The following is a 72,089-nucleotide window of genomic DNA, read 5'->3' as shown; positions in this document are numbered from 1 at the left end:
GTTAGATTGGCGATACAGCGGCTAACTGCGCTAAACACTTAGTTCGTATAGCGTTATGCCTAAGCACTCACCATATTCTTCTCATTTTTTTAGCGACCTTTTGTTAAATAACAGCGTTTTAACGCTGGTAGCTAACGTACCATACTTTAGCTTAGCCGTTAACGGCTTTAGCCTAGGCAGTTAGTTAGGCGGCCCCCCCCTCTCGACTTCTCCTGCTCGATGTGTGAGATGTTTAGTTACTCTCTCTGCATCTTTAGCGGTGTGATGCGCGTGGAACAAAGGTAGTTTAGTTTTGAAGTACGGAGGCGAAGGCTTAGTGAGTTAGGAAGTCGGATCAGAACCATGACAGCTCAGTCGTCAGTTACTGTAGCAACCCCCACCCGGTTAGTCGGCACGGGGCGGCCTCGGCCTGAGATGACCTCTGGTACGCCGTCTCCGCGAACTCCGGAGCAGTCAGGACATAGTGCGTGGTGTGGTTCTGGCCTGAGGAAGAGGAAGAGACAGTCGTAGCTTTCCAAGAGTCGGACTGCCACCGCCTCAACGTTAGCGGGGTTGTATAAAGAGTGTCCCCACTCAGCAAACCCCGCTGAGAAACCAACTTGGTTATCGGCAGCTCCTTGGAGAAAGTGAAGTTGCGAAGCCGCAGCCGTAGTAAGTGAATCCCGGGGGCTAGAGCGGGCGACGTTGAGTCTTATCTGAAACTCCTGGCTAGGATAAACGTAAATACAGCAAGCATTGTTATTCACGGTTGTGGCGTGAATGACATCGGCGACGGCAATCGGAGGTACTAAGATTAATGTGAAGCGGTGTGTACACTACGCGGAAAGTCAATGTCGGAAGCCGTAGTTTTCTCTGGAACCCCTGCCAAATCTAACCGCGATGACATGTATAGCGCAGGTAGTCATTTCGCCGCTGGCTATCGAGGTGGTGCCCAGATAATGATGGAGGCTTTGTGGATCACTGGCAAGTCTTTAGGGAGGGACCTGGCTGATCGGAGAGCGGCAGTAATCCCCACGTGGGCTGAGCAGCTCACATTTCTAGAAATTGGACAAGGTCATTGGTGACCTAATCTGCAACCCTAGTTGGGACCAGCGAGGCAGACAGCCAGCTAACACACTTCTCTGCTCCTTATTCCAGGTGTACCTCAGTAAAAATCCCATAGGGCGTGTCTTACCCACCGACCTTAAAATTATTTAAATCAAAGGTAAACAGAGAGGAGCAGGCATGAAAACCTCAAAAAATTAAAACACAAGTGCACTAGTTAAAAAGACTAAGTGAGGAATTAAAATGTGGACCTTAAACATAAGACTCTCTCTTAAAGGTGTACTAGTAAATGAATGCTATCAGATTCTAATATGATTTATTGTCGTACTGAAACTGGCTGGGAAAAGGAGAAATCTCTTAGTTCTAAATGGAGGTCATACCCCCCCAGTCATATTAATATCACATTCCTCGAGGCGCCGGCGAGGAGGGTGGAGTTGCAGCATCTTTGATCTAGTATATAATTAGCTCTAACCTTAAAAACTAATATAACTAATTTGAAAGTCTTGTCTTGTCTTTCACACCCAAGTGGAATCCAATGCAACCAGTCTCTTGTTATAGGTACCGCGCACATGGTCCTACTCGGAAATTTTTATCCGAAGTGGCAGGTTTCTTGAACTTAGTGTACAAACGGACAAGGTATTATGTAGGGGATTTAACTAGAATGTGGACGATGAGAGAATGATACGCCCTTAGCCACTGCGTTATCTCTCTATTAGTTCTATTGGTTCTCTCAAAGGTACATAAACCGAATCACCGTTTTAACCACACCCTAGATATGTTCTGGTGTATGGGTTGAAATGACATTAAAGGTTCCACAGAATCCCTTCCTATCTGACCAACTGGTTGATAACTTTGGAGTATACTGGGAAAACACACGCCGTTAGGCAAAACATCCTATACAAGATGTCTATATGATAGTGCTGTAGCTAACATTTAAGGGATGCGATTCCATTAGCATATTAATCATATTACCAGTCCCAAAGATAAACGGAGGGACCCTATTGCTATTAGGCCCTCCCAACTTTTTTTGGGTTCTTTTGCTTTGTGTGATAGTGCAGCAGGATCGACGAATGAACTCTAGACTTCGTGTTGCCCCTCTAAAAAAGAAGATAATAAACAAAGAAGGTAGATCCATGGTAGTATAACAGAAACTCGCAAATAAAGCAAATATCGCGGAAAACTTGAGAAGATCTGTCGCTCCCCAAACTGGAAATTCTCGTTTTTAACTGGCAAGAAATAGTTCTTAAAACGTATAGGAAGGGCCCTCCGTAATGCCAGAGTCAGAGTATATCGTCATTGATAGAGGAAAATGAACAACCCCAGGTTTCTTTTTCAGCACTGTAGCCAGGCTAACAGAGGTCACCATGCATCTGACTGAGCCAAGTATTCCCTAGCTTCTTAGTCGTAACGGACTTTATGAGGTTCTTCCAAGGATTAAAATTAAACTACTTAGAAGCAAAATTCACCAAGACCTGCCTTTAACTGGCCTGATCTCTAAAACAAGGAACGTTAGCAAACAGCTGGTAATAAACCAGATACATGTTTTGACTGTTGCTCACGTGATCTTCTATAAATTAATTCAATTATTTCTTCATCTAAGCCATCACCTGCCTCTTAGATCCCATCCCCGACTAGGTAATTCAAAGAAGTTTTACCATTAGTCAAACTTTTCACTACGAATATAACCAATTTGTTTATTAACGGATGGACCAACAGTACTTTAAAGTAGCTGTACTTTAACCCTATTCTGAAAAGCCAAACCCTTGACAGATGTTTTAGCCAAATATAGACCTATATCCAACCTTCCAGTTCTCTATAAGATTCTTGAGAAAACAGTCGCCAAACAGCTGTGTGACTTTCTGCATAGCAACAGCTTAGTGAGGATTTGCAGTCAAGATTTAGAGTTCATCTAGCACGAGAGAGAAAGCATTGTTAAAAGGACTATGACCTCTATGATCGCCAAGGACTTATCTCTGCTTGGGTTATTATTCTTAGCGCCTGCATTTGATACTCATTGACCATTATATCTTGACAGAGATTGGAACTTAATTGGATTAGGGACGGCTTGAAGCGGTTTAAAGTCTATTCTAAGATCGATCGCAAGTTGTTAATCGTTAGAGAAGCCTTGTGGCACGCCAAGGTAGTCATGGAGTCCCACAAGGATTGTGCTCGGTCAAGCCTGCGTCACTTTATATATGCTTTCATTTAGCAGGATTATTAGGAACACCCATAAACTTTCATGTTATGCAGATGATACTCAATTAATCTATCAAATCAAGCCGGATGAAACTAGCAGTTAGACTAAAGTAAAACGTGCCTTCAGGATATTAAAACCGGATGACCGTAATTTTCTAGGTGTAAACTCAGATAAAAATGAAGTATTGCTCTAGGACCCAAGACTCCGTGACGCACATCCAAGATATAGTTACTAGGGCATGGCATCCCCCTGGCCTCCAGCACCACATTGTGAGAATCTTGGAGTCATCTTGATCGGACATGTCTTTATTCCACTTAAAGCAAATTTCAAGGATCGCCTGTTCACCTACGTAAATTGCAAAAATCGGAATATCCTGTCTAAAAATGAGGCAGAAAAATAGTCCAGCATTGTTACTTCTAGGTTGGATTAAGCAATCGTACCATCAGCTGCTCGACACAAATCATAAAGACTCTTCAAGCTGATCAGAATGCTGCGGGCACGTATGTTCTGACGGGAATCAGGAAAAAAGAGACACATTCTACTGTGTTAGCTTCTCTGATTGGCTTCTGTAAAATTAGAATAGAATTTAAAATCTTTTAACCTACAAAAGCTCTTCATGTCAGGCTCATCTTATCTTAAGAGCGCATCGTAACTTACAACCCGGGACGAGAAAAGCTCCCAGAAGCGGGTATGGTGGTTCCTAGAGTCTCTAAAAGTAGAACGGGCCAGCCAGAGCGTGCAGCTATCAGGATCCTTCCTGTGGACCCGGGTCCAGTTTGGGTCCGGGAGGCAGGACACCGTCTCCACATTTAAGAGTGGCTTAAGACTTTCTTTTTGAAAAGCTTATAGTTAGCGCATAGAATCGAATATTGTTGGAGTAGTATTTAGGCACATGTTTCATATAATAAACTAAAGGGACTTGGCATACAGCCCGATGCGGGTCTGGAGGGAGAGTTCTGGCCCGACCGGGCTGGAGCTCCTTTACCTTGTCTCTCTGGTTTTGTTGTAATAGTGTTTTAGGGACAGCCTTGGGGATTATTTTGTCATAGTTAGTGCATAGAACGAATAGGTTAGGGCAGTAGTAGTTAGTCAATAGTTTTCAGATTTATCTCTCATATAATCAAGAATATAATGAGAAATAAAGGGAGATTGGCATACACGCCCGATCCGGTTGGGAAGAGTTAGCCCGGCCGGGCTGGCGCTTCTTTACCTCGTCTCTCTGGTTTGTTGTAATAGTTTTAGACAGCTGGGGATATTTTGAACACTGAGCTTCCTCTCTGCTCTATCTTTCTCTCTGCATTATGTGCATCCATGTCCCAGAACGTCGTGTTACTACCTATTTCTGGGGAGTCGTCCCGGAGCCTTATGTTCTGTTTTCACCAGCATGTTCCATTGGATCAGTAGAGGCTACGAAATCAGGTAGCAGCGGTCGGCCAGGGTCCCGATACACGTTCTGTGATGCCATGTTAAACTGCTAAAACTGCGGTGCCCTGCTACGTCCCCACTCCTGCTAGCCCTTTCAAACCCCCTGCTACGCCCTTTCTGTCCCTTGAAATTTCCCGCCGCGTCCTGTTTCCAAAACTCTAAAAAAGAACTGTTTTAAAAAACTACAAATTTTTTTTCTATTTTTTTGTTATTGCCCTCTTCTTCAAACCCCCAACCCGGCCCTCAGACACCGCCTCCCAAGAGCCTGGTCTGACCGGGGTTTTCCCTCCCAAAAGGGGCATTTTTTTTTCCTCGCCATTTGTCGCACTGTTTTTTTGCTCGGGGAAAACTATTAGAACTGGGGGGCCCTTTAAAAATTTCGGAAAGGTGGCCCTATCTGTAAAGTGCCCTTGAATAACCGGGGTTATAATTGATACTAAAAATAAATTAAATTAAATTGATTGGGTAGTCCTTACATGTAACCGTAGATTTCTGGCCCTTTTGGGGGTTTTGTAGTCCTTACATAGTACCTTAATTTTTCCTGGGCCGGGGGGTTTAAACTGCTGCGGGTTTAAATGAAAACTCCCCGGGCGTCCTGCCATCGGAGTTTTTTTTTTTTTTTTAAAACGGGCAGCCCCCCCCGGCCCCTCTCCCCTTTGTGTTCTCTTACAAAACAAAACCACACACCACACACCACAAAACACCCACATATACCTTTGGGGAAATAAAATAAAAAAAAAACCCAAAAAAAAAAAAATCACACTGAAAAATAAAAAATAAAAATTAAAAAAAAAAGTTTATTTGAGTATGAAAACTCTTTTTCTTTCCCTTTTTTTACTTCAAATTGCCCCCGAAAGTGTTTTTTCATTTTTTCAAACTTTCTGTAGTTTGTTTGTTACCATGACAAAAACCATTTTGGATCTAAGCCAATGCGATGCTGCCCCTTTTTTTCAATCCCAATAAATAAACCCAATTTTTGTTTCAACTCATCATTGCATGCTTCAAAACCCTCCCTTTTAAAGCCCCGCCCCTTTCAAGAACCCGACCCCCCCGGGGTTTTGAATATGACCATTTCCCGGGTTTTTTGGCCCCCCCCGTCCGAGTGGGACCCGGAAAATTTTCATGTGGTAACAGATACAGAAATTTGTACTCGCTCACCCCCAGCCAAACTTTTTCCCACGAAATCGCTCTCTAAATCTTTGGGGGGCGGACCCGGAACCATTGGTCCAGTCGTGGGCGGGCCCTTTTGGCGAGCCCCCCAACGGTTTGGTGAAACATGATCATTCGGCTCCCCAAACAGATTTCCCTCAGTCTAGCCATAGCACACAACAAAGGGATGGTTCGGGGAACTCACCTGAGCCAGCCCAAACCATAATTTTTTATCAAAGGGAAAGTCTTAAAACAAAACTTTTAAAATGGGGAGATGGTGGTCGGCCACCTGAACCCAAACTGGAACCTGGTTCCCCAGGTGAGGACTTGAATAGCTGAACTCTCTTGCTTCCAGTCTACTTTTTGGAGACGCTATGAACCACAAGTACCCTGCATTCTGGGAGCGCAGTGCGCTGGTGGTGTACTAAGGTCTATGAGCTCTTTAGAAAAAATGGTGCCTGACATGAAGAGTTTTTTAGTTGAAAGAAGGATTTTATATCTATCTATATTTTACAGGAAGCCATGCAGAGACCTAAACAGGAGATATGTGGTCGCGTTTCCTGTTCCCGTCAAGACACATGCGCGCATTCTGGATCAGCTGAAGAGTCTTTATGAACTTTTTCAGCCCGACAATAAAGAATTGCAGGAATCCATCTTAAATGGTACCACTGCATGGACTAGTTTTTCTGCATCAGTGTCAGACAAAGCATTTTCCTGATTCCTGACAATTTGATGTCCACTGCACTATGTAAACGTTAATTCAATTCAATGTTAAGTTAGATAGCGCCAAACCACAACAGTTATTCACGCGCTTTTCCTACAAGAGCGCTCTGAACGACTTTGGGGATGTTATTTACAAAACCCAACAATTCCCACCAAGAGCAGCACAGGCACAGAGGCAAGGAAAACTTCCTTTTAAGATGCGAATGCCTATGGAAACGCGGTAGGCCTGGCCACGGTTCACTGAAGGAATATTTTTCCATGTGGGTTATTGAGAGTTTTCACTCAGCAGAGTTTCAATGCGCAAAATAACATGACAAAGCATGTGGGTTCTGACAGGGTACCTTTCGTGTGTGGTCAAACGTGATACCCCACACTGACAGATCACCAAATTTCGCATTTTGGGGAAATGCAGCAACTTCATATTTTATACTGTATGTTACAATGCGTATTAGCATGTGAACTTTTTTGATTTAAAACTGGATTCATTCTCGATGCGTTGTCATGGATTTTGAGTGACACAGCGAATCTGTAGTAAACCGAAATATAGCTCATGTATTTATTTTTCGTAAATGATTGGATAGCGCCACCTTCGATTGCTTCCAGTAAAGCTAATTCACAGTCTATGGTTAGAGCACATTTATTAGGCAGATATGTAAAGAAAGTACTGTATCCGAGGTTTCCATAGTGTAGTAGTTAATCACGTCTGCTTACCACAGAAGTCCAGTTCAATCCCTTGGAACCAGACTAAAAAAAAAAAAAAAAAAAAAAAATAAATTTCAAGAACTATTTGTGTTACCACCTTGCAGGGCGTCTCTTTTAAAAGGGGAGTGATAATACTCAACATCAAAAAACCTCCAATAACAAAAAGAATAAAAGTAAAAGACTCCAAAGATATCGTCTACTAAAAGACTTCTTCTTGCGTTTGCAACCATTGGTTTCACTTGTTACACCTACCTCCATCCATTTTATTTACTGTATGGTTTCCGATTATGTTAAAGATTATAGGTATTACGATTTAAAAGTGTCGACAGGATTCCACTGTTAGTTTAGCTCTGCTTTACACGCAGAAGGTCCTGGTTCAATCCCCTTATAACCCTTAGCTTGAAGTAATAACTATGATTTGGTACCACATGGCAATTGCATTGGACCGTCTTTAGAAAGCATTGAATGCACATAAGACATACAATCCCTGAAAACACTTCTTTTTTTGAACCCACCTCCTAGCCTTTTTTTTGCTGTATGTTTCCGTTATTTTACCATGGCAGTCACTTCTACATGCCCCCACTGGCCCGGATTATTGAGAACCCAAAATAAGTTTACATAGTTATGGACGACACCAATTTACATAACCTGATCGCCAGGGACATGGCCCAGTACAAAAACTGACTGGTAATCGAACAAATTAACGGTTGATGTGCCATACTTTTCTTGGAATTAAATCAGGAAACGGAGGTGTTGTTTTTGGCCGCAAGAGAGAACGCTTAAAGCTCAGCTCAAACAACACTGTTAAAAACCCAGCAAGTCTGTCTCAAAGAATTGAATTTCAAAGTACTTCTTGGCTGTTTATAATCACTTTCGAATCACACTTTCTGATCTGCTACACACTATCGACCACCCAGACCTCTCCAGGTCTCTGGACAGGTCTAACTTTCTGTCCCCAGAGTCAGAACTAACAGGTGAAGCATCCTTTCAGTTTCTATGCTCCTCATAGCTGGAATAAACTCCCTAACTGTAGAATCCGCTGGCTACGCTCCGTTCTTTTTTAAATCAAGGCCTGAAGACCTTTCTTGTTGAATGCGGCCTTTCTTTAAGTGACTGCTCTTTCTTTAAAATTTCTTTTCGCACTGTACTTTTATTCTTGTGTTTTATGTTTTCTATTTGGTTTTAACTGCTATTCATGTGTTTAAATACCGTTTTTTAATGCTTTATTTGTTAACTGTTTAATTTGTATATATACTTGTGTTTTATCTGTTAAACTGATTTGGTAAATCAGACTTTGAATTGCCCTGTGGCTGAAGTGTGCTAAACACAATTCAGCTGCCTTGCCTTGCCTTGCATTGGCAAGAGGTCCTGGAAGTATGGTTTTACCAGAGCTAGCTTTGTACACTACTTTGTTGCCCTATATCTCATCTTTTATCCCTTTAAATACATCTTCAATCCAGTTGTTTGTGTCTTTTATGAACATTTTTAAATTCCACATGTCTATTCTGATAGCTTCTGATCGTTTTCTACTTCCTTCATCTAATAGCTCCACACCTTCATTAATTGTTCCTCTAGTCCCTCAGTATCTTTCGAAACATTAGCAGCTCTCATCTTATGAATTAGCATTGTGTTCGTTTTCCTCAATTTGGGTTAAGTCTTCGTCTGTTGGTATTTAGCCAACTTTCCCTTTGCGTTCACCTTTTAGGCTTTGAATTTTCTCCTCTACGCCTTTTCTGTGTCTTTGGCGCCCTATTTGGTCAACACACAACTGCGCTTTATGTGCCATGTCATGTCATTCGGAAATCCCCACCAAAACGGGCACAATTCCTCGAATTGTCCACATCTTCCCTCTTCTTAGCATTCACAATCACTTGTTGTTAATGGGGTTATTGTAGTGTAGGATTTCTTCTAGTAAAGCTCTATGACTTTCAGACCGAATATCCAGAGCACTTGCTGTAGCTTAGACGATGGTTAGCTTTACATCGTCATGAGGCTAATAGAGTCAGAAGAAAATATCAGACCCGATCCATGAAAGCTTCATTCAGCCGATGACTCAGACTAAAGGTAGGCTACCTCTGGCTGTCTTTCTGTGTTCTTGAGCTGCGGCATAGCTTTCGGCCGTAATGGTTTATTTTCCTCGCTAGCATCCGCTAGCATTGTTCCTCAGCTCAGCCCAGTCAATTAGCTCCCTGTCTTCACAAGTGACTAGCTTCTTCTGTTTTGCAGTCGTCTCACGCTGCTCGTTTTTTTCTGCTTTGTCGAGCAATCCTCCAAATTTGCCCGGTGTTTTTACTATGTCGAGCAGTCTTTTGACTTTGATGTGAGTCCTACAAGCGGACTCACTAGCTTAGGACTTCAAAGTTCTTTTGTACTCAACACAAAACGGTAGTGAATAAAAGTCTTGAATCCAAAGTTCTTTGTTTGATTGTTTACTTAAAGAATTTCAAAACATAAAATACAAAAACTTAGGAACTGTAATTCCGTGTAGGTCAAAAGACTGTGTTGCTCCAAAGTCCAGTGGCTTCTGGCTGTTTCGCAGAGTACTATTTCTTTTATACTACATCTAGCAGCAAATCAAATTACATTATTTCAGGTCACTGGTAAACTCCAATTTCTATGTTCTATTTTAAACACAGGTTTTTTTCAGATATTACAAAAAGAAACTCAAAAGATTATTTCCATAGAAATGGCTTCAACATATAGTATTTATTAGACATTCAAGGCTTTAATTTTAGAAATCCTAAATGAGAATGGTCCTAAATTACCTGAGTGACCCAAACGATATTTAGTGGCTAACCCATAGTTGGAATGAACCTGGCCTAACAGTAAGAATCTATTTTAGAGTGGCATGAACGAGAGTTAAATATGCCTTTAACAGCCTGAAAAAACGTCAATGTAGCTTACTTTTAAGCCCTTAGTTTAAAACCGTACATCAGAATGCTCTGAAATTACCTAAGAGACAACTGGATAATGATGTCTCCCCAGATATTGGAATGAAGATGGAATAAGGTCAGGGATACATTTTAGATAGCAGACCCAGAATTTTTCCCCCCCCCAACACAAATAAAAAAAAAAAAAAGAAGGACAACCCCCCCCCCCCCTCCCAAAAAGTTTTTAAGTTAAATGAATAAAGGAAAAGGACCCTGAAAAGAGATAAAATAGCCTTTATCAGCCTTAAAAAAGATTTAAATTATACTATGTAATACACATTGTAGGCTTTATTTTTTAATTTCCTAAATCAGAACACTCTGAAATTAACTGAGGGACAGATGGATGGGGTGGCTCACCCAGACTTGCGACATCCCAAAGCTGGAATAAACGTCAGGATTCCTTTTTAGAATAGTAGTACCCAGCGTGAAAAACAGACAAGCATATGCCGTTAACTAGCCTGAAAAAAAAACGTCAAGTATAGCTTCTTTTAAGCCTTAATTTAAAACCAGACATCCAGATGTTATGGAATTACCTGAAGCAGTACACACTGGAAGCGTGATGTCTCCCCAGACTTGGAATGAAGCTGACGAATAACCCCAGGATCCAGTTTAGCAGTAGCCTGCGAAAAAAGAGGGAAAAATATACGGCCTTTAACAGCCCTGCAAAAGACTTAAATTATACAATGTATTCCACATTGTAGTTTAATTTTTAATCCTAAATCAGAAAAGTCTGAATACAATGAGAGACACACTGGCATACGTTGCATGTCTCCCCAGACTTGAATGAAGCTGGAATAAGTCAGGATTTCCTTTTTAGCAGTAGCCTGAAAAACAAGAAAAAAAAGATGCCTTTAAACAGCCTGAAAAAATTCAATATAAGCCCTTACTTTTAAGCCCCTAATTTAAGACAGAGACATCAAAGCTCATGAAATACTGAGAGACACAAGGATAGCGTGATGTCTCCACACGACTTGGCGAGCAAGCTGGAATAACGACAGGATCTCCATTTTAGAGTAAGCCTGAAAAAAAACACAGAAATAATAGCGACCTTAACAACTGAAAAAAAGTCAAGTATAGCTTACTTTAAGCCCCTAATTTTACAAACCCATACCTCAGAACGCTTGAAATACCTGAGCGACACACTGGATAGGTGAGGTACTCCCCAAGAATGGGAATTGAAGCTGGATACCGTCTGAGATTCAATTTTCGATGTAGCCGGAAAAAGGGAGACAAATATTGCCGTTAACACTACCTGAAAAAAGTCCAAATAATTACTTTTAGCCCTTAATTTTAAAACCGTACAGCAGAATGCTCTGAATATTACCTGAGAGACACACTGGAAAAACACAGGCGATATGAGTGGTTAGTACCTCCCCCCAGACTGGCAAGAATGAAGCTGGCAATAAACCCGACAGGATTCCTTTTAGAGTAGCCCTGAAAAGAGAAAAATATGCCCTTAACAGCCTGAAAAAAAGTCAATAAGACTTTACTTTTAAGCCCTTAATTTTAAAAACCATACATCAGAATGCTACTGAAATAACTGAGCGACACACTGAGGCACCCACTGGATAGTGACGTACTCCCCAGACTTGGATGAAGCGAGGAAAACGTAGATTCCTTCTAGAGTAGCCATGGAAAAGAAGAAAAATATGCCATTAAGCGAGACCCTGAAAAAAAGTCACTAATAGTTTTACTTTTAAGCCCTTTAATTAAAACCATACTCGAATGCTCTGCAATTACCTGAGAGACACACGGCGATGGCGCGTAGTCTCCCCCAGACTTGCGATGAAGCAGGAATAACGTCCGGGATTTGATCATTTTTAGGTAGCCTGTGAAAAAGAGAAAATATGCCTTTAACAGACCGGAAAAAGATTTAAATTATCTATGTAATACACATCTGTAGGCTTCATTTTTTAAGTCACCTTAGCATCAAAATGCCTTCTAGACAGTACCTGAGAGACACACTGATAGTGATGTCCCCCCTAGACTATGGAAAGGAAGCGGAATAACGAAGGATTCCCTTGAGAGTAGCCTGAAAAAAGAAAAATATGCCTTACAGCCTTTCGAAAAAGATTGAAAGTTCTTACTATGCGAATACACATTGTAGGCTTTATTTTTTAAATCCTAATACAAATGCTCTGAAAGGTACCGGCGGAGACACACTGAGATCAGGATGACGTCTCCCCAGACTTGGAATGAAACGGGAATAACGCCAGGATATCCATTAGGGTAGTAGCCTGAAAAAGAAGAAAAATATAGCCTTTAACAGCAGTAAAAAGATTTAAATTATACTATAGTATTAGGACATGGTAGCTTGTTTTTAAAATCATACATCAAAATGTCTGACATACCTGATGGACACACTGGCATAGTAAATGCTCTCCCCAGACTTGGAATGCAGCTGAATAAACGTAAGGATTCCTTTCTAGAGAGCCTGAACAAAAAAAGAAAAGAAAGAAAAATATGCTCTTTTAACAGACTGACAAAAAACGTCAATATAGCTTTACTTTTTAAGCCCTTTAATTTAAACCGTCACGGAGAATGACCTCCGGAATTACCGCGAGACCACACTGGATAGGCTGGCTGACTCTCCCCCAGAATAGGGGAATTGAAGAAGAGTAACGTCTGGGATTCCTTTTTCATGAGTAGCATGAAAAGAGAAATAATATGCCTTGAACAGCCTGAAAAAGATTTGTAAAGTATACAAGCTATACCCATTGTAGGCTTCGATTTTTTCAATTCCTAAATCAGAACACTCTGAAATTCACCTGAGGGACAGATATGGCATGAGTGATGTACTCCCCCAGACTTGGACCAAAGCTGGAATACGTCCGGGATTTCCTTTTTAGAGTAGCCTGAACGACCACACAGAAAGAGATGCTTTAACAGCGCTGAAAAAAAACGCTTCAATAGAGCTTTATTTTAAGCCCTAATTTTTAAAAACCAGACATACAGAATGTTCTGGAATTCCTGAGGGACACACTGGATAGTGATGTCTTCCCCAGAACTTGAATGAATGAAGCCTGAATAAAATAACCACAGGATTCCATTTAGAGTAGTTTAACCTGAGAAAAATGAGAAAAATATGCCTTTAACAGCCTGAAAAAGAACCTTAAATTATACAATGTATTACACATTGTATGCTTTAATTTAAATCCTAAATCAGAAAGCTCTGAAATTAACCTGAGAGACACACTCGCGATAGTGATGATGTCTCCCCAGACATTTGGAAAATGAAGCTGCGTAATAAACGTCAGGATTCCTTTTTGAGTAGGCCTCGAACAAAAAAAGCAAAAATATGCCTTTACAGCCTGAAACTTTCTGTGCAATATAGTCTTTTACTTTTAGCCACCTAATATTAAGACGAGACATCAAAATTCATCTGAATTAACTGAGCGACACACTTTGGATAGTATGATGTTCTCCCAAGACTTGCGAGATGAGCTGCAAATAACAGCCGGATCCATTTAGCGATAGCCTGAAAAACAGAAAAAGATGCCCTTTAACATCCATGCAAAAGGTCAATATAGCTTTACTTTTAGACACCTTAATTTAAAACCATACATCAGAACGCTGCTGAAATCTACCTGAGAGACAACTGCATAAGTAGAATGTCTCCCCGGACTTGGATAGCAGCTGGAATATAACGTAAGGATGCCCTTTCCTTAAGTAGCTGAAAAAAGAAAAATATGCCTTTAACAGCCTGAAAAAAACGGTCATAAGCTTTACTTTATAAGCCTTTAATTTAAAACCGCATACATGAGAATGCCCCTCTGAAAATTACCTGAGAGACCACTGCCGAATAGGTGTTGACTTCCCCCAGAGCTAAGGATATGATAGCAAGCGAATAAACGATCGGATACCTTTTAGCAGTATGCATGAAACAAGAGAATAAATATGCCTTTAACCAGCTCCCTGTGGTGAAAAAAGATTTAAAATTATACAATAGTATTACACATGGTAGGCTTGCTATTTTTTAACTTCCTAAATCAGCAACACTCTGAAAGTTACACTGAGGGACCAGAATGGTAGCCGCGTGATGTCCTCCCCGAGACTTAGCGACAAAGCTGCGAATAACGTCAGGTTTCCTTTGTAGAGTAGCCTGAAAAACAGAAAGAATGCCTTTAAAAGCCTCTGAAAAAACCGTCAATCTCAAAGGCGCTTTATTTTTAAGCCCCTAATTTTAAAAACAGACATCAGAATGTTACTGCGAATATAGAACTGAGGGACACACAGGATAGGTGATGTCTCCCCAAGGAATAGATATGAAGCGGAATCGAATAACCCCAGACGATTCCATTTTTAGAGTAGCCTGAAAAGAGAAAAATATGCCTTAACAGACTGCAAAAAGATTTAAATTATACAATGTATTACACATGTATGCTTTAATTTAAACCGAAACACCGGCAAGCTCTGAAATGACCTGAGAGCACACCTGGCCGATAGTATGATGTCTCCCCCACAAGACTATGCGGGAATGCACGCTAGGATAACGCGGATCACTTTTTAGAGTAGCCGAAAAACAAAGAAAGCAAAATATAGCCTTTAACAGCCTGCAAAAACAGGGCAATATAGCTGGACTTTTAAGCCCCTAATTTTAGACAGAGACATCCACCAAATTCTCTGAAATCTAAACTCGAAGCGACACACTGGATAGATGATGTACTCCCAAGGACTTGAATATGAGCTGCATACCGGACAGCGATTCATTTTAGAGTCGCCTGCAGAAAACAGAAAAATATGCCTTTAACATCCTGAAAAAAAGTCAATATACCCTTTTACTTTTAAACCCCCTTTAATTTTTAAAAAACCAATACTCAGAACGCTCTGAAATTACCGGAGGGGGAAACACGGATAGGTGGGGTCTCCCCAGATTTGGGAATGAACCCCGGAATAACGTCTGTTTTCCCTTTTTCGGGGGAGCCCAAAAAAGAAAAAAAATTTTGCCTTTAACACCCTAAAAAAAGTCAAAAAAACCCTTTACTTTTGGCCTTTAACACCCTTGAAAAAAAAGTCAATATAGCTTTTTTTTAACCCCTTAAATTTTAAAAAACCCCATACACAAAATGCTCAAAAATTTACCGGAGAGACAAAATGGGGACAAAATTGGGATGGGTGACGTTCCCCAATTGGGAATGAAGGGCAAAACGTCGGGAAATTTCATTTTTGAGGGCCCCTAAAAAAGGAGTAAAATATGCCTTAACAGCCTAAAAAAAAGCAATCCCTTTATTTTTAAAAGCTCGATTTTAAAAACTACATAAGAATCCCTCTGAAATTCCACTTTTTGAGGACGCACTGGATAGGTGATGTTCCCCGAGATTTTGGAATAAAGCGGGGCAAAACCCGTCGGGATTCATTTTTGAGTGGCCTGAAAAAGATTTAAAAAATCCCCCTTTCCCACCCCTTAACAAGTTTTAAAATTATACCATTTATTCGACTTTTGGGCCCTTTACTTTTTAAAAACCCTACATCGGGAAAAGGTTTCCTAAATTACCGGTAAACCAAATGGACATATAGTATAAAAACCCATAGTTGGAATGAAACCGGCACAACGGGAAAAAAATCCATTTTAGTTTTTAGCATGAAATAGACATTTAAAAGGGGGTTTTAAACACCCCCGGAAAAAAAGTCCCCAAAATAGTTTTTAATTTTAACCCCTTTGTTTTTTAAAACGTACATAGACCCTTTTGAAATTACCTGGAGACGCATTTGGAAAAGGTGTTGTCCCCCCGAGTTGGAATGAAGCTGGCAAAACGTCAGGTTTCCTTTTTAGGGGGTGGCCTGAAAAAAGAAAAAAATAGGGCCTTTTTTAAACACCCCTTAAAAAGTTTTAAATTTACCATTTTTTCCCGACATTCAAGGCTTTATTTTAAAAAGGGCCACATCAGAAAGGTCCTAAATTACCTGAGTGCCCAAAAATGGACATATATATCAAAACCCATAGTTGGAATGAACCTGGCAAAAACGGGGAAAATCCATTTTAGAGTGGCATGAAATAATTTTTTAAATTTATGCCTTTAACAGCCGGGAAAAAAACGTCACTATAGCTTTTTTTTTAAGCTCATTTTAAAAACGTACATCAGAATGCTCGGGAAATTACTGAGAGACGCACGGATGGGTTGATGTCTCCCGAGATTGGGAAAGGAAGCGGGCATAACGTCAGGATTCTTTTTTAGGTACCTTTAAAAAGAGAAAAATATCCCTTTTAAAAACCCCCTTAAAAAAAATTTATTTTACCATTTATTCGCCCTTTCAAGGCTTTATTTTTAAAAAGCCTACCACCCCCGAAAGGTTAAATTTTTGAGGGGCCCAAAGGACATATAGAAATCTAACCCTTTAGTTTGGAATGCCCCCCGGGCCCAAAAAAAGTAGGAACCCATTTTAGGAGGGGCATAAAAAATAGATTTAAATTTATGCCTTTAACACCCTGAAAAAACGTACGTAGTTTTATTTTTAACCCTCTTGTTTTTAAAATGTAAATCAGATCCCTCGAAATACCTGAGAGACGACTGGATAGGTGATGTTTTTCCCCGAAAATTGGAATGAAGCGGGCAAAACGTCAGGTTTATTTTTAGGTGGCCTGAAAAAGGGGAAAAAATAGGCCTTTAAAAAAACCCCCTTTTAACCAAAAATTTAAATTTTTCCCAAATTTTCAAACAAAAGGGCCTTTATTTTTTAAAAAGCCTACATCAGAAAGGCCAAATTTCCCGAGTGCCCAAAAATTGGAACATATAGTATCAAACCCCATATTTGGAATAAACCCGGGCCCAAAAAACGGGTAGGAATCCTTTTTTAAGGGCTTTGAAAATAGGGGTTAAATATCCCTTTAAAAACAGCCTGAAAAAACTTAAATATAGCTTTACTTTAAGCTCTGATTTTAAAATCGTCCCTAAAAATCCCCTCTGAAATTACCTAAAGAGACGCACTGGAAAAGGGATGTCTCCCCGAGATTTGGAATGAACTGGCTTTAAGGGCGGATTTTTTTTAGGGGAGCCAAAAAGAGAAAAATTTATGTTTTTTAACACCCTTTAAACAAGTTTTAAAAATTAAAACCCTTTTTATCGACATTAAAGGCCCTTGTACTTTTAAAACCCTTTAATCAGAAAGGTCCTAAATTACCTGGGGGTGCCCCAACTGGACATTTTAGTACCCTTAACCCCATATTTGGGAATGAACCTGGAAAACAGTAGGAAATCCATTTTAAAGTGGCATAAAATGAGTTTAAAATTCCCTTTTAAACCCTAAAAAAAAAAGGTCACTGTAGTTTACTTTTAAGCCCCTTGATTTTAAAACGTACATCGAATGCTCTAAAATTTACCTGAGAAAACCCCTGGAAGGTAAAGGTCCCCCGGGGGACTTGGAATGAAGCTGGAATAACGTCAGGTTTCTTTTTAGAAGTGGGCCTAAAAAAAAGAGTAAAAAATCCCCCTTTAACACCCTTTAAAAAAAAAATCAGAAGGTCCAAAATTCCCTGAGGACCAATGGGATATGTGGGTGTCAAAACCCAAAATTTTTAATAAAACCGGGTTTAACATTGGGAATAAATTTTTTAGAGGGGCCCTGAAGGTGATTTTTAAATACCCTTTTAAAACGTGAAAAAATTTTGTAAACATACCCTTTATTTTTTAAAAGGCCCCGAAATTTTTAAAACCGAAACATAAGAATCCCTCTAAAATTTCCCGAAAGAAAAACACGGGAATTAAAGGGAAAAATGTCAGGATTCCTTTTTTAGGGGTGGCCTAAAAAGGGAGAAAAAAATCCCTTTTAAACCCGCCTTTAATTTAAGGGTTTTAAATTATACCATTTGTTCGAATTAAAGGTTTTTTATTTTTAAAAGTTTAACATCAAAAGGGTCCTGAATTCAGAGGGGACCCCAAGGATAAAAACTTCAAAACCCCAATTTTTAAATAAAACCGGGTTAAACATTAGGTTTAAAATTTTTAAGAGGGGCAGGGGAAGGGGTGACTTAAAATGCCTTCAAAGAAGGGACAAAATTCAACAAAAGTTTATTTTTAAAGGGGCCTTTAATTTAAACCGTTACATCAGAATGTCAAATTACCTGAAAGACAAACTGGAAGGTGTTGTCTTCCAAAGACTTGGAATGAAGCTGGCATAACGTCGGGAAATTCCGTTTAGAGTGGCCTGAAAAATTTTAAAAATATCCCTTTAACAGCCTAAAATTTTTAAAAATTTTTCCCCTTTTATTCGCCCATTCAAGGCATTACTTTTAAAAACCCTACATCAGAATGGTCCAAAAATTACCTGAGTGCCCGGGGGATATGTAGTTTTAAACCCCTTTAAATTTTTAATAAACCCTGGCAAAATTTGGGAAAACAATTTTGGGGAGGGGCATGAAGGGACTTAAATATCCCTTTTAAAAAGCCTGCCCAAAAATGCAAAAATACCCTTTATTTTAAAGGGCCCGAAATTTTTAAAACCGTCATCAAATGCTCGGGAAATTCCCTGAAAGACAAACTGGATGGGTTTTGTCTTCCCAAGACTGGGTAAAGTTTGGAATAACGTCAGGTTTCCTTTTTTAGAGTGGCCGGGAAAAAAGAGAAAAATATCCCCTTTAACACCCTTAATAAGATTTAAATTTTTTTCCCATTTATTCGACTTTCAAGGGAAAATTTTTTTTAAAACCCTACATCAAAAAGGGGTCCAAAATTTTACCGGGAGTCCCCCAAAGGATGGTAGTGTTAACCCAAATTTAAATAAAACCTGGTCTAACTTTAAAGGAATCAATTTTAGAGGGGCCCTTAAAGGGTGATTAAAATTTGGCCTTTAAAGCCTGACAAAGGTCAACAAAAGCTTTATTTTAAGGCCGAAATTTTAAAAAACCGTACATCAGAATGCTCTGAAATTACCTGAAAGACCCACGAATAAAGCTGGCATAATGTCAGGTTTTCCCCTTTTTTAGAGGGGCCAAAAAAAGAGAAAAAATTTTGCCTTTAACACCCCTTAATAATTTTTAAAAATTTACCAGGGGGCGACATTCAAGGCTTAAACTTTTAAAAGCCTACCCCCAGAATGGTCCAAATTTAATCAGAGTGACACAAGGATATGAACTGTCTAAACACTTTTTTAATGAACGGGTTTAAACATTAGGATTTTTTTTTGGGAGGGGAGGAAGGGGATTTAAATATGCCCCTTTAAACAGCCTGACAAATGTAACAAGCTTTATTTTTAAAGGGCCCCCGTTTTTTTAAAACCCGGGAACATGAATGCTTAAAAATTCCCTAAAAAGGAAAAAAGGGATGGGGTGTTTTTTTCCCCAAAGATTTGGAAATGAATGGATAAACTTTCAGGTTTCCCTTTTTTAGAGGGCCTGACAAAAAAAAGGTTTAAAAAAATTTTGTTTTTAAAACCACCCCCTTAAAAGTTTTAAATTTTATACCCATTTATTAAAAATTTCAGGGTTTTATTTTTTAAAAAAGCCCTTCATCAGGGGGGGTCCAAAATTCCAGAGAACAAGGGAATAAACGGTCTAACCCATTTTTTTAATAAAACCTGGTTTAACATAGGAACCCCCTTTTTGAGGGCATGAAGGTGAAAAAAATATGCCTTTAACCCTTGTTTTTTGGAATTTTCTGTCAAAAATCTGTATTAACTTGTTTGTGTAAATCATTGCGGGGGGTTTTTAAACCCTTGTTTTGGGAAAAAACCCACGACAGGGGGACCAAAGAACGGGTTTTGGTGTTTTTGAGAACTATGGACGGGACTCAGCAGGGGACATTTATACCCCAAAAAGGGCACACCTTTGGACTGTTTGGTCTAAAAGGGTCTGAACTTTTCCCAAGGGGTTTTGGGGAAGGACAGTTGCTCTCTCTGATCTTTCCCTGGTTTTTTTTAAACCGGCACTTTTCCCCGTGCCTAAAAAGTGTAAAAAACAAAGATAATCAAAAAAAAGGGGGTTATAACTAAAAAACACCAGGGGACACATTTATCAGCTTTTCTCCTCCACCCCGCCCTCCTTGGGCTTTTCAGTAAATTGAGTTTTGTAGATTTTTTCCCAACGAAAAAATTACAAATTTTTATTTTGATCCCCATTCCCGCAAAAGGTAAAAAGTTTTTTTCGGGTAAAAAAAGATCCCCAGGGGAAAAATGGCCCAAATGATGAAAACAGAAAAAAAGAGAGCGAAAGGAAAGGGGAAAACGAAGGTGGGGGAAAAAAAAAATTTCCTGGTCCATTATAAACCTAAAAAAGAAAAGACTTTGCATTTATAATTTGGAACTGAGGAATGCAAGGCGGTCCTTTTCTCTGATATTATCTCTAGAAACAATAATTCACGTGCTTTGTTTGCTACTGTCGATAGATTAACAAACCCTCCAGTGCCAGTAGCATCTGAACTTTTATCTACCAAAGCCTGCAATGACTTTGCCTCCTTCTTCAAAGACAAAATTCTGAAGATTAGACAAACAGTCAGTGCCTCCATATCAAGTACAAGATATGTGTTGTCACAGTGTTCAAGCAAAAATATGACAGAATTTCATATAATCAACCATGAAAACCTGGAGGACATTATACAACATCTGAAATCCTCCTCCTGTTGCCTTGATATTCTACCAACGGGTGTTTTCAAAAGTGTTTTGACTTGTTTGGCTTCTGATCTTCTACAGATTGTGAACACGTCTCTTCTTTCAGGTATCTTTCCACAGGCCCTGAAAACTGCAGTAATCAAGCCTCTATTAAAAAAGAACAATCTAGACACATCAATAATGAGCAACTATAGGCCGATATCTAACCTTCCGTTTTTAAGTAAAATCATTGAAAAAGCGGTTTTTCTACAACTTAGCCATTTCCTGTCACTAAACAACAGTTTTGATACCTTTCAGTCGGGTTTCCGACCACACCACAGCACTGACACGGCTCTCGTCAAAGTTTTTAATGACATCCACCTTAACACAGATAGTGGCAAAATTTCAATCTTAGTACTACTTGATCTCAGTGCTGCATTTGACACGGTCGACCACGACATATTACTAAACCGATTGGAAAACTGGGTGGGACTTTCTTGCTCAGTACTAAACTGGTTTGAAACCTACTTACAGAATAGGGATTACTTTGTGACAATAGGTAATTATACATCCGAGCATAAAAATATGACGTGTGGAGTTCCCCAAGGCTCTATTCTGGGGCCTCTTCTGTTTAACATCTACATGCTCCCACTGGCCCAGATTATGGAGAACAACAAAATAAGTTACCATAGTTATGCGGACGACACACAAATTTATATAACCTTATCGCCAGGGGACTATAGTCCAATACAAAAACTGACTAAGTGCATCGAACAAACTAACGGCTGGATGTGCCAGAACTTTCTGAAATTAAATGAAGGAAAAACTGAGGTGGTTGTTTTTGGAGCAAAAGAGGAACGATTAAAAGTCTGCGCTCAGCTTCAAACAACAATGTTAAAAACAACAGACAAAGCCAGAAATCTTGGTGTAGTCATGGACTCAGACCTGAACGTTAACAGCCACATTAAGACAATTACAAAGTCAGCTACTATCACCTTAAGAATAATCAAGGGTTTAAAGGACTTATGTGTCAACAGGATTTGGAAAAATTTGTCCATGCCTTTATCTTCAGTAGACTGACTACTGTAACGGGTCTTTACAGGTCTCCCAAAAAAAATCAATCAGACAGCTGCAGCTGATTCAGAACGCTGCTGCTCGGTCCTCACTAAGACCAAGAGACTGGATCACATCACTCCAGTTCTGAAGTCTTTACACTGGCTTCCTGTGTCTCAAAGAATTGATTTCAAAGTACTCTTGCTAGTTTATAAAATCACTTAACGGTTTAGGTCCAAAATACATTTCTGATCTGCTACTACACTATGAACCACCCAGACCTCTCAGGTCATCTGGGACAGGTCTACTTTCTGTCCCCAGAGTCAAAAACTAAACAGGGTGAAGCAGCTTTCAGTTCTATGCTCCTCATATCTGGAATAAACTCCCAGAAACCTGTAGATCCGCTGTACTCTCGGTTTTTTTAAATCAAGGTGAAGACCTTTCTTTTTGATGCTGCCTTTCTTTAAGTGACTGCTCATTTCTTTAAATTTCTTATGCTGCACTGTAACTTGTATTCTTGTGTTTTATGTGTCCATTTTTAACTGTCTTTCATGTGTTTTACAGGTTTTTAATGCTTATGATTTTTAAACTGTTTTTATTGTGTTTTATCTGTTTAACTGATTTTGTGTAAAGCACTTTGAATTGCCCTGTTGCTGAAATGTGCCATACAAATAAAGCTGCCTTGCCTTGCCTTGCCTTGCCTTTCAAATGTATTATATCAAAAAGTCTGGGTAAAAAGCTGATACCTTAGCAACAGTATAGAAAACTTTAGAGGATTTGAAACCGTGACTTTTCCAAACCACAATATACCTTGAAACCGGTAACCGACCAATGCCTATATGGTAACAATTCACACACTCAGTATAGAACATGGGACGGATCACAGAGGATAATCTTCACCTGTTTAAGTACACACTGGCCAAAGAGAGACTGAAAAAGTGATCATCTTTCTTTAACAAATAACCAATAACTTAAATTCCAATGATACAGAAAGGTTCCCTAACCATGCAGTCATTCCAAAACTGATTACATTCTCTAAAACAGCCTGACAAAAACAAGACTGCAGCGGCCACTGTTCAGAGTCTATCCTCTGGGGCTTCTCATATGCTGCATTAATGATACACCTGAATCATGATAGAATCTGTTCCTGCAGGTCTTGCAAACGTACGGCTTCTCATCTGTCTGGGCTCTTCTCACGTGGACCAACAAGCCACTACTATGTATAAATGTCGGTTCTCATGTAGATTTTCAAGTTATCTTTACAACCAAAGTCATTTCTACATGTTGCACAAGAATAAGGCTTCTCACCTGTGTGGATTCTCACATGCTTTAATAATGCTGAACCATCTGAATTGTTTCCTGCAAGTCAAGTAAATGTACGGCTTCTCACCTGTGTGGGTTCTCATGTGGATGTTAAAAACACCCTTATGTCTGAAATCTTTTCCATATGTTTTGCAATAATAAGGCTTTTCACCTATGTAGATTTTCATGTGTCTCCGAAATTCTGAATTACACTTTCCCACATGTAGCATATGAAAGACTTTTTACCTTTACCTGTCTCTGATATGTTAGTGTTAGTTACATTGTTACTGTGACTTCTACTCTTGCGTCGTCTCTTCTTTGGTTCTGGCTCTGCATTTCTAGTTGATCCTGAGTCTCCATGCTGGCCTCCTTTCTGATCTTGGCTCTCAGCTCTATGGAGCTGGTGGTCACTGTTTGCTTCTGATTCCACAGAGGTTATAACTGGCATGTTGGCTAAAGTCTCTATCTCTGCTGCATTTAGAGTGTCATCATCAGGGTTTAAGTTCAGAGTCTGACCTTCACTGTGGTCCCTTTCCTCATAAGTAAGAGTCAACATAAAGGTATCAGTCTCCTGCTTCAGGACCAGCTGCTCTCCCTTCTGACTGGTGCACAGTTCCTCTTTAATCTGTGGAGGCTCTGGGTCCTTTTGGTCCAGACTGGAGTTCCTCACCTGAATACAGAGCTGCTGGTCAGAGAGAACCTCCTCCTCCTTACAGACATGTTGCTGTGGGAGCTCTGGAGGGACAGACAACAAAAGAAATAGGTGTACTGTTCTCGCTGAGGTGTAACAACTCCAGCTAAACAGTGAGCTAAACTCTCTCTATTCATGAACACGAAGAAGCATTAATTCCTTATCAGCAGATTTATTTCCTTCATGTTGTGCTGAATCCATACACATGCGGTAGTGATGAGAGATGAGAGAGTAAAACTAGGGAACAAACAGCAAAGTATTGTAATTATCTAAGCAACCTAGTTTTCATTAACATTCCTTTTACAACATTAAATGATTATGCTTAAAAGTTAACACAGAACAAAGATATATACATACAAGCGATGCTTCTGCTGGGAAGTTAACTGGCTGGATGCATTTCCCTGGCGCATTGATGATCTGCCTTTCTCACGAGTTTCTAACGTGGTGAATTCCAACGCTATTTCCTACTTCCGGTTTTAGCTCAGTAAACAAACGTCAAAATAAGAGTCTGCATAAACTACTTCCTGTTTGGCTCGCTAAACAAATGTCAAAATAAGAGCCTGCATTAAACTGAAAGTATGCCAAATTAAATGCATAAAAATTCAACTTAAATGCCTGAAGGGCAGAACAATAGGATACCACTGTTATTGGAGAAAAGACCAGAACACTAGCTCTCTTTCTCCTGAGATCATAGACTGTAAAAAATAATGGACGGAGCTTCCGGGTCAATGGAGTGGAGCCAATGCTGAAGCTCATTAAAGGTCCCATGGCATGAAGATTTCACTTTATGAGGTTTTTTAACATTAATATGAGTTCCCCCAGCCTGCATATGGCCCCCCAGTGGTTAGAAATGGTGATAGGTGTAAACCGAGCCCTGGGTATCCTGCTCTGCCTTTGAGAAAAATAAAGCTAAAATGGGCAGATCTGAAGTCATGCTCCTTATGAGGTCATAAGGAGCATGTCATGATACATATGAAAGACTTTTTGCCTTTACCTTTGATTGATTCCACACAACGCTCTTTGGCAAATACAAATCTCTACTTTCATTAATTTTGGGGCGTCTTATTCAATACTAATAGGCTATAATGTCTATAATTAGCAAAGGGCTAATCAGTGCCCAGGATCTTGTGCTACGCCCCTGGATGTGACTGCTTCTTCTATAAAATAAAATGCATAGGTTACCTTGTCTGGCCAAAAGCAAATGGTACATCGTCCAGTCGTTTCCGTTGTCGCTCGTTCTCCTCTTTTGAACGACAAAGTTCCTCCTCGTACTCCAATGTTTTCACTCACGTTAGACGCCATATTGCTCAAAGAGTAACAACCGGTTCTGCTGCCGCTTGGTGGCTAACCTTCAAAATGAAAGTTTGTATAAAAAGGAGGTAGAAGAAGGTTATTTCAATGGTAAACATTCTTCACTTGACTTCATTCATTCATTCTTCAATAGAGATGGGCATGGTGTTATTTCAGTTAGACTAATAGTTGGTTTCATTTTCATTGAGAGATGATTTTATGGAAAGTTCCCCATGCCGATCTCTAGGTATGGTGAAGGGTATTTGATGATGGGAGGGTGGGGTATTTTAATTCCAAAGGCCAAGTACTTTATCAGTACCAGAAATAACTGGCCTTTAATAATGAAAATCTGACTGCCTGCCCCCTGTATTTTAACATAGGGGGGTGTTTACTTATGCCCCCTGTATTTTAACATGGGGGGTGTATACTTATGCCCCTGTATTTTAACATAGGGGGGTGTATACTTATGCCCCCTGTATTTTAACATAGGGGGTGTATACTTAAGCCCCTGTATTTTAACATAGGGGGGGTGTATACTTAAGCCCTGTATTTAACATAGGGGTGTATACTTATGCCCCTGTATTTTAACATAGGGGGGTGTATACTTATGCCCCTGTATTTTAACATAGGGGGTGTATACTTATGCCCCTGTATTTTAACATAGGGGGGTGTATACTATGCCCCTGTATTTTAACATAGGGGGGTGTATACTTATGCCCCTTGTATTTTAACATAGGGGGGTGTATACTTATGCCCCTGCATTTAAGGAAGAACATTTTATTTATTTATTCATTCATAAAGAAATCTGTGTCCTTAAAGGGTTTGGATTTTCCTATTTTTTTAATTAAGGCATTAAGATCAATTTCCAAAAGATGATTTTTATTCCTCTTTTAGTCAACTTTAGCATGGGGTGTCAAAATAAGAGCCACTGTATATCCCCAGGCATGCGTTAACTTAAATTAATTACATTACTTGGTGTCTTATAAAAACCGTTTCCATTCTTATTATATTTATCTGAAAATAGTAAGACCATTATTCTACAGAAGCAGATGTAAAAATCTTCCATTTTAATTTTATTTAAGTAAATGTATACAAAACAAGTTTTACAATTCCTACAGTTACTAAAACTGTGGCAAATATTGAAGTACAACCTCAAACTGCAGTTGGCTGTTTGTTGTCCTTTATTTAACAGAAATTGAACAGATATTTGAGCAGTTGTTGCACAGCATTTCTTTTAGTAAATAAAGATTTAACAGAGACAATCTTTGTAAACAAAACAAAAAAGCATTCACATCCTAAAACAAAGGAACTGGAAGTGAAATCTTTGCTGAAATGAGTAAACGTGCCAGAATCTCACATCTACGTCTTCCAGCTCAGTTGGAGGCTGCTCAGTAACGCTCAGCATCACCGGGAAAGAGCTTCTAACACTCTGGGACCTTAGGCCATTTTTACTGTTTAATTTCCGTCTGGATTTATTTTATAAAAAAGCTTGTAAAACATGTAAATGTACTGTATTTAAATAGCGCTTTTCCAGTCTTAACAACTGCTCAAAGCGCTTTTACATCTACAGGAAACATTCACCATTCACACACATTCATACACTTTGGCCGGGGCTGCCGTACAAGGTGCCACCTGCTCATCAGATAAACATTCATACACATTCACACTCTCAACTCGGGGTTCAGTGTCTTGCCCAAGGACACTTTGACAATGACTGCAGGGGTGGGGATCAAACCACCAACCTTCCGATTGGCAGGCAACCACTCTACCACTGAGCCACAGCCGCTCCATCCAAACATCAACCCTGTTGTCTACAGTCAAGATGTGAAGATCTTTTTTTTTTAGGACAAACTCGGTTATTAGAATATTTGGGTTGCAGTGAGGTCATTTGCATGTTAAAGATGGTTGTAGGGCCTTAAAGATAAATAAATAAATACATGAATCTTCCAGATATGTATTGATATCACAGACATATAAGTAAAACCTAAGCCATTTTCCATTCTAAAACACTTCTCATATGTCTTGGGAGTCACACTGTGAAGAAATAATCATTATAACTTATACAGTTGACAAAATACATGCATTTTTTCCAAAAAAGTCAAGACGTTTTGCTCTCATGACATTTACTTATGCCAATAATAACATAATGTCATATTTATTGATATTACACCCACAGCAATGTTATACAAGCAATTATGTGTCTAAATATTGCATAATTTGGCCTACCATAGAGTAAATAGGCATTTTTGTCCCCTCTGGCCTTCCATACAAGAGGGGTGCCTTTATCTCCCATATATGGGCATGTACTTCCTGAAAAATAGACAGGACAGACAGAGAGAGAGAGGGAGGAGCGAGCCAGCGGCAGAAATGAGCCAAAACGCGATGAATTATGGATATAAAGTGGATCAATCTTGGATATAACAGTATGGATTTAAAGCCCAAAGAGGCTGAAGTTCCAGGCTGGATAGAAAATACCCTGTAGAGGCTAGAAAGACGGGGAAAAGACCGCCGTAAAGCCGAAAACGTCAGGATTTAAACGAAACCGAAAGTGAGTAAATCGCTTTTATGGTTCAAAAGTTATTAAATTTTAAATCGGGGGTTTTTTTTACTCGTGGGCGAGGTTCGGGCTCAGGGGCAAACCCGATTCATGGTCTAGGTCCAGAAAAGGGACCGTTGGGTCCATTCTTAATGTTATGGCCGTGCAGCTGAACGCATTGCTGCTCCGTCACAGAATCGGACAAAGTTATGGGGTTAGGAAAAAAAGGATTTTCCTCGTCTCCCCATGTTCCCACGGGGGCGGTAAGGGGGAGGAAAGGGGCAAAAGGGGGAGAAAAGAAATTTAAGGGACACAGTTTCCACGTGTGGACGATAAAGTTTTGTTTCAGAGTTTTTTTGTGTAAAATTTTTTACTACAAACTGAGCAACTAAAAGAATTCCCCCCTGTGTGGAAAACCCATGGGTCCGATTGCAGGGTCTGCAAAATGTTTACAAAAAAATAAAAAAATTTAAAATGGTTTCCCCCCGTGTGGAAAGAAAAGTGTGGTTTTCGAGTTGCTTTTGTTGGAATTTTCCCAAAAATTGAACAGAAAATGGTTTTTACCTGTGTGGATTTCAGTGTAAAACCCAAAATTTTGCTTGGCTGACAGAAATTTGTTTGAAAAAAAGAGAGGGGGAACATTTTTCTTTGAATAAATTTTCTGTGAGTCGATAAGGTCGTTTAAAAGGTTTTTGCCCAAAATGAGCAACTAAAGGTTCTCTCCGTTTGGACCCAGGGGGTTCTGCAGGTTTTTTGGGGCCCAAAGTTCCTGAGTTCGACGAGTAACGGGGTTTTCCAGTGTTACATCCAACATCCTACAGGTTCTCAGTTTGGAACGGCGAACCTGTCTGAGGTTCCCTAGTCTTCCCCAGTCGGCTGTCATCGATTCGATCGGGGGAGTCTAAAGTTTGTCATGAGTAGTGGCGAAAAGGGAAAATGGATTGATTTTCCTGGGGTTTTTCCCCACAGCCCCAAAAGGTTTTTTCTTGCCGCTTGTTCTCTCAGTTTGGTTTTCATGAAGCTGTGAGGATGAGTTCCCCTTCATATCTTCTTTACTTTTCAGGGACAGGTGAAACGGGAACTTGTATCAGCCTCCCCACCTGAAGTGCTTCCTTCCGTTTGGCCCGATTTGCTCCGTCCTTTTTAGTGTGTGGGGTTTGGGTCCCCCTGGTCCATACTGGAGCTCCCCCCCTTTTGGTCGGGAGGAAACCCTCGTTTTTAAAACCCCCCGACAGCTGGGGTCTGAGGAGTTTAAGGAAATAAAGCAATGTAAAAAAACTGTTAGAAAATGAAATTCATGTTGACTGATTTTTTACGGGCTCCAAAAAGGACCAATTTTTGCATTGTTATTTTTTTTTCAAAAATACAAGCTTTTTTAAAAAATTTCACACCTGTTAATTCAAACCTGCTAAATGAATGTGAGGCATTTGGGGCTCTTTTTTACAAAAAAATCGGAGCCCCCTTGGGGTCAGTGAAAAAAAAATAAAATAAATAAATAACAAAGGGCACACTGAGTCAAAAAAACCGGGTCAGGGTTTTTATAAACGTGAGCAAAAAGGAAAGTTTTCACAGTTTCAATTTCTGGACTTTTATCATATCAAAATTTATTTAAATAAAGTGATGCTCTTTCATAAAGTAGTAAAGGTTAACAAAAAAACTACAAACTCTTTTTATCAAAACGGGCCCTCCTCAACCGGGAGAAAAAGATTGCGGGGTGCTGGGGATATAAAATACAACAGACGAAAAAATTGTTAATTAAAGATTTAAAAAAGTAGTGTTCCAAACTTTGTTTTTCAGAGGCTGTAGTAAACTTTGAGGAGACAAGTTATAATTTAAGGTAAGTTGGACACAAATTTTTTTAATGTTTAATTAAAGAATTTGGAGGGGGTTGTGTTTTTATATGTCAGCACCGCGGCTGTACAGAGACCAAAATTTTTTTCCCGGTTTGGGGGGACGGTGTTTTGAAGAAGAGTTGGGGATTTTTAAATTTCTATGTTAGGAAAAAGGTAATTTGTGATTAGTACATTTTTAATATAGAAATTGATCCAGAAGCTTTAATCGGAATACTTTTTATTTGCTCACTTTAAAACGGAGCAGGATATGTTTCCAGGGACCCAGGGGGGTCGTAGAAAACATATGAAAATGGCATAAATAATTTTTAAAAATTTTGGGATTTAGTTTTTTTATGCGGTCCCTATCCCGTTAAGGCAGTAGAAACGGACCCCTTGGGGGCCCCTTGGGGAACGCACCGCCCGGGGTAGGGTTTCTTTCTGCTTTTTAAAAAAATTAAAAATCAAATTAAAGGGATAAGCAATTTCAGCTAAGACGTTTATGTCGAAGCAAAAACCCCCCAAGAAATTTGGTTTAAATGGAGGATTTTCTTTTGCTTTTTTCCCGAAGGGATTTTTTTACAGAGTTAAATCAGATTTTGGTGTCTTACCCTTTTTCATTTCCCCAAGGACATTTTTTTTAAATTAACTTAAGACGGGGTATTTTTGTTATTTTTTGCAATGTTTTTTAAAGAAAAAAAAACGGTGGAAAAAAGTTATTACGGTAAAAAATTGGAACCAATGGGATGAAATTTTATATCCGCTGATAAATACAAATTACGTTTTAGAGCCGTTTGAAAGTTAAAAGAGGGTAGCGTTTTTTTAACTTAAAAAAAACTTTTCATTTTATTTCCCCAAAGTAAATTTTCATTTACCCAGTCCCCATCGGAACCTATTTATTTGAATGCGGGGGGTTTTTAGGTTTGGGTGCACAATTAATCGAATTTTTAAACGCGATCACGATTTTGACTTCCCCGATCAAATTTTCGTGATCGGCGAATTTTTTATAAGGCATTCAAGAAGTCCCAGTTTTTTTAAAGCCAATCCCGCCCATAAAACGTTGTCATGGCCGTCAGAGTAGTTCCTGCACCCGTGCAAATTGTTTCTGATGTAGACAGTACAGAGGACAGAGTAGGGAGGGAAAAAAAAACAGATAGCAGTCGGAATAGTCAGTTCAAGGTTTTCCCGTTTACCAGTAAAAACTCTTTCTTATCACCGCGCAGCCCCCGGCCCAGCGGCCGCTGGTCCCCGTTTGATTATTAAACCCGAATAAAACCCAGGTTCCCCCTTTGGGACCAAAGCCACTCTTTCCCAAAAACAGACGGTTTTTCTTAAAATTTACAACCGTCCGTCTCACCCCCCCCAAGGTTTTAAAAGTTGGGTGTACCTTTAAGCAAATTTTCCTTTTTCCCCATGTCAAAAATTAGGTCTGCCTTCCACCCACGTAAAATCCCCGCCCCGCCCCCCCTTTCCCCCACACTGCGCAATTTGTCCCCAGTTCGTCACTTCCCGTCCGTTTTTTTAACCTTTTCCTCTTCGGGCCGTACAAATCCTCCACAAATTTAATTGGCAGAATTTAGCTGCCCGCATCAAATCGAAACCCCCCCTCCACACATCACCCTGCCTCCAAATCATGGTCCCGGTCCAGTTCCCTATAAATTCAAAATCCCTTTTTAGCTTCAAGGCCTCCAAAAACCCCGCCCCCCCCTATTGGTTTATCCCCCAGCGTCCCACTCTTCGCTCCCCCAGCCCCTTTTTTCCATAAAAAAGTCTGTCCCCCCGCCCGTCCACCCCCCATGGGGGGGGAGCATTTTGCCCCGTCCCCGTCTCTGGAATCCTACCCCCCAAATCAGAAACATTGATTCATTCCCCCATTTAAAATCACAACTAAAAACACATCTGTTTATAACTGCGTATTCCACCTAAATGTCTGTTGCTCCGCCTTTTCTGTTGTATAGTATTTGTTTTGCTGTATAGTATTTGTTTTTCTGTTGTATAGTATTTGTTTTGCTGTTGTATAGTTTTGTTTTTGTTTTGTTGTATAGTATTTGTTTGCTGTTGTATAGTATTTGTTTTGCTGTTGTATAGTATTTGTTTTGCTGTTGTATAGTATTTGTTTTGCTGTTGTATAGTATTTGTTTTGCTGTTCTTAATTTATGAATTCCCTGTGCGGCGTCCTTGAGTGCCATGAAAGGCGTCTTTAAATAAAATGTATTATTATTATTATTATGTCTACAGTTTTAATTTTTCATTAACACAGCTGTATATTGTTAAGTATGAGGGGGCAAACCTGTATTCGTACCAGTGTTTCCGCGGGTAACTGTCATCGCGGCCGCTACGGCGAAGAACACAGAAGAAGTTTTTGAATGCAGCTAACTTCAGTTGGTAGAGTAACAACGTGGGAGACGGAGCTGCTGTACCGAAGCCTGGACCAGGACCAGAGATGTGACCCATGGCCAGAATATCATAGTTCATAAAAATGCAGCGCAGTGAAGATACAGACGTTTAATACACACGACGTGTGTATCCGCCGTTCGACCCGTGCTGGACCCGTTCATAATGATCAGCCGTCTCTCTGTGAGTAGCGTCCATCACACTCCCTCTCCAGTTATAAATAGCCTATGTGACAATAAAATTTGTTTTGATTAAAATCAACAAATAATCGTGAGAATAATCGCGATCAAAATTTTGATCAAAATAATTGCGATTATCATTTTGGCCATAATCGTGCAGCCCTAGTATATGTGTATGAGATCCTGACAGTATGATAACCTTAAGCAAAAATATTACAGTTTCACACTATTGCAATCACAGCTTTCAAATGTATTATTTCAAAATGTTTGGGTAAAAAGCTGATACCTTAGGAACAATATAGAAAACTTTAGAGGATTTGAAACCGTGACTTTTCCAAACCACAATATACCTTGAAACCGGTAACCAATGCCTATATGGTAACAATTCACACACTCAGTACAGAACATGGTACGGATCACAGAGGATAATCTTCACCTGTTTAAGTACACACCGGTCAAAGAGAGACTGAAAAATTGATTATCTTTCTTTAACAAATAACCAATAACTTAAATGTCGATGATACAGAAAGGTTCCCTAACCATGCAGTCATTCCAAAGCTGATTACATTCTCTAAAACAGCCTGACAAAAACAAAAACAAGACTGCAGCGGCCACTGTTCAGAGTCTATCCTCTGGGGCTTCTCATATGCTGCATTAAACCTGAACCATGACAGAATCTGTTCCTGCAGGTCTTGCAAACGTACGGCTTCTTACCTGTGGGGATTCTCACATGCTTTAATAACGCTGAACCGTCTGAATCTTTTCCATATGTTTTGCAATAACAAGGCTTTTCACCTATGTGGATTTTCATGTGTCTCCAAAATTCTGAATTACACTTTCCCACATATCACATATGAAAGACTTTTTACCTTTACCTGTCTCTGATACGTTAGTGTTGTCTACGTTGTTACTGTGACTTCTGCTCTTGCGTCGTCTCTTCTTTGGTTCTGGATCTGCATTTCTAGTTGATCCTGAGTCTCCATGCTGGCCTCCTTTCTGATCTTGGCTCTCAGCTCTATGGAGCTGGTGGTCACTGTTTGCTTCTGATTCCACAGAGGTTATAACTGGCATGTTGAGCTGCTGGTCAGAGAGAACCTCCTCCTCCTTACAGACATGTTGCTGTGGGAGCTCTGGAGGGACAGACAACAAAAGAAATAGGATACCACTGTTACTGGACAAGAACACTTGTTCTCTTTCTCCTGAGATCATAGACTGTAAAAAATAATGGACAGAGCCTCCAGGTCAATGGAGTGGAGCCAATGCTGAAGCTCATTAAAGGTCCAATGGCATGAGGATTTCACTTTATGAGTTTTTTAACATTAATATGAGTTCCCCCAGCCTGCATATGGACCCTCAGTGGCTAGAAATGGTGATAGGTTTAAACCGAGCCCTGGGTATCCTGCTCTGCCTTTAAGAAAAATAAAGCTCGAATGGGCAGATCTGAAGTCATGCTCCTTATGAGGTCATAAGGAGCATGTCATGATGCATATGAAAGACTTTTTGCCTTTACCTTTGATTGATTCCACACAACGCTCTTTGCCAAATACAAATCTCTACTTTCATTAATTTGGGGGCGTCTTATTCAATTTTATAGCATTGTAAAACAAATGGAAGTGTTTTTGAAATAGTATTGAGTAAAAGTTGACATATTCCAGTCTGTGATTATCCATCAACATCCATTCCTTTAATTTTAGTCTCAATAATTCCTAATTTCTGCTTTTCTAACTCAAACATTAGGTATAATTTCCTATGAATGAGGTTTATTGACCATAAATTCCAAAAATAACTGTAAAACTAAAATTAATAAGTTAGTGTTGAAACAGTGTTGAAAACGTCAAAAGAAAGGCGACAAATATTGACAAAAGCGTGTTGAAAAAAAGGGACAAAAATGTAGGAAAAAGTTAAAAACATTGATTAAAAAAAGCATCAACAAAAGTGTTGATTTTCAAATTTGACGGGAAGACAACCCAAGGGTTATAAAACTATTTACCTCATCAAAACAAATGCTTGTGTCAATTTAAGCTGTGCGTCCTTTAATTGTTCCCTAAAAACATTTGCTAGTGTCTGTAGTGTGAGATCTGACTGAGGAAGAGAGCATGTTGTTGCTCTGTGGTAATGAGAGATAAGGAACTGGAAAGTAGGCCGAGCAATGCAGACCAGTTTTTGCCAGAGGACCCAGGACTACGGCCGAATAAAATAAGATATGATCAGAGAGACACCATAGTACACAGGTTGGCAAGTAAAGGTACAGAGAAAACACATGTAGTAGGCCTAGTAACCACAGTAAAGAAGTCTAATGTTGAGAAAGGAGGTTTAAATGTGTGTAGACAAATCAGCCTACTCCTACTACCTAGCATTAGTTAAAGTTATTACCCTATAAACATCTAGGCCTACATATTTGTGTGCAAAAGCCCATTTAATTATTACATTGGGTTTTTCTTTTTTTGGGGGGGGGGGGGGAATTGAGGAACATGGGGGCCCATCAGGTCTAGGGTCCAGGATCTTGCGCTACGGCCCTGGATGTGACTACTTCTTCTATAAAATAAATTACATATAGGTTGCCTTGTCTGGCTATAAGCAAATGGTACATTGGCACAGTTGCTGATTATATTATAATTATAAAACTATTTACCTCATCAAAAAATATAGTGCTTGTGTAGATTTAAGCTGTGCATCCTTAAATTGTTCCTGTCCAACATCTCAGTTAGTGTCTGTAGTGGTCCCAGTAAAACAGTTAGTCTGGAGCCCTGAACTGGCTTTGGCTGACCTGTCTGCACATTAGCATTATGGAGGCTAATTAACTTTGTTTATAACATGGTTTGATGAACCAGAATGACAGGGGTCCTGGAAGTTGGCCCATCCCGGTCTGATGTCAGTGTACCCAGAGTGTGAACGGAGAGAAGAAGTAAAGGTACCAACCTGCTCTGTGCAGCCGGAGCTGAGGGCTGAAAACAGCGTCCAGTCGTTTCCGTTGGCGCTCGTTCTCCTCTTTTGAACGACAGAGTTCCTCCTCGTACTCTGCTATCGTTCTTTCAAACAGCCCAAATATCTCTTCAGCAGCCGCAGTTAGTCGCTGCTCCACCAGCCCTCTCAGCATTTGGACTTTAGACATTTTCACACGATGACAGAAACGTTTCCTCCGAACAAACTCCGTTAAAAACGCTGTTTGTTTTCCTTCAAACTGTTGCTAAGCAGCTAGCATGCTAAGCTAGCGTCATTAGCTTTGTAGCTTCCGGGAGATGAGTCAGAGGTGTTGGAGCTAAATCCTGCTCCATTCTCAGGGTTCAGTCAATTTGTATCAAAATCTCAGATGTTGATGTGTGAATCCATTTATTACATAGGATCTCCTGAGACAAAGTTACCTGGATCAAGCTGTCGCAGCTCTCTCCTTCCTTTGTCTGGCTCTCTGGATCTTGGACAAAGGGGGGGGGTCTCTAGACCACAGTGGTGTTATCTTTCAGTTGGAATGTGACTCAAGGTTAATGACCCTCAGTTCAGGAAAAGATCAGTGGGGGTGAAAGAGACTGAAACCAGACTCAGGGAGCATCCCTAACAATCAATTCTGCTTCTAACACATTTAGGAGAGATGGATCATAACGGAATATACCAGAACATCTTATATTATGAAACAAAAGTATTGCAAAACAACTCAATGTAACAAACAACAAACAACAAACCACATACTTGGAACAACAAACTTAATGCATCACCAACATGTCTTCATTTCTGTTGAAATAACGCTTTTACCTTTTAGCTTAAATTTATAATGCAAATCACACACAATGTTTAAGCACCTATAACATTTTAAATCCCAACATCCCCTCTTTTGGTCTCACCTTTAGGTGACACCACCTTTATGGAGATCCTATTCAGTAAACACGATGAAATGACAAATATCCCAGCATTAATCATGGAGCACCCCGGAATAAAGCATGGAGTTTTACACTCCCCCTTTTTTATCTCACTCTGTGAGATCATCACCTCAATCACTCATCCTGTGAACAGATCATAATGTTGTCTACATATTAAATCCCAGTACATTCCAATACCTGATATATCTCTACCGAATCATCTTTTAACACTTTATTGACAATGTGAGGACTATGTTTAATCCATCTGAATTAGCAGAGTTGCCACCGATCTTGCTTGAAACTATAACAAGAAATTCAATGCAAATGTTACAAAATTTTATAAGACCCTAAAAAATGTAATTTTCCATACCGAATTGTTTATATCTTTGAGGCATGTCTTAACCCTTCATACATGTCTGTTTACATTACCTTAACCTTCGTTGTAGAGTAAGAATAAGTAATGTATGTTGTACGTGTGTTTTTAGAATGTGAGTCTGTAAGTGGCAAATCTCCCTTCACGTGTGCGTCGGAGGTACCAGATGCCGGACGGTCTCTCGCTCCCCCCCCTTCTCCTTCTCAGTCCATCTGCTGATCGTTGGTCTGTACCTCCAGATAAGATTGAGTATCTTTGTTTATGGTGTAGCAGGCCCCCACTGCGTGGACCCCACTCCTTGCTCTGCGGTCCAGCTCAGCACACTTACAGACGTTAAGCCCTGGTCCACTTTTCATGTCACTTTGGGCCAAGAATCGCGGCCAGACCATGAACCTTTGTGGTCTCTAGCTGTGCTGTGGTCTGAGGTGCTGTGATGGTTGTTGTCAGTCTTCTGGTCCAGTTTGTCACTGGTCCTGCAGCTGGAGGAGCGAGATGGACCTGGTTCTGACACAACAAGGCACTGTGTGGCACAAAACAGAACTCCAAAAAGCATTATCGTTTCTTTTATCAACACTCATTTAGTGAATATCAGCCCTTTTTATAAAAAAACTTTTTTTTTCCTTTTGCGGTTTTAAGTCAAAAAACCCCATAAAAAAATTTCGACAGAGAAACAGGGTTTTGGAAAATCATCTTTTCTAACCCTCGTTACATTACGGGTTGGGTTTCTGCCAAATAAAAAAAAATTGGGGTAGTTTTAATATCGTAATGTATGGACATTTTATTATTGCCATGTATCCCTTTTTTGATTGACCCCAAGCATACCTTTTTATTTTTTTGTAGTATTTTCTGTGGGCCCCCCTCGGATTCATGGATCGGAGCAGAGAGTTTAAAAGGGTGTCATTTATTCTTCCTTTTAAGGGACACCAGGCACCATAAAACCCCGGAAAAAATACAGAAACAGAAGACAAAAATTTTAATGTAGTTCACAAAAAAACATATTTTTAAATTTTCCCCCATTTTTCCCAATTCCATAAAAAATTTCATACCTTTTCCGCTCCCAAGGGCGCTAAAAATTTTCTGTCCTTACAGAGTTTTAGCCTGAGTCCTCCTTTGGAGCCTTAGAAATACCACGTGCAAATTAAAGTTAAAAAGGGAAAAAGAAAGGGTCCCCTTCTTTAAAAGACTCAAATTGGAAAAAATTGAAACTAACTGTTAACGGTTTCCCTTCCCCCGACGATGCGTGAGCCCCACAGGAAAAGATGTGTACAGGAAGGGTAGCGTCAAAAAAATACCAAAGAAAAGACGGCTTTCAAATAAAGCGGAAAAACACAAAAAAAAATAAACCAAAAATTTTAAAATTTTAAAAATATACTGGTAAAAATACAGAGAAAATTCACTCCCCCAAAAATCTATGAATGAAAAAAAAATAAAAAGAAAAATGGTTGTACAGGATTTCGGGGACTAAAAATGAAAGCTATCAGGTGAACTAGAGCTCAAGTGTTAGTGTTGTCAATCACTTAATCAGTTCTAAAGGAGGAGTCCCAAATTTTTTGTTTGGTTTCTCAAAAAATGGGGTTTGAAGGAGGATCTTTTTTTTTTATGATTTTTCCCTTTCCCAACTCGCACTTTAACTCGACGAACTAAGCCGTCACTGTTTTGAACATTAAAGACTCGTCCAATTTTGCCACGATTTCTTGGGGGTTGTCATTTAATGAGAAATGTATTCACTTTGAGGTTGCGCTGGGGGTTTGGGCCATTTCGCTCGGGGATTGTTAACAAATCCCTTTTTTCCAGCGGCCCCAAAACTTTTAAATAAGAATGCTCTTTCCATCTTTTGTGCATTAAGGTCCCCCCTTGCAAATATCCGGAGGGGGAAGAGAAAATTTAGATTTCTGGGGGATTTCGGGGTTTTTGGCTCCAGGCCAGGGATCATTGATTCATCCACTGTAAGGGCGGCTTTTAACAACGGCCAGGGGCCTCATAAAACAATGTTTAAGGGAGGCGATCGAGTCGCCCTGGGCCGGGAAAAGGTGATTCAAAATTTTAAACATTTTGATCTGTTTTTCCCCTACACCGCTGCCTGCATCAAAAGGGTTTAAAAAAAAATTGGCATGCTTCTCTCAAGAAATTTCCAGGTTGTGTCACATTTAATGCTCCTTGGCCATTTTGCACCAAAAAAATTAACCCTTGATCACAATGTAGTTGCGAACGTCCCTTGGCTGATGAGCCTAAAGGGTTAATAAAGATCTGTTAAAAAACTCAGATTTCAATGTAAAACATCTTGAAAAAACAGGTTAAAAATCAAGCCGTATCTTTTATTTTTTGGGGGCTTTTTTTAAAATAAAAGGGCCAAAAAAGTCCATCCACTATTGTAAGGTCGAGGCTTCGACACGTTTTTTGGGAAATTTGAAATTTTTGCTGTTTTTTGGGGGTGCCCCAGTTTCCTACAAAACACAAAAGTTGTATGTCTTAAAACCAATTTGCTCCCACAATTCCCCAAAATTTTGACACGAAGCCCTTTAAAGCGGCTTCTACCCTGAGGATGTCTTAGCGTGGAAATGGGACCGATCAGTTAGTAATGTGCCTTTTTTTTGGTAAAAAGATGGGTGTTTGACTTTGGGGCCGAGCGAGACTTTTTAAATCTCCCCCCAACACGGGGAGTCCTTGACCAGATAGGGTCGACCGGAAAGCGAGCTTGTTTTTGGAAGGTCTTTTTTCTCTAAGAATTTTATTCTTGGGGGAAGGCTTGCTCTGTACGATCTTAATCATTTCTCTGACCCCCTTTCCCTTTAAAACAGTCCATATCACTGTTTGTTTTTTTTTGGGCCCCAGCCTCTTGATTTTGAAAACTATTTTAAGAATTTGTTGTCCAGGGGAAAAGACTTGACGTTTGAAATGTCTTATGTCTTTGACTTTGTTGAAACATTGAATTGTCTGTTTTCTGGTCACCAACGGTATTTGATGGAGCGGGGTGTTGAAAATTCAGCCCCCAGGAAAAAATTTGGTCCTTCACCCATTTTGTGGAATGAATCCAAAACAAAAAGCCCGGGAAGATGATCTGCCGGGTTTTCTGCCGGTCCACAAGTGCCACGGGGGGTCTTTTATCCCTTACACTGAACACGTTTGAAAACAAATATGTGGAATAAAAGCTCTTTATTAATGTACCCAAGCCAACTTGAATTGCCCAAAACCTCTCCAAAATTTTTATTAAGTTACCTTTTAACATGACACTGACTTTGTGCAACCCGCTGTGCGATTTTAGCCCCGGGGAAATTGTGACCTTCGAGGGGAAAACCTTGCTTTCGCAAAAACGAACTGCAATGCACTTTTCTTTTATTTTGTACCTAGGTAAGAACATAGTATCCCAGCAATGGCACGGCAAAAGGTGCAACCCACTTGACAAAGTTTTAAATCATAGGGGGGTAACATCTCGGAAATTTAAAAACCCTTTCAATGTGAAGTCCTTATCCAACCCTCCCCCCCTGGTTCATGTCTTTTGGGAGTGGATCATCCCATCCCTGCCCCTGTGACACAGCTTTGGAATGTTTTCAGTTAACGAAAGGAGTGAGAATCCAAATGGGGGCATAAAGGGGCAATGACAGAAGGAACCCCCCCGGGTTTAAGGGTGATCCTTAAAAGCGTTTCTGAGGGGAACTGTTAAAGAACACATTTGGGGGCACATATTTTTTTCTAAATTCTCTCGATAAGTTTATTCTGGGCTTTTTAAAAATTGCATGATGGGGTGGGCTTTCTTTTACGTGAGCCGGTGCACAAAGCTTTGACTTCCCTTTTTGTTAGGTGAGGGTTTGATGAGCCCAGATGCTCCACTAGTTTTGATCTCTGTGCAAAAAAGGTATTTTTATCCCAATGTAATTCAAGGGGGGCTGTGTGCTGGACATTATCCCAAACAAAGCCCAACCAGTCTTTAAGGGGTGGCAGTTTATCTCCAAAAGTCGAGAGGGCACAGTAATGCTGTTTTCTTTTTTTGGGACTAGGATTTTCCCCGGGATAAGAGACTGTAGGCCTGATGTATTTGGGTTGGTTCTTGAAGCAGTCCCGATTTTAGACCCGGGGGCACTCTTTCTAAATGATTGGTCAATAGCGTATATACTCAGTTTCAGTTTTACTGATTTGGGGATAAAAATTCGTTTTTCCCGTATGTCTTCTAAAACAAACGTGAGCATTGTGTGCCAAACGCGATGAAGTACTTCTCTGGGGGTCTTTTGAAGACACAAGGAGGGGGCAATACTTGGGGGCGGAAAAGGGGTTGTGTTGATGCTGGGTAAAACCCTTTGCGTTTTCCCAAACTGCTGGTTTTTTGGGAAGTGAGCTATTTTGTTGTTATTCCGGGTCTTGGGTTTTTGTTTATGCAAGCAGGTTGGTGACATAATGAAAAAGTTGCATGGGTTTTCGCCTTTTAAACTTTTGTCATGTGCCCTTCCCCAGCATCCCAAACAAGGGCCGATTTTCATGATGAATGCCTTTTTGTCTTCACCACTTTCTCTGCAAAAGGTGGGCTTTTGGTGATGATATTCATTTTTCAGCAAGCAGGTGATTTTGATTTTCTCCACTGTTTTTGTTTTTTTGACAAAAATCTTTTTTCTGTGTTTGGTTTGAGAGCTTTGGCTCTCTTTGGTGACTTCATCGTGGTCAAAATGTTCAACAAGGAGAAGCATAGGATTGGCACCGTGCCTTCTTTATCAGGAAATTTGTGAACATGCAAAAACGGAAGCTTCGGGTGTGTCAAATTCCTCTCAACATTTGATCCCCTTTCTACAACCCTTTTTGGTAGTTTTTTGAGCAAATTTTGATTTTTTCACAACGTTTTGAAAAGCTAGACCCTTTGGGCGTGTTTTAACCCTCGTGCAGCTTTGGGGGAAATCCCAAACCTTGAATGCTGTGGTCGTTTGTTTATCTTTGGCCATCCCTGATTTTCTCTGAAAGCCCCTTTTTATGTGAAAGGGGTTTCCCCTACCGTCTTTTGACTTTCAGTCCATGTACGCTCTCTGAATCCCATAAAGAAAAACCTTTTTAAGCTTTTTGCGCCCCCTGCGAGATACTTTTTAGATAAAACATCTTCTCATTTGGGGGGGGGGGTTTTCGTAAAGAGTAGAATGACTTTCCAATCTTTTAAAGTAAAGGGTTACCCCAAACGTGGTTGGTTAGGGGCGGGAAGCGGTTATTTTTTGGGCTGGCGATTCTTGGGCTAGACTGACGGACTTTTTGAGTCATTTTCACTTAGGAAAGTTTGGGGAGGGGTTTGGAAAGATGCAGCCTAAAGGGTTTTAAACGGGTTCAGTTTCCTTTTGTACAGAGCAGGTTAATGTTTTCATTAATCTCTCTGGTTTCAAAACTTTTAAAATCTCATATCTTCACACGAGTGCGCTATGGCCCTCTTTTATGCGGGGAAAGCGAATTTGGGTTCTCTTGTTTCCCAAAGTTGTTTCATTTTCCCCCTTTTTGTTTAAAAGCTGCCACATGTTTGCCTCTTAAAATTTCCCCTCACCTTCTAAATTGTGAAAGTGCTGCGCGTTGGATTTTTTCAGGCTTTTTATTGTTCCCCTTGTGAAGCTCGCTTGTGCATCTGCTTTTTGCGGGGTATGCAGAGCCACCGTTCAGTTTTGGTAACAAAAACAGACCCCATCCATCTTTGTTAATTTTCTTTACTATTTCCTTTTCAAGTTTGGTCTTAAATCCGGTTAAAAGTCTCTGACGGTTTTTGAGTTACAAATGTCTTTTGTTAGCGTAACACAGGCATCCATTTTCTTTACAATCTTTGGTGTGGTGTTACTGTTACGTAGGATAGGTTCATACTGCTGGCCTACGTCATTATGCTTTGCTTCAATGTCTTGCTGTAATTCATTAAGGTCTTCTAATGAACAGAGGGTTTTTAATTTTGTCCTAGTCTCCCTTGCTATCAGCTTCCAAGAGTCATAGGCCTTGTTAAATGCTTTCTCACGTTTTCGGATGTCTTGGTCATGCATCTCTTGGCCTTTCTCTGTTAACTTTCTTTCACGTGAGCTGGACCTGCATGGTGTGTCTTTATGTGACATCTTGTTGGTTTGCGCTACTGCTTTAAGTCGTGTTTAGCCTTTGATTGTCTTATGCTTGAATTTACACTTGTAAGCTGTAGTTATCTTTTACCACAGAGTAACGTTTATGTCAAGCATTAACAGATTATGGACATTCAAAAGATTTTTAGCATAAAACAGTAACAACAAATTTCACCCTTAAACCTTTTCATACCTAGACATGACACAAGCACATGGGCCAGTTTCTTAATATAGTCACCATTTTAGAAGTGTTAGGAACTGGGAATTAGCTTGCAAGTTAATTTGACTTTACAACACCATGTTATTATTTAAGTCCCTTTAGTTGTGCTGTAAACTTGCGTGTGTAGAAATTGTTCTCTTCCAGCTTAGCTGCTTGGCATCCAGTGTCTCTTTTTACGACTGTAGTTGTACCTTAAGCACGCTGTCCATTTTAAGTCTTGCCTGGGTGCAGTAGTTGGATGTAAGCGACGTAGACTGGCTAGTATCCGTTGGTAGTTGGACCACGGACGTGATGGCGTCAGCTTCTCACCAGGGATGGCAGGGCTGGTGTACCGGTAAGTTTTCACTGTAGCGGCCCCTCGGATTCATGGACTCGGACGCAGAGAGTTTCAAACGGGTGTCAATTTATTCTTCCTCTTAAGGAGCACCAGGCACCATATAAACACCGTGAAAACTACAGAGAACAGAAGTACAAAAAGTTTCAATGTAGATTCACAAACAATACATATATTAAATCATCTTCCCATATTAATCACATTCACATATTAAATCATACCTTATTCCGCTCTCCAAGGGCGCTAATCAAGTGTCTGTCCATTAGCTAGTATGCTTTCTAGCCTGACGTCCTCACAGTTGGAGCTCTTAGAAATACCACGTGCAAACATTAAAAGATTAATAAGGTAAATCGCAAGGTAAACCTTCTCTTAAAAGACTCAAATTGACAAATATGTAAACTACAAACATGTTAACAGGTTTTACCTTCGCTCCGACGATGCGTGAGCACCACATGGAAAAGAGTGTGTAACAGGAAGTGTAGCGTCAAACAAAATACCAGAAGAAGAAGACAGCGCTTTCAAAATAAAAGCGGACCAAACCACAAAATGACAATAAAACCACAATATCTTAACATTTAAAAATATACTGTGTAAGACAATATCAGAGACATTTACAGTTTCAGCCATTAACACACTGTCTTGCGTTACAAACTTAATCTTAATCTTAAATGCAACAAAACAAAAAGTTCAAAAAAAGGAACAGAAAAGAATCACCCAAATGAAATGTTTCAACATCAACTTAATAGTTTGAACAGTTTGTCATATGAAAACTCAAAATACAAACAAAATACACAATTAAGCTTCACTGAAAAGTTCATTTGAGCACCACATCAAATACACAAAAAATGGAATCTCATATCAGCTTGGATTGGTTTCAATCTGGTCTCAACCAATAAACTTAGATGAATTAGAACAAAAAGAAGGTTTCTTTAATTTTCTATTTTTAGGTTGCAACAAAAATGTGTACTAATTAATGTCTAATGTGTACTTTATGATCAAAATCTTCACTGAGCTGCAGGTCTACTGCAACCCCTCTTTACTTTGCGCACAACTCTTTTGTACCGTAGCCTTCTCTGTACTTGTGTGTTTTCTTGAAAGAACCCACACTTCAGCTGTCCTCTAGACCTCTGTGAAGAAAGAAGGATTTCTCTCCTTTTTCACTGTACTTTAAAGAAGTCTTAATCTATGACATTAATTTAAAAAACGTTACTACAGTAGGGTTAATAGAAAGAAATATCATCATTTCACTGTTCTAACTTTAACGTCCCAATTCCAAACTGTAAATATCTTTCTGTTTCTGTTACCAACAAAATTCCCCTGAAATATTGCCCAGTTAAGAAAAGTATCACAAACTACTGTAAAGGTAACAATATAAGAAGCCTCATATTTATTTTTTATTTTTTTTTAAACCTGGAAATGATCAAAGCCGTTTTCTATCAATCAACTAAGTGATTTAATCAATTAACTCTTTCAAGGGATTTTTTTCCGATCAATCCATTAACTTGAGTTTGATTCTTTGTTTTACCGACATCTTCCTCTTTCTCACAACATCATTCTTAGTTTTATTTGTTTCAATTTAACCCTTGTGTTACCTTTTGCCCCGCAGAGGTATTTTTGGTTAAATACCCTTTTTTTTTCTTCTTCTTCCACATGAGTCCCTCCTGCCAGACCAAACCTGTTTCTTATCTGTGTGTTTTACAACTCCCTCTGTGGAAGGGGTCAAAGGGCAGCCTGCTGGTGCAGCACCCTGTGTCCCCCTTCCTCCTCTTTTCTTCTCTTTTACTGGGCCTTGCGAAAGTATTCGTCCCCCTTGAACTTTTTAACCTTTTGACACATTTCAGGCTTCAAACATTAAGATATAAAAATTTTATTTTTTGTGAATAATCACCAACAAGTGGGACACAATTGTGAAGTGGAACGAAATCTTTTGGATATTTTAAACTTTTTTAGCAAATAAAAAATTGAAAAGTGGTGCGTGCTAAATGATTGGGCCCCCTTGCGTTAAGACTTTGTAGAGCCACCTTTTGCTGGATTCCAGCTGCAAGTCGCTTGGGGTATGTCTCTATCAGTTTAACACATCGAGAGACTGAAGTTCTTGCCCATTCTTCCTTGCAAAACAGCTGGAGCTCAGTGAGGTTGGATGGAGAGCGTTGGTGAACAGCAGTTTTCAGTTCTTTCCACAGATTCTGGATTGGATTCAGGTCTGGACTTTGACTTGGCCATTCTAACACCTGGATCCGTTTATTTGGGAACCATTCCTTTGTAGATGTTGCTGTGTGTTTGGGATCATTGTCTTGTTGGAAGATAAATCTCCGTCCCAGTTTCAGGTCTTTTGCAGACTCCAACAGGTTTTCATCCAGAATGGTCCTGTATTTGGCTGCATCCATCTTCCCCTCAATTTACTTTTTATCTCTTTGTTTTCGTTTTCAAACCAAATTTTCCCTCATTTAAATCTAATTCCCTTTTCCTGAAACGCTACACTATTTCCCTCTTTTTCCTAGTTGGATTTTTCTCAGCCTCCTTTAGTACTACTAGGGTCTGACAGGACATATTCCTAATTGCAGACATATAACAATAAAGCAAGACAAGACATAAAGACATATAAACATATATCAACTGTACCCAATCTGAAAATTGAGTCATTAATAGTTAGTGTTGAATTCTTACCAGCTATATCCCTCCATCAAATACACTAAACTTTATATTTCTTATTTCTTACTTTCCTTTTTTTATGAGCTAGCCTCTGAGCCTGGCTGCATTTGTTGTCTCAATGCAGAATCCTGATATTTTACTGTCCCACGGTTGCTGCCCGCTCTCGCTTCGCGGCAGCTGACTGTGAGTGGAGGGGGGGGGGGGGGTCGGGGGCGCGCATTTTTAATCCCTCTCAAAATCAAATTTCACGGTGGTATTTTGGGCACAGTAAACTCCCCCTTTTATGTCGGGGTTTACTAGGGTTTGGGAACTCCTTTGGTGGCCAGCCGGAAAATTTATGGTGGGGTTTTCCTTTTCCTGGATTTTTGGAAAATGATCCCTTTTTCGGCCCTGTGTTTTATAAAACCCTTTTTCTTGGTTTACCCTTATTTGTGTCCGAGGGCCCCCTTATGCGGGGGGGCTGCCCCCGAATGAGCTTTAAAAGACCAGGGAGAAACGCTTTTTTTTCCCTTTTAACTTTCATTATTTTTTTTTAATTTGGGCCCACGTTTTGGAGACCCACGGTTGGCGTGTATCTAATTTGTTTAATCGTGAAATTTAGGCTTCCTTTCCCACAGGGGGACGGGAACAAGGTTTTCCCCGGATTTTTTGAGTTTTTTGTACACAGGAACTAAAAGCCCTGTGTTTGGGTTCATTTTGCAAACCCTGGTTTTTGGGAGTGCCCCGGGGGGTTTCCTTTTACCAGGGGGGTATACGGTCGGGATTTAAACCCGACCCCCCCTGCGTTTAGCCTCCCCACACTTTTCCCCTTTTTGGGAAAAATTTTTTAATTTTTTTTCGGGACTATTTCATTTCATTAACCAATTCAAATTAAAATTAAAGTTTCCCAAAAGGGCTACGCCTTCATGTATTCTCTTTTTAAAAACTTTATTTTTTAACTGATTCACCCCTACCCCATTTCTAAGGCCCCCTTTGAAAAATAAATTTCACCCCAGACGCTACGCCTTCCCGTATCCCTGTTTGAAATACAGTAAAACACAAGTTTAAGAATATAACATTTTAAATCCCAAAATTTTAAAAAACTTTCAGAAAAAGGTGAGCGCACAAAGCCATCAGGGTTTATAGACACAACAGGCTGGGTGGCTAAAGTTTTCAATCACGTGGGACGCCATGTGCTCAAAGAGAAACCTCCGGTTTCGCGCGTGGGATAGATTTAAAAATAAAATTTTGTATAGAATAAAAATTAAAAGAATAGAAAAAGAATTTTTATTGTCTTTATGCACAAGTAACAGACCGTGAAATGAGATTGAAGAAACCCTTTTCCAGTTTTGACACAAAAACCAAGACAAGAATTTAAAAAAATATCAAAAAATCAAAACAAAAAAAAAAAAAAAAAAAAAGTGTAATTAGGTAGTGCGAGAAAAAAAAACACGGGGGGGGGGGGCGGTGCAGTGGGGGGGGAAAACGTATGCATATAAAAAAATGGTTTTGATCAATTGTGAAAAAAATAACAAATTAAAAGTATTATTTGTATGAAAAGGGAGGGGCAAGAAGGGGTTATTTCAATGGTAAACATTCTTCAATTCTTAAAACGTCTTGCTCTAAGAACTTTGACATATTAAAAAAAAAATGTCTTTAATGGATAGTTTTATTTTACCCGGTCAGAGCCAGACTGATAACCTATGTGTGGTTGGGAGATTTTTATTATTAAAGGCCAGTCAATACGTGGATCAGGATACTATGCATCTTGATAAAGTTCCTTTGGCCTTTGGAATTAAAATAGCCCCCCCCCATCATCACATACCCTTCACCATACCTAGAGATTGGCATGAAGTTATTTCAGTTAGCCTAATAGCTGGTTTGATTTGCATTGAGAGATGATTTTATGGAAAGTACCCCATTCCAATCTCTATGTATGGTGAAGGATAATAGGGGGGGGGGGTAATTTAATTCCAAAGGCCAAGTACTTTATAGGATGCAAAGTAGTAGATATAACTGGCCTTTAATGATAAAAATGGGCCTGCCTCTAGGGGAATTTATCATAGGGGGGGTGTACTTATGCCCCCTGTATTTTAACATAGGGGGGTGTATACTTATGCCCCTGTATTTTAACATAGGGGGGTGTATACTTATGCCCCCTGTATTTTAACATAGGGGGGTGTATACTTATGCCCCTGTATTTTAACATAGGGGGGTGTATACTTATGCCCCTGTATTTTAACATAGGGGGGTGTATACTTATGCCCCCTGTATTTTAACATAGGGGGGTGTATACTTATGCCCCGTGTTTTAACATAGGGGGGTGAATACTTACGCCCCCTGTATTTTAAGGAAGAATATTTATTTATTTATGAAACATTATTCCTTCACAAAGAAAATGTGTGTCCTTAAAGGTTGGATTTTCCCTATTTTTTTAATTAAGGCATTAAGATCAATTTCCAAAAGATGATTTTTTATTCCTCTTTGTAATCAACTTTAGCACGGGGGGGTCAAAATGCGAGCCACTGTATATCCCCAGTCATGCGTGAAATTAAATGAATTATATTACTTGGTGTCTTATATAAAACGTTTACATTCTTATTGTATTTGTCTGAAAATAGTAAGACCATTATTCTACAGAAGCAGATGTAAAAATCTTCAATTTTTAATTTTATTTAAGTAAATGTATACAAAACAAGTTTTACAATTCCTACAGTTACTAAAACTGTGGCAAATATTGAAGTACAACCTCAAACTGCAGTTGGCTGTTTGTTGTCCTTTATTTAACAGAAATTGAACAGATGTTTGAGCAGTTGTTGCACAGCATTTCTTTTAGTAAATAAAGATTTTACAGAGAAAAACTTTGTAAACAAAACAGAAAAGCATTCACATCCTAAAACAAAGGAACTGGAAGTGAAATCTTTGCTGAAATGAGAGAACGTGCCAGATTCTCACATCTACGTCTTCCAGCTCAGTTGGAGGCTGCTCAGTAACGCTCAGCATCACCGGGAAAGAGCTTCTAACAGACTTCACTGGTCCAGAACAACGGGACCTGTTGGTCCATTTCTTTAACTGTCTATCGCCGTGCAGCAGATTCAGCACTCGTGTGGACAGTCAAATGTCGTCTCAGAGTTTGCTTTAGAGCAAATTTCTGATCACAAACTGAACAACTAAAAGATTTCTCCCCTGTGTGGACAACCATGTGTCGTCTCAGACTGCTAGGGTCTGTAAATGTTTTACTACAAACTGAACAACTAAATGGTTTTTCCCCCGTGTGGACAGTCAAATGTTGTCTCAGATTGTGCTTTAGTGCAAAACCTTTACTACAAACTGAGCAACTAAATGGTTTCTCCCCTGTGTGGGAAGCCAAGTGTTGTTTCAGATGTTGCTTTTGTGTGAATCTTTTACCACAAATTGAACAACTAAATGGTCTTTCACCTGTGTGGATTCTCATGTGTACAACCAAACTGCTTGGCTGACAGAAACTTGCTTTGCAAACTAAGCAGGTGGAACATTTTTCTTTTGAATGAAGTTTCATGTGAGTCGTTAAGGTCGTCTTCCGAAGGTATTTTTGACCAAAAACCGAGCAACTAAATGGTTTCTCTCCTGTTTGGACTCCAGAGGGTTTCTGCAGATGTTTTTTGCGGCCAAAGCTTCCTGTACATTCAGAGGAGCTAACTGATGTGTTTCCAGTGTTACATCCAACATCACTTACAGGTTCTACATTGTTTGGCAGAGGGTTTAAACCTGTCTGAGGTTCCCTAGTCTCTCCCCAGTCTGCACTATCATCAGTCTCACTCTGAGATTCAGGGGAGTCTGAAGTCTTGTCATGAATAGCTGGTTGTAAAGGACTATCTGGATCTGAGTTCCTGGCTGGTTCTTGTCCTCCACAGTCCTCTCCATCAGGTCCTTTTCTCTCTGCCTCTCTGTTTTCCTCAGTTTGGCTTTCATGAAGCTGTGAGGACTGAGCTTTCTCCTCATCATCTTCTTTACTCTTCTCAGGGACAGTAGTGAACGGGAACTTGATATCAGCCTCCTCCAGCCCTTGAAGCTGCTCTCCTTCCTGACTGGTCCAGAGTTGCTCCTGTTCCTCTTTAGTGTGTGGGGGGTCTGGGTCCTCCTGGTCCATACTGGAGCTCCACCCCTGCTGCTCAAGAGGAACCTCTGCTTTAACCACCAACAGCTCCTGGACGTCTGAGATTAAGGAAATACAAGCACATGTTAAAACTGTTAGAAAACTGTAATTTCATGTTGACATGATTTCTTTACAGGGCTCCAAACTAGGACCAAATTGTTGCATTCTGTTATTATTTTTTCAAAAATACAAGCAGTTTTTACAAATATTCACACCTGTAAATTTGACAACATTATGCTTAAATGAATGTGAGGCAGCCCTTTATCACAGAAACATACCAACCCCCCCTGGGGTCAGCTGAGTAAAAAAATAATAATAAAAAAATAATAAACCGTGCGCGCGGTTTTATAAGTGTGAGCAAAATAGGAAAGATATTAACAGATTCAAACCTGTTGGATCAATTATTCTATATTGAGCACGGATTATTATGAAGTTCTGCGCACGGTTTAGTTTTTTGTTTCACAGCTGACCCCACGGGGGGGCTCTGTAGAAACACATATGAAGCATGTGCATAAATAATTAAAGATTTCCTGGTATTGTAGTTTTTATAAGCGGTTCCCTGAATGTCCGTTACAGAGCAGTCAGACAGCGACACTTAGAGGCAGCTTGGTGGAACTGCAGCCGCCAGGAATAGGGTTTCTCTTCCTGCTTCTAAACAATATAGTAATACCCAAATTAACGGCATTAAATACAGATTTCAGCCTACAGACGTTTATTATTCAGAAGCAGCAAACACACCAAGAATATTGGTTAAAGTGTGAGAGATATTCTTTCTGTTTTTTCTTGAAGGCATTTTATTTTACAGAGTTAACATCAGCATTTAGGATGTACATCTACCTTGGTTCATTCCACAAGGACATTACTCTTTTATAAATTACTACTTTAACTGACGGATATCTTTTTTTTACTTTGTATGCAATGATTTTAATGAAAAAAGCAGAGGGGGAAGAAATGTTATTCACGGTAATGAAATTGAGAACCACTGGCATGAATCTGTATATCAGCTGTACTCAAATACAAGTATACAGTTTTTAGAGCTGATTTCTGAAAGTGTAAATGAGGTAGCGTTTGTTACACTTAAAATACTTGTCATGTTATTCTCTAAAATAATTGTCATTCACCCATGTCCCCATCGGCAACATATTCTATTTGAACTGCTGAGCTGTGTATATGTGTATGAGATCCTGACAGTATGATAATCTTAAGCAAAAATATTACGGTTTCACACTATTGCAATCACAGCTTTCAAATGTATTATTTCAAAATGTCTGGGTAAAAAGCTGATACCTTAGGAACAATATAGAAAACTTTAGAGGATTTGAAACTGTGACGTTTCCAAACCACAATATACCTTGAAACCGGTAACCAATGCCTATATGGTAACAATTCACACACTCGGTACAGAACACGGGACGGATCACAGAGGATAATCTTCACCTGTTTAAGTACACACCGGTCAAAGAGAGACCATGCAGTCATTCCAAAGCTGATTACATTCTCTAAAACAGCCTGACAAAAACAAAAACAAGACTGCAGCGGCCACTGTTCAGAGTCTATCCTCTGGGGCTTCTCATATGCTGCATTAAACCTGAATCATGACAGAATCTGTTCCTGCAAGTCTTGCAAACGAACGGCTTCTCATCTGTGTGGGTTCTTTTTACGTGGACTAACAAGCCACTATTATGTATAAATAATGGTTCTCATGTTGATTTTCAAGTAATCTTTACGTCCAAAGTCTTTTCAGCATGTTTCAAAAGAATAAGTCTTCTCACCTGTGTGGCTTCTCACATGCTTTAATAACGCTGAACCGTCAGAATCTTTTATATGTTTTGCAATAACAAGGTTTTTAACCTATGTGGATTTTCATGTGCCTCCGAAATTCTGAATAACACTTTCCCACGTGACATATTAAAGAATTTTTACCTTTAGCGGTCTCTGATACGTTAGTGTTGTCTACGTTGTTACTGTGACTTCTACTCTTGCGTCGTCTCTTCTTTGGTTCTGGTTCTGCATTTCTAGTTGATCCTGAGTCTCCATGCTGGCCTCCTTTCTGATCTTGGCTCTCAGCTTCATGAGAGTTGTGAGAGAGGAGCTGGTGGTCACGGTTTGCTTCTGATTCCACAGAGGTTACAACTGGCATGTTGAGCTGCTGGTCAGAGAGAACCTCCTCCTCCTTACAGACATGTTGCTGTGGGAGCTCTGGAGGGACAGACAACAAAAGAAATAGGATACCACTGTTACTGGAGAAAAGACCAGAACACTTGTTCTCTTTTTCCTGAGACCAGACAGATCTTAACAGATCTTCCGGGTCAAAAAAGTAGAGCCAATGCTGAAGCCCATCAAAGGTCTCATGGCATGAAGATTTCCCTTTATGAGTTTCTTTAACATTAATATGCGTTCCCCCAGCCTGCATATGGCCCCCCAGTGGATAGAAATGGTGATAGGTGTAACCCCGCCCTGGGTATCCTGCTCTGCCGTTGAGAAAAATAAAGCTGAAATGGGCCGATCTGAAGTCTTGCTCCTTATGAGGTCATAAGGAGCATGTCATGTCACATATGAAAGACTTTTTACCTTTACCTGTCTCTGATATATTAGTGTTGTCTACGTTGTTACTGTGACTTCTACTCTTGCGTCGTCTCTTCTTTGGTTCTGGCTCTGCATTTCTAGTTGATCCTGAGTCTCCATGCTGGCCTCCTTTCTGATCTTGGCTCTCAGCTCTATGGAGCTGGTGGTCACGGTTTGCTTCTGATTCCACAGAGGTTATAACTGGCATGTTGGCTAAAGACTCTATCTCTGCTGCATTTAGAGTGTCATCATCAGGGTTTAAGTTCAGAATCTGACCTTCACTGTGGTCCCTTTCCTCATAAGTAAGAGTCAACATAAAGGTATCAGTCTCCTGCTTCAGGACCAGCTGCTCTCCCTCCTGACTGGTGCACAGTTCCTCTTTAATCTGTGGAGGCTCTGGGTCCTTTTGGTCCAGACTTGAGTTCCTCACCTGAATACAGAGCTGCTGGTCAGAGAGAACCTCCTCCTCCTTACAGACATGTTGCTGTGGGAGCTCTGGAGGGACAGACAACAAAAGAAATAGGATACCACTGTTATTGGAGAAAAGACAAGAACACTAGCTCTCTTTCTCCTGAGATCATAGACTGTAAAAAATAATGGACGGAGCTTCCGGGTCAGTGGAGTGGAGCCAATGCTGAAGCTCATTAAAAGGTCTCATGGCATGAAGATTTCACTTTGAGGTTATTTAACATAAACGGGACCCTATGTGGACCCTCAGTGGCTAGAAATGGTGATAGGTGTAAACCGAGCCCTGGTAACCTCTTTTCAAAGAAAGGTGAGCACAAACTAGAAAACTAAATCCATGGTGATAAACTGCTTGAATATCTCCAGGATTTAAAACCTACTGGCAACCCATTGAAAAGCAGAACATGCAGTATCAAATGATAACTTGGTTATACATGTAATCTGAGGTGAAAACTAAATAAACTACACTAACAATTTTGTTGCCATACAAAACCATAACCTAATTTTAAACATGTTTAATTTTACTGATAGGCTATAATGTCTATAATTAGCAAAAGGCTAATCAGTGTCATATGTAGCTTGGTAGGTCATGTCAGATTTAGTAGAAGCAGATCTTAACATTGTGAAACACAGGGCTGTCACACCGGGGGGGAGTGGAGTAGCAACAGACCCCTCACCCTCCTCTTTGGATTGGAGACAAGGTGAACTTATATCAAAATTAGAGCAAACCATGTTTAGCCATTTTGACACATCTTAGAGTGTTTTATATTTGGTTTCAATTAGGATAATAGCTTAATATCAAATGTACCCTTCATAGAGAAAGAGGAGATCTGAGGATGATGGGAGTGAAGAGAGCATGAGTGTTGCTGAGAGCAGTGTGGAAATGAGAGAAGGAACTGGAAAGTAGGCCGAGCAATGCAGACCAGTTTTTGCCAGAGGACCCAGGACTATGGCCAGATAAATTGATGAATGATCAGAGAGACACCATAGTACACAGTTTGGCAAGTAAAGGTACACAGAAAACAAATGTAGTAGGCCTAGTAACCACAGTAAAGAAGTCTTATGTTGAGAAAGGAGGTTTAAAATGTGCATACTCCTACTAACTAGCATTAGTTAAAGTTATTACCCTATAAACATCTAGGCCAACATATTTGTGTACAGAGACCTGGTTATTTTGTTTTGGGGGGGTGTAGTTGTTTGAGGAACATGGGTGCCCATCAGGACTAGGTCCCAGGATCTTGAAAAGATTTCCTGGAAAAATAAAATTACATACAGGTTGCCTTGTCTGGCCAAAAGCAAATGGTACATTGGCACAGTTGATAATATAATTCTAAAACTATTTACCTCATCAAAACAAATAGTGCTTGTGTAGATTTAAGCTGTGCCTCCTTAAATTGTTCCTGTCCAACATCTCAGTTAGTGTCTGTAGTGGTCCCAGTAAAACAGTTAGTCTGGAGCCCTGAACTGGCTTTGGCTGACCTGTCTGCACATTAGCATTATGGAGGCTAATTAACTTTGTTTCTAACATGGTTTGATGACCCAGAATGACAGGGGCCCTGGAAGTTGGCCCATCCCGGTCTGATGTCAGTGTACCCAGAGTGTGAACGGAGAGAAGAAGTAAAGGTACCAACCTGCTCTGTGCAGCCGGAGCTGAGGGCTGAAAACAGCGTCCAGTCGTTTCCGTTGTTGCTCGTTCTCCTCTTTTAAACGACAAAGTTCCTCCTCGTACTCTGCTATCGTTCTTTCAAACAGCCCAAATATCTCTTCAGCAGCCGCAGTTAGTCGCTGCTCCACCAGCCCTCTCAGCATTTGGACTTTAGACATTTTCACACGATGACAGAAACTTATCCTCCGAACAAACTCCGTTAAAAACGCTGTTTGTTTTCCTTCAAACTGTTGCTAAGCAGCAAGCATGCTAAGCTAGCGTCATTAGCTTTGTAGCTTCCGGGAGATGAGTCAGAGGTAAAACATTCAGAAAGAAGGTGAGCAGCACAAAGTCCATCAGACAGGTTTATCCGGACACACACAGGCTCTGATGGACCACATCTGTTGGAGCTCACACACTTTCTCAGCACAACAAACCGACTCCAATGTTTTCACTCACGTCAGACGCCATATTGCTCAAAGAGTAACATCCGGTTCTGCTGCAGCTTGGTGAATAGCCTTCAAAATAAAGGTTTGTATAGAATAGAACAGAATAGAACAAAACAGAATAGAATGCCTTTATTTTCATTATGCACAAGTACACAGTAACTGTGCAATAAAATTGAAGCAATCCCTTTACAGTATTGACACAAAAATATAAGACAAGAATATAAAATTTCAAAAATATCAAAAGTCAAAAATTTAAAAAAAAAGTACAATGTAAGTAGTGCTGAGAAAAAAAAAGAAGAAAAAAAGACGGGGGGGGGGCAGGTGCAGTCAGGAGAGCAACTGTATGCATATATAAAAATGGCTTGAATACACATTGTGTGAAAATATAACAAATATAACAAGTATTAATTTTTATAACAAGGAGGTACAAAAAGCAGGTTATTTCAATGGTGAACATTCTTCAATTCTTAAAACGTCTTGCTCTAAGAACTTTGATATATTTAAAAACAAATGTCTTTAATGTATTTTAATTCCAAAGGCCAAGTACTTCATAGGATGCAAAGTAGTAGAAATAAGTGGCCTATAATGATAAAAATGGGCCTGCCTCTAGGTGAATTTATCATAGGGGGGTGTATACTTATGCCCCTGTATTTTAACATAGGGGGGTGTATACTTATGCCCCTGTATTTTAACATAGGGGGGTTGTATACTTTTGCCCCTGTATTTAACATAGGGGGGTGTATACTTATGCCCCTGTATTTTAACATAGGGGGGGGTATACTTATGCCCCTGTATTTTAGCATAGGGGGTGTATACTTATGCCCCTGTATTTTAACATAGGGGGGTGTATACTTATGCCCCTGTATTTTAACATAGGTGGGTGTATACTTATGCCCCTGTATTTTTAAAATAGGGGGGTATACTTATGCCCCCTGTATTTTAACATAGGGGAGTATACTTATGCCCCTGTATTTAAACATAGGGGGGTGTATACTTATGCCCTGTATTTTAACAAGGGGGTGTATACTTATGCCCTTGTATTTTAACATAGGGGGGTGTATACTTAGCCCCCTGTATTTTAACATGGGGGGTGTATATTTTATGCCCTGTATTTAACATAGGGGGGGTGTATACTTATGCCCCCTGTTTTTAAAACATAGGGGGTGTATACTTATGCCCCTGTATTTTAACATAGGGGGTGTATACTTATCCCCCGTATTTTAACATAGGGGGGGGTATACTTATGCCCCTGAAATTTTAACATAGGGGGGTGTATACTTATTTGCCCCTGTATTTTAAACATGGGGGGGTGTATATGATGCCCCTGTATTTTAACATAGGGGGGTGTATACTTATGCCCCCTGTATTTAACATAGGGGGTGTATACTTATGCCCCTGTATTTTAACATAGGGGGTGTATACTTAGCCCCCTGATTTTAACATAGGGGTTGTAACTTATGCCCCCTGTATTTTAACATAGGGGGGTTATACTTATGCCCCCGGTATTTTAACATAGGGGGGTGTATCTTATCCCCCCTGTGTTTTAACATAGGGGGGCGTATACTTATCCCCCCTGTATTTTAAACATAGGGGGTGTATACTTATGCCCCCTGTATTTAAACATAGGGGGGGTTAACTATGCCCCTTTTGTTTTAACATAGGGGGGCGTATACTATGCCCCCTTATTTTAAGGAAGAACATTATTTATTTATAAAACATTATTCCTTCACAAAGAAAATCTGTGTCCTTAAAGGTTGATTTTTCCTATTTTTTTTTTAATTAAGGCATTAAGATAAATTTCCAAAGAGGATTTTTTATTTCTCTTTTTAGTCAACTTTAGCATGGGGTGTCAAAATAGAGCCACTGTATATCCCCAGCATGCGTAAAATTAAATTTAAATTTAAAATTTAAATTGGTGTCTTATAAAGAACGTTTACATTCTTATATTTATCTGAAATAGAAAACCCCTTATTCTACAGAAGCAGAGTAAAAATCTTCCATTTGAATTTTTAAGTAAATGTATTCAAAACAAGTTTTACAATTCCTACAGTTCTAAAACTGTGGCAAATTGAAGTACAACCTCAAACTGCAGTTGGCGTTTGTTGTCCTTTTTTTAACAAAATTCCCAATGTTTGAGCATTGTTGCACGCTTTTCTTTAGTAAATCCCAGATTTAACAAGGCATCTTTGTAAACAAACAGAAAAGCATTCACATCCAAAAACAAGGAACTGGAAGTGAAATCTTTGCTGAATGAGAAATTGCCAGATTCTCACATCTACGTCTTCCAGCTCATTGGAGGCTGCTCAGTAACGCTCAGCATCCCCGGGGAAAAGAGCTTCTAACCCTCTGGGCCCTGAGGCCATTTTACATTTAATTTCCGTCTGGATTTATTTTATAAAAAAGCTTGTAAACATGTAAATGTACTGTATTTATATATCTTTTCCAGTCTTAACAACTGCTCAAAGCGCTTTTAAAATCTACAGGAAACTTTCCCCATTCACAACATTCCTACACTGTGGCCGGGGCTGCCGTACAAGTTGCCACCTGCTCATCAATAAACATTCATACCATTCACACTCTAAACTCGGGGTTCAGTGTCTTGCCCAAGGACACTTTGAAAATGACTGCAGGGTGGGGATAAAACCACCAACCTTCCGTTGGGCAGGCAACCGCTCTACCACTGAGCCACGGCCGCTCCATCCAAACATCAACCCCTTTTGTCTACAGTCAAGATGTGAAGATCCTTTTTTAGGACAACTGGGTTATTGGAATATTTGGGTTGCAGTGAGGTCACTTGCATGTTAAAAATGGTTTGTAGGGCCTTAAAAAAAATAAAAACCATGAATCTTCCAGATATTATTGATATCATAGACAAAAAAGTAAAACCCTAACCATTTTCCATTCTAAAACACTTCTCATATGTCTTGGAGTCACACTGTGAAGAAATATCTTATAACTTTACATTTTGACAAAATACATGCATTTTTTCCAAAAAAGTCAAGACGTTTTGCTCTCATGACTTTACTTATGCCCAATAATAACATAATAATGTCATATTTTTGATTTTACACCCACAGCAATGTTATACAGCAATTATGTGTCTAATATTGCATAATTTGCCCCCATAGAGTAAATAGGCATTTTTGTCCCCTCTGGCCTTCCATACAAGAGGGTGCCTTTATCTCCCATATAGGGCATGTACTTCCTGAAAAATAGACAGGCCCAAACAGAGAGAGAAGGAGGAGCGAGCCAGCGGCAGAAATGAGCCAAAACGCGATAATTATGGAATAAGTGGATCATCTTGGATAAAACCAGTATGGATTTAAAACCCCAAAGAGGCTGAAGTTCCAGGCTGGATAGAAAAACCCGTAGAGGCTAGAAAGACGGGGAAAAGACCGCCGTAAGCCGAAAACGTCGGGAAATTTAAACGAAACCGAAAGTGAGTAAATCGCTTTATGGTTCAAAAGTTATTAAACTTTGAATCGAGTACTTTTTTCTCGTGGGCGAGTGTCTCGGGGTCAGAGGCTAACAGACTTCACTGGTCTCGGTCCGAACAAAGGACCGGGTTTGGGCCACTTCTTTAACTGTCTATGGCCGTGCCCGCTGAACGCCATTGCTGACTCCGTCCCAGAATCGACAAAGTTTGTGATGGTTCAGGAAGAAAGGATGTCTCCTCTGTCTCTCCCATGCTTCCACGGTGGCGGACTAAGGCGGGAGGAAGGCGAAAGGGGATAAAATGCATTTAGGGATCACAGATTCCCGCCTCGTGTGGACGATCAAGTGTTGTTTCAGAGTTTTCTTCGTGTAAAACTTTTACCCACAAAATGAGCAACAAAAGATTTCTCCCCTGTGTGGACAACCCTGTGTCCCTCCGATTGCAAGGGTCTGCAAATGTTTTTTCTACAAACTGAACACTAAATGGTTTCTCCCCCGTGTGGAAAGCCAAATGTTGTTTCGATGTTGCTTTTGTGTGAATCTTTTACCACAAATTGAACAGCTAAATGGTCTTTCACCCGTGTGGATTCTCATGTGTACAACCAAATTGCTTGGGGTGACAGAAACTGCTTTGCAAACTGGCAGGTGGAACATTTTTCTTTGAATGAAGTTTCATGTGAGTCGTAAGGCGTCTTCCAAAGGTATCTTTTTACCACAACTGAGCAACTAAATGGTTTCTCTCCTGTTTGGACTCCAAGGGTTTTTGCAGATGTTTCTTGCGGCCAAAGCTTCCTGCACGTTCAGACGAGCTAACTGATGTGTTTCCAGTGTTACATCCAACATCCACTTACAGGTTCTTCATTGTTTGGCAGACGGCTTGAACCTGTCTGAGGTTCCCTAGTCTCTCCCAGTCTGGACTGTCATCAGATTCAGATTCAGGGGATCTAAAGTCTTGTCATGATAGCTGGCTGTAAAGGACTATCTGGATCTGAGTTCCTGGGTGGGTTTTTGTCCTCCACAGTCCTCTCCATCAGGTCCTTTTCTCTCTGGGCCCCTCTGTTCTCCTCATTTTGGCTTTCATGAAGCTGTGAGGACTGAGCTTTCTCCTCATCATCTCTTTCTCTTTTCAGGACAGTAGTGAACGGGAACTTGATATCAGCCTCCTCCAGCCCTTGAAGCTGCTCTCCTTCCTGCTGGTCCAGAGTTGCTCCTGTTCCTCTTTAGTGTGTGGGTGTCTGGGTCCTCCTGGTCCATACTGGAGCTCCACCCTTCTGCTCAGGAGGAACCTCTGCTTTAACCACCGACAGCTGCTGGACGTCTGAGGAATTAAGGAAATACAAGCACATGTAGAAAACTGTTAGAAAACTGTAATTTCATGTTGACATGATTTCTTTACAGGCTCCAACTAGGACCAAATTGTTTTCCTTCTGTTATTATTTTTCAAAAATACAAGCAGTTTTTACAAATATTCACACCTGTTAATCTGACAACATCTGCTTAAATGAATGTGAGGCGTTCGGCTCTTTATTACAGAAACATACGGAGCCCCCTTGGGGTCGCTGACTAAAAAATAATAAAAAATAAATAACAAACTGTGCACACTGAGTCAAAACCGTGCTCACGGTTTTATAAACGTGGCAAAAGGAAAAATATTCACAGATTCAACTTCTGGTATCAAATTTCTCTATATCGAAAATTTTATTAAACACAAGTGAGGGTCTTTCATAACGTAGTAAGGTAACAATGAGCTACAAAATCAAATTTTATCAAAAAGGCCGTCCCCAACCGGGAAATAAATTCGCGGGGCTTTGACGTAATAACACAACCCGCGAAAAAATTGTTAATTTAACGTTTAAAAAAAGTAGTGTCCCAACTTTTTTTCAGAATGCGTAGTACAACAAGGAGACAAATTAATTAAAGGAAGTTTGGACCACCTTTTTAATGATTTGATAACAGTATTTTGGAGGGGTGTTGTTTTCATAATTCAAGCACCGTCGGCGTTTTTCAAAAACCCAAACATTTCTCCGTTTGAGACGGGTCGTTTTTTATAAGAAAGGTTTTTAGCTCATTGTTAACCTTTCTATGTTTTAAAGTGCTAATTTTTTGATTTGTCATTTCAAAAATATTTATCCGAAGCTTTAATCTGTGAATTCTTCTTTTTTGCTCCAAAATTATAAACGTGAGCACGGGGTTTTTTTCACAGCTGACCCCAGGGGGGGGGGGGGGGTAAACCCCAAATTTAAGCATTCATAAATAATTAAAAGATCCTTTTTTATTTTAGTTTTTTTTAACGGCTCCCCAACCCCTTACGAGCATCAAAAGCACACTTTTGGCACTTGGGGGAACTCAGCCGCCGAATAGGGTTTTTTCTTTTCCCCTTCTAAACAATTATACCAAAAATGGCTTAAACGATTTTACCCACAGACTTTATTTTGAAGCAGCAAACACCCAAAATATTGGGTTTAAATGTGGAAAATTTTCTTTTTTTTTTTCTTTAAGGGATTTTTTAAAGTCAAAACACCTTTAGGGTGTACATCTACCTTGCTATATTCCCAAGGAATTCTCTTTTTTTAAATTACACTTTAACTGACGGGAAACTTTTTTTTAATTTGTTGCCTATTTTATGAAAAAAGGGGTGGAAGAAAAGTTATCACGGGTAAAATTTAAACCACTGGCATGAACTTATATCACTTACCAAATCGGTTTTTCATTTTTTGAGCCCATTTTTGAAAATGTAATAAGTGCGTTTGTTTTCACTTAAATCTTGTCTTTTTTCCCCAAGTAATTTTCCCTTCCCCTGTCCCCTTTCCAAAATTTCTTTTTGCTGCTGGCTGTTAATATTGGGATGAAATCCTGACGTATATACCCTTAACAAAAAAATTACAGTTTCCACTATTTAATCACACTTTCAAAAACTGCTCTCTTTCCTGCTTCTTACGTGCGACCTTTGCTGCTTCTCCGCCCCTGCTTGCTATTTTTGCTTAATCTGCTTTTCCTCTGAGAGAAACACCCCAGCGGCTCTTGGGCATTCAAAAAAACTGGACTAACATTTTTTGTAACAATAGGGTATTTCCATATTTTAAAAATTATTTGCGTGATGGGCCTACCATACCAAGCCGTCCGACAGTGACTGTGCTAAAGCTAATTCAGAAGAACCTCCTTCTCCGGGAAACTACTACAAACTCCTTTAGAAGATTGCTTTTTGGGAAAACCAAAGGGTTTACCTCTAGATGAACTGGGTTAACGGATCTTGTGGAAAAAAAAACCCCCTTTACCATGGACCCAAACAATGGCAAACAGCTAAAACCCTGGCTAATTACACCAAAACTACAAAAAAACAGGAGGGTGGAAAAGGTAAAAAATCACAAGTGGGGTCCTACCCGGAAATCTCTGTGCGAAGCCTAAGATAAATTTTTCCTGGGGAAGGGAGGGCGGGGAGGCCAGTGCCCTGAGATTTGTTATACCGGGTGCCTGCATTACAGGGCTGCCAACTCTCACGCATTGGCCGTGAGACACACGCATTTGACTGGTTTCACACGCGCACACGCCACACTCCCGATTTCTCCCCGCTGAAGTGTCAACCCCCGTCGGTCAAATTTCTGAAAGATGAGTTTATCTATAGATCTACCTGTTGTGCCACTGCCACTCGTGATTGACTAGTTGTGTTTTCAGAGACTGTGAGGGGTTCAAGAGCGCTCCCTGTCTGTGGAAGTTTCGAATTGTCGCAAACTGAGAACATTTTTTTTACGATCCATCCCAGGTGCATTTCCCCGGCTCCAGGTATGAGCTCCGAGTCTCACAGACCGTCCGTCGCTTCGTGACCACTCCTCTGTAAAAATAGAGGTGAGCAGCGCGGCTGGTGGACTCGCTCTGCTGTGGGCAGTGAGGCGTTGCATCCGTGCAGACTCCGATGAAGAGAGCGTACAGCCTCCTCTAAACTTTGTCAGAGACCAGAGACCCAAATGGGCCTCTGTGTCTGTGCGACGGTCTGAATGAGATCCACCATATCAGCGGAGCAATAACATGCACAGCAGACTAGATTACAACTCTCCAAAGTCGGACAACAGAGATGGAGGAGTTATATTTTGAATGTGCACAAGTTGTAAACATGAGCAAAATCTGATGAAACACATCTGAGCTATACTATACTATACAGTATATACTATACTATATATACTATATATACTGCAACGTTGGGCCACTATTGTGCTTCTCTAACCTCGGTGCATCTCTAAATGTAACTGTAAATAATTAATTTTATGTTTTATAAAATGAACAAATAGTCTTTATTTTCCCAAAAAGTAAATACAGTAAGTGGGGCACAGAGCATAAGGGCCAAACATTACTGAGCCTTGGCACAAAGGTTAAAGGATTAGAATTTATGTAACTTAGTGGTTCTTATTCTTTAGAATTTCAGTGGTCTTAGTTGATCCCTCAACATTAATTTAACTTTGGGTCCCTGTTCCCTACACCAGAAACCCCTGGACCTGTTCCCCCACAGACCCAAATCTTCTCAGCTGTTGCTGACATATGCTACTGTCTCTTCATGTGGTTCATTATGTTGGCACATTGTCGGGTCAGGTCTTATATCATAAGAAGTTAATATTGTAAATATGTAATGCTAAATGCCGTCTGTTGATACTACAACACACAAAGGTTCTTAACCTACAGTTTTGCACATATCATGTAAGACTTGATTTCTGCATTTTCTTGCAAAAAACTCTCCAGAAAGTGCCATTTAAAGGTTTATTTTTTTAAAAAAAATTCTGGGGGGCATACCCCCATCCCCCCCCACATATAACAAATCCCAATTTAAACCCTGAAGGATAAAGACCCAAAGAAATTGCTTTGTACGCGGCAAAATATGGGTTGGCCCCCCCAAATCTCACTCCAAGGTTTTGGGAAAAGTTGGCAGCCCTGGCATTATCATCCGGGCAGAGCGCCTCTTCAACCCCTGTACCTAGTAGGACACAGCCGTGGACAGCTGCACAAGGGAAAATAAGCAACAAAATGCCCCCCCGAACAACCTGGTGTGCAACTGGATAACAGATTTGCTCCTCTGCTGCAGGACGCTGGACAGACATCTGATGACCGGGATTGCGTCTCATCAACACACAGCAGGGTAAGGACCTCAAACCCTGATTGTGGGTGACTCTGCTGTAAAAGATTTAAAAAACAGTAAAAAAACAAAATACTGATGTTTTCCCAAAGACACGGTGTCTGACTTGACCCAAAAAATCCCAGATGTCGTGGCAGCACACCCAACTGTGAAGAACATTATACTGCATATAGGGTCACGTGATGTTGTAAAGCAACAGTCTGAATTGCAGAAACTGGACTTTAAGGAACTGCTGACACAGTCTTTCCCCTTAAACGCAGATGTGTTTATCATTGGGCCCCAACCGTCATCAGAAGAGGAATGAAGATCAGCCGGCTGCTGGCACTAAAAAAATGGCTTTCAACTGAATGTACCATCCATTCTCTGCAGTTTTATTGAAAATTTTAACATTTCTGGAGCGCAGACATCTTTTTAACCCTTGTGTTGTCCTTCGGGGCCCCGGGACCCGAAAGTTTTACCCATTTTGTTGTCCTTCGGGTCCCCGGGATCCACGGCATTTTCCTACGGGTCCCTAGGACCCATGCATTGTCCCTTTCGGGTCCTGGACCCCATGGCATTGTCCTTTGGGTCACTGGGACCCGAGACCCTTGGACGTTTTCCCTCGGGGCCCTAGGACCCGTGCATTGTCCCCTTTTGGGGCCCTGGGACCCTTCGGGGCCTTTTGGGTCACAAGGACCCTTGACTTTATCCTTAGGGGCCCTGGACCCATGGCATTGTCCTTCGGGTCCCTGGACCCTTGACGTTGTCCTTTTGCGTCACAAGGACCCTTGCCGTTGTCCTTCAGGTCCCAGGGCTCCTGGCATTGTCCTACGGTCCCTGGGACCCGAAGACTCTTGACTTGTCCACGGGTCCTAGGGGCCCATGGCATTGTCCTTTTTGGGGCCCTGGGCCCATGGCATTGTCCTTCGGGTCCCTGGGACCCTTGACGTTGTCCTTTGGGTCCCTGGGACCCACGGCATTGTCCTTCGGGTACCTGGGACCCAGGGGATTTTCCCTTTTTGGTTTCCTGGGGCCCTGACGTTGTCCTTCGGGTACCTGGGACCCCGGGCATTGTCCTACGGTCCCTGAGACCCAAAGACCCTGACGTTGTCCTACGGTCCCTGGGAATCATGGCATTGTCCTTTGGGGCCCTGGGACCCATGGCATTGTCCTACAGGGCCCTGGGGACTCATGGCATTGTCCTTGTCCCTGAGACCCGTGGCATTCTCCTTCGGGTCCCAGGGGCCCTGCCATTGTCCTTGCGGTCCCGGGACCCTGGTACTTCATTGATCGTATAGTTCTGCTACCCTCGCATCGTTCTCCTTTGAATCCCTGGGATCCTGGGCCCGTTTTCTACTTTGTAGTAAAAACAGGAAAAGGGAAAGGAGATGGAAAGGGAGGTAAAAGCAAAGAGAAACGAGGCTTGACATTAGTCTACTAATTATTTTTACTACCACCCCCACCACACACACAATATACACACAGACAAACAATATACACACAATACCCCTTAAACACATTTTTCTTGTCTTCTTGTTTTCGTCATTTTCTTTTTCACGTCATCCCTTTTTTCGGACCTGTGCACTTTTTGCACTGGCATGTTGGCACAGCCGGGCAGAAGCTGCGCATGGCCCTCGTTTGACACTGGGTTGAAGCTGCATCGGATTCTCGCGAGCGCCCCGCCGCTCGCAAAATCCCCGATGACCAAGGTACAAAAGGGGAAACCCCACAAGAGACCAACGTTACACAACCACAGCAAGAAAAAGACTACTCCTGCTGCGCGACGACGACGCGACATCAAAGATGATGACCAAGGCCAAGTGGACGTTGAAGTTCAAGACAAAGGAGGAGAACAAGTGAATGAAGAAGAAGAAGAAGAAAACGAAGCTGAAGAAGTAGATGTAGAAGAAGACGAAGAAGAAAAAGACAAAGAAGAGGGTAGTGAAGACGAGGGGCAAGAGGAGGACGAGCAGGATGAGGAAACATTTGTGTCAAAAGATGGCAAAATCAAATGGTCCTCGAAAACGTGTCATCCCAGTGTCCCAAGAACTCACTGCCACGCCACTGAAGAGGACAAACCCGACCAAGAAAAGGACACGACAGACGCTGCTACTGCTGCTGCTACTGCTGCTGCTGCCGCCGCCGCGCTGCTGCGCTGCTGCTACTACAGCGCCTGGGACCCACAGAGTACGCCGCGGAACACGTCCACAACATATTGTCTGCGTTTGGCCTGTTTGTCACGCGGCAAATCGAAGACATGGTTGTGGCCGCCACAAACCTCGAGGGTCAAAGGAGATGTGCCACAGGCGACAAGTGGAAAGCGATGGACCTCACGGACCTGCGAGCCTACCTCGTGCTGCTGCTCCTCGCGGGCGTGTACCGGTCCCGCAACGAGGCCTTGGAGAGCCTGTGGCACGAGGAGAGAGGCAGGGCCATTTTCCGCGCCACGATGCCAATCAAGCAGTTCCACGTGTACTCTAGACTGTTGCGAGTCGAGAGCTGTCCGCCGAGCCTCGGACAAACTGGCGGCCGTACGAGAGGTGTGGGACGAGCGGACGTGGCAGCTGCCTCACCTCTACAACCCGGGCGCCGACGTGACGGTGGACGAGCAGCTGGTGCCCTTTCGAGGTGGTTTGTATTTTTTTTTTTTTTTTGCTTGGTTGTTTTTTTTATACCTCTGCCGTACACTTGTCTTTCTTTGTGTGTGTGTGTGTGTGTTTAATTTTTTCTTCCATCTCTATCCATCGTGTTCCATCTTCTTGTTTGGACACGCCACTTTCACAAGGTCGCTGCGCCTTCCGCCAGTACATGCCCAGCAAGCCCGCCCGGTACGGACTCAAGTCGTGGGTGGCCTGCGACGCCAGCTCCAGCTACACATGGCACATGCAGCTCTACACGGCGAGTCCGTGAGCGCACGCCCGAGAGAATCTGGGCGCCCGTTTGGTGCTGGACCTGACCGAGGGCCTGAGGGCCCACATAACGTACGTGCGACAACTTTTTCACCTCCTACGCGCTGGCCCAGCAGCTGCTCCGCCAATGGCGCCTCACCGTGCTGGGCACGATGCGCAAAACCAACCTGAGCTGCCGGGGCGTTTGCTCGCCACCAAGGGCCGTGTGGTCTTCTCGTCCAGTTTGCCTTCACGCCCGTCGCCACTCTGGTGTCCCTACGTGCCCAAGAGGCACAGGAACGTGTGCTGCTGAGCACGCTGCACACGGGGATGCTGCGTCGGCGCCGGCAGCAAGCCAAACCCAACATCATCCTCCACTACAACCACACCAAGGGCGGCGTGGACAACCTGGACAAGCTCGTGGGCACGTACAGCTGCCGCAGGAAGACGCGCGCCGTCTTCCACAACATCCTCGACGGCAGCCTGACAAGATATCAATATAGCTTTACTTTTAATCCCTTAATTTTAAAATTGTACAACAGAATGCTCTGAAATTACCTGAGAGACACACTGGATAGGTGATATCTCCCCCAACTTGGAATGAAGCTGGCATAACGTCAGGATTCCTTTTTAAGGTGGACTGAAAAAGAGAAAAATATGCCTTTACAGCCTTAATAAGATTTAAATATACCATTTATTCGACATTCAGGCTTTACTTTTAAAAGCCTACATCAGAATGGGTCCTAAATTATCAAGTGACACAATGGATATGAACGCTAAACCAAGTTTTAATGACGTGGTCTAACATTAGGCATCCATTTTTGAGTGGCATGAAGGAGTTAATCTGTGACCCTTAACGCCGACATACATCGTCAATAATAGCTTTACTTTTAAGCCCTAATTCTTAAACCGTAGTATCAGAATTTTCCTGAATTTAGCCTAAGAGACACTGGATAACGCATTGTCTCTCTGGGACTGATGAAGCTCGGCCTAACGTCAGATTCATTTTTAGATTAGCCCTGAAAAAGATAAAATATGCCTTTACAGGCCGGAAAAATATTTAAATTATTCTATATTCAACATTCCAAGGCTTTTACTTTTTAAAACCTACATCAGAATGCTCTGAAATTCCTGGAGACACCATAGGGATCGGTGAGGTCTCCCCCCAACTTGGAATGAGCTGGCACAACAAGAATCCATGTAGAGTGCATGATAGAAAGTGAAATATCCTTTAACTAGCCTGACAAGATATCAGCTAGCTTTACTATTTATCCCTTCATTTTAAATTGTCCAACCGAATGCGCTGAAATTTAACCTGAGAGACACACTGGTTAGGTGATATCTCCCCAGACTTGGTTAATGATCTGCCTACGTCGGGAATTCTTTTAAAGTTGGACTGAAAAAGAGTCAAAATATGCCTTTATAGGCCTTAATAAGATTAAATTATACCATTATATTCAACGTCAAGCATTACTTTTCACCGGCTCCATCCGTAATGGGCCTAAATTACCAGAGTGAAACAATAGATATGAACGTCCCTAACCCATAAGTTTAAATGAACGTGGTCTACCATTAGGTGTGTGGAGCTATCATTATGTTGTTATATATATATATATAGTAGCTAATTACTTTGATTTTTTTAATTTCCGCTTTTCCTTTAATTATGTCAGCTACATAAATTTGGGTTTCCTTAGTCATTTTATTTTGGTTATTTTAGTGCTTTTATTTTGAAGGTACCCAGGCACCTTAGCCACCCGCTGTAGGCTACAAGTATAGTTCAGGTATGTGGGAGTTCGAACCGGGGGAGGGCTGATGGTTTTTTATCCAGAAAGGGGGGAATCGAGACAGAGACACGACACAGAGTTACAGAGCCTATAGACGCCTTGATCATTTCCGTGAAAGTTTGTTTGCCAAGAAATGAGCCAATCAACTACGAACGCCATCTTCTGCTGGACAATCACGTTTTTTCTCTGGGTAAGATTCACTTCCTTCGGTGCTTCATTGGCCTGTTGGAAATTGAGTTTTTAGTTTGTTTATCCATCTAGGACACTTCTGCCCACACACAAGTAAAAACCCGCCCTTGCAGTGGTTTTTGTTTTGGTGGAATTTTGTGGAGTTTTAGGATCGCTCACGAGGAAAGACACTATTGGAGTTTTTCTTGAATGGATTCGCATGGAGATGCCAGCGGCCTACGTGACAACGCTCAAATCCCGCAACAGCATGGTAGTGAAAAGATTAACTCAGGAGGCTGTAATTGGAAAACGGCTTTACTATTTGAGTACTGAGTCGTGTTTCACTTGCATCTTGGATGAAACATTTGGGACTTTACAGAAAAGAAATTTGTAGTCTTGGGATTGACCGAACAGTCGATTCGCAATCCTCACTACACTGACTGCAAGCATTCATAAACTCTCCTTGCAATCCGGAAATGAAACTGTTTCCCTGTATTTTCCTGAAATCGCAAAAAAGTGGGGGCGTTAAACGAGTCTTAAGGTCCCAGTTAAGGAGATAATGTCCGATCACTGCAGCGGTGTCATGAGTGAAACAGCGTCTCTGCACGCTCTGGAAAAGCGTGGGGGCTTTAAGCTCAACAATAAAGGCTTGGCATTTTTAATTGAAAACTGTCCAAGAAAAGAAGATCTTTAAACAGGCAACAATCCAAGAGGTACCTGAAACAAGTGCGTGATTTGATGGACTCATCCCCATGACAATGTGAATGTGTGCATTCACAGCTGCTAAATTCATCAATGTCACGAGGAAGGCACAAGACATGCAGGAATCCATATTAATCGAATTTACCAAGGATGAGGTTGAAAGACAAGAATATTTTAACGGAAAAAGAACTTTGTTTTATGACTTTTACTGAAGAGGTAAAGAGTTTGGTGTGGCTGAAGCTGGCCACCCATATGTTGGATTAAAGGGACATGATGTTGAACACCCTTATAACAGTGTGGCTCTCTGAATGGTATTGTCCTGAGGACAGGGCTCGGTACAACATTCACGTTTGACAGACAATCACTTCCAGGCCACACTCTCAGTTATCCAGATTATCATCCACCTCATCTGCCAGAATTACAACGGAGCCTAATAAGCAAGCACTTAGTAGCCATGTGCTGCATTAAAAAAGAAACATTCTGGAGAGCCAGAGGAGGAGCAAAGAATGGAAATGGAAAAATTAGCTCTGGAACAAAACTGGCTGCACTAACTGCAAACTTCATAGTACTGGAAATTAACTCAATTCTGGTTCTAGTGTCTGCTGGAATGAACTCATATCTTGAGAAGAACAGTCCCAAAATAACATTGTATTAAAATCCCAAATGCGGATTTATTTTGTGCCGCCCGATTGATAAAAGCAATTCCACGACCCATCTCACCTGGGGACACAAGCAGTGACGTGCGGCCTAAACAAGCTGCAGTAACACTAACTGACCTCCACCATAATAAGAATAACCCAAGCCACAAATGGCACAGTGTTTATGATTTTCAACAAACCAGATATGACCGATGTGTACAGCAAGCACAATAACTCCAGAATGATATTATACATGTCAATGCAACGCCAGAAGGAACCTCATGCCTTTTGGTTCTCAAAATTGGAACTTCTCTGCCAGGCAGAAGCATTCCTGTGTCTGATGTGACCCTCTTGAGTTTACAAATCTTTTATATTCGTGCTTTGAAATGGGTGGAATTTAAAACGAGCCACTTTAAGGATGTTTTGCACTACCTGGAGCAGTACACTAGGTGTCACCAGAGACCTTGTGAGAGTTGTCAGCATTACCTTCTGGTCAAGGCTATCCCAAAGAGCTAAGCCCTTCTGCGGAACATGTTGGGATGAAACAAATTTGCTTGTGGCCTAACATGAAACAAAACTCCTTCATGGCTTCCCATCAAAGTAGAAGATGTTAACGCGCTTTCCTCATTTTCTCTTTTTCTACTAGTTCTCAATTTAACACAGCACATCAGCTACATGAATGAAGTTTAACATGCCATCTAACCTTAGAAACTTGGGATGAATTTCCCTCTAAATTAAGGGAAACATGGAGAATGTGTTCATGTGAATCTACAGATCGCATGTGGAATCAGAGCTATGTTTGCTGCCTTGTGACCTTTGTGGAAAAACAATTTAAAATCGCCCTGACCCCCTATTTGGCATATTCAGGATTCACAAACCAACTACTACACCAAGCTTCTGTGCTAGGGACTAATCAAAGGATCGGGGTAGCACCTTTGCCACCAGTGTCACTGCAGTAAAAAAGGAAATGACGTCTAAAGGACACATCTCAGTCTTTCTTCTACTGACAAGCACCCTTAGATTCTGTTTATTTTGTCAGGAAGACATCACTCACTGTATAAATGCCTCACGGCTTCAGATGAAGATTCAACAGACCAAATAAGTTTCATAAAGGAAATGGAATTTGTTTGGATGCCTACAGACTGTCACAAAGCAAAGACTGCAGTAGTCGTTTGGATTGTATTGTGTTTCACAGAAGCATCCATCATTCCTTCATATTGAGGAAGGAACAAGTAAGTCCCTTTAAGAATCCAAAGCGTGAGCCCTCCAGTGGAGAGAGTCACCGGACCGTCATAGACATGTGGTCATAATAGGGGCCGGTGATGAGGATTAACGCGTTTCTTCCCATTGTTGCAGTTCAGGTTTAAAGGCCAGAAGAGTAATAAGTGATTCATCCATATTCATTCTTGGATCCAGGGAAGTTATGTACATTCTGTACAGTCATTTTGGCAAAGATACTGGCTTGGGCGCAACCGCTAACTTGTATTAAGAACAATGTGTGCAACATAATATTGTGAGCACCACTTTACTGTACTGGTTTGGAAGTTTTCTGGGATTGCACATGAGATTTTATAGAGTTGTCTCATGTCCTAACTCAAAGATATGCCAGTTTTCAGGTTGATATTCCACTACAGGGGATGTTGCAAAATGGTCACCACGGAAGATAAAGCTTCATGAGGTGAGCAGATGTTGATGTTGCTCATTGGTACTGATTCAGCAAATTATGGACCTGGGGAGGTGATTAACAGCCAAGGAGAGGCCCTCCTCAGTTCGTACCATATTTGTCTGGGTAATTAATGGACCCTTGCTGTGGAAGACGCACTGGAGTCGAAGACCTGGCTGCTCTGTTGTCACAACCACCGGATTTCTTCGTGGAACATCTGGAGCATTCTCATCAGCAATACAATCACTACTTTTAATGACAGAACCTCGAGGAAGCGTTGGAATCAAGAGAGGAAATCAAGTTCATGCAAACTGTGACGTAGAACATCAGAACTTATAGCTGGCCATGTAGTTCCTTGACTTACCTATTTCCGAGCTCGACCCTGTCCTACCAAACATCGCTGTGTTGCCAGAGCATAGGCTTCAAGCCTGAAAGGAAATTTGGAAGTATGTCAGTATAAGGAGAATACACCTCCTTTCTCAGTATATGTTGGCTCAAGACTATGCTGAAATACTACCCACTGATCAGTTGGAACAAGATGATGGAAAATGTGGTACATTTCTCCCTCACGGAGTACATCACCGCCCCAAGGAGTTTATGAGTTGTGTTTGGACCTGTGTGCCACCTATAATGACGTCACTGAACTGCAGCTTTACAGGCCCAGATCTCACCACCTCTCTTATTGTTCCTTATTCGATTCAGGAAAGAAACTTGTGTTTGCAGTTATGCTGACATCTGTGCCTGTTTCATCATGTAAAAGTGCCTGATAACGAAGAACTTCCTCGCTTTCTTTGGTGGCCCAAGGGCAACCCTGACCCAGGAACCCCTGAATACCGCTGAGAGTTCTTTGTTTGGAGCGTGGCCTCCCCAAGTTGTGCAAATTAGCCTTGAGGAGAACTGCCGAGACCTGCGTCTGTTTTCCTCCTGAAGTGATCAGCACAATCAACCACACCCTTTTACGTGGATGACTGCTAAGCAACAGCTCAGACGTAGATGCCATTCGTTATTGTAAAGGACTTGACTGCACTTG

General features: G+C 40.8%; 1 protein-coding gene and 1 long non-coding RNA gene across 4 annotated transcripts; one reads left to right on the top strand and one right to left on the bottom strand.

The window, feature by feature from the left end:
* Window positions 1-20,611: 20,611 nt before the first annotated feature.
* LOC116670465 (uncharacterized) lies at window positions 20,612-32,555 on the top strand. Its single transcript, XR_004327031.1, has 3 exons — window positions 20,612-20,622; window positions 26,994-27,001; window positions 32,489-32,555. It is a non-coding gene; the product is annotated as an uncharacterized LOC116670465 (long non-coding RNA).
* A 5-nt stretch (window positions 32,556-32,560) lies between these two features.
* LOC116670464 (gastrula zinc finger protein xFG20-1) lies at window positions 32,561-54,555 on the bottom strand. Of its 3 annotated transcripts, XM_032501009.1 has the most exons (6): window positions 54,221-54,555; window positions 52,439-52,619; window positions 52,137-52,177; window positions 51,483-51,758; window positions 48,863-49,618; window positions 32,561-32,676 (listed from the first exon to the last, which is right to left on the bottom strand). In XM_032501009.1, exons 1-6 carry the CDS (start codon window positions 54,411-54,413, stop codon window positions 32,588-32,590), a joined length of 1,536 nt encoding a protein of 511 aa, XP_032356900.1. In that variant the 5' UTR covers window positions 54,414-54,555; the 3' UTR covers window positions 32,561-32,587. The 3 variants fall into 3 exon arrangements, with proteins under 3 accessions (XP_032356900.1, XP_032356902.1, XP_032356901.1); XM_032501010.1 differs by lacking the exons at window positions 32,561-32,676; window positions 52,137-52,177 and having other exon boundaries at window positions 48,095-49,618; window positions 52,555-52,619; window positions 54,221-54,408; XM_032501011.1 differs by lacking the exons at window positions 32,561-32,676; window positions 51,483-51,758; window positions 52,137-52,177; window positions 52,439-52,619 and having other exon boundaries at window positions 48,094-49,618.
* Between the last annotated feature and the right edge of the window lie 17,534 nt (window positions 54,556-72,089).

The sequence above is a fragment of the Etheostoma spectabile genome, chromosome 20 (assembly GCF_008692095.1).
Source record: "Etheostoma spectabile isolate EspeVRDwgs_2016 chromosome 20, UIUC_Espe_1.0, whole genome shotgun sequence".
NCBI lineage: Eukaryota > Metazoa > Chordata > Actinopteri > Perciformes > Percidae > Etheostoma > Etheostoma spectabile.
The sequence above is the reverse complement of the archived record's forward strand: the minus strand, read 5'-3'. Positions and strand labels throughout refer to the sequence as shown.

Bases quoted from the DNA above. Each gene is read 5' to 3' on its own strand.
- LOC116670464 (XM_032501009.1), bottom strand. From the start codon at position 54,413: ATGTCTAAAGTCCAAATGCTGAGAGGGCTGGTGGAGCAGCGACTAACT. The intron at 52,620-54,220 runs GTTGGTACCTTT...CTGTCCCTCCAG, and splicing joins GCTCCGGCTGCACAGAGCAG to AGCTCCCACAGCAACATGTC. The intron at 52,178-52,438 runs GTTGACTCTTAC...CAAGAGTAGAAG, and splicing joins CAGGAGACTGATACCTTTAT to TCACAGTAACAACGTAGACA.